Consider the following 71,234-nt stretch of genomic DNA (forward strand, 5'->3'; position numbering starts at 1 on the left):
AAATGTTGATCGGGGATCTAGCATGAGTAGGCCCTGTGCAGTCAGGAACACAGGCTGATGATGACAACGATCATGTTCCCAACCATGAAAGAAACAGTCACTATTGATCGGCACCTCACGTGGGAGAGAATTCCAGAAACAGGTAGAACAGAGGCTCTTCATTCACAGAGTGGTGCGAGCTGAAGGAGCAGCCTTGGTGATGCTCTGGGTCTGCCGGTACAACTTCTTTCGGCTGTGTAGACAGAGATTCAATATGGGGAGGCCTGGGTCTTCCCCATGCTGTGGTCCTTGTCTGTGCTTACTGTCATCACAGTTGAGACAAAGATGAAGGACACAGAGCTGTTTCAGTTCAGTTCAGTTCAGTTCAGTCGCTCAGTCGTGTCCGACTCTTTGCAACCCCATGAATCGCAGCACGCCAGGCCTCCCTGTTCATCACCAACTCCCGGAGTTCACTCAAACTCATGTCCATAGAGTCGGTGATGCCATCCAGCCATCTCATCCTGTCACCCCCTCTTCCTTCTGCCCCCAATCCCTCCCAGCATCAGAGTCTTTTCCAATGAGTCAACTCTTTGCATGAGGTGGCCAAAGTACTGGAGTTTCAGCTTCAGCATCCATCCTTCCAAAGAAATCCCAGGGCTGATCTCCTTTAGAATGGACTGGTTGGATCTCCTTGCAGTCCAAGGGACTCTCAAGAGTCTTCTCCAACACCACAGTTCAAAAGCATCAATTCTTTGGCTCTCAGCTTTCTTCACAGTCCAACTCTCACATCCATACATGACCACTGGAAAAACCATAGCCTTGACTAGACGGACCTTTGTTGGCAAAGTAATGTCTCTGCTTTTGAATATGCTATCTTGGTTGGTCATAACTTTCCTTCCAAGGAGTAAGCGTCTTTTAATTTCATGGCTGCAATCATAGTGGATGCTTATTTAAATAAAAATGTAGGGGGTCTATTTCCTAGCCAAATTTAAAATAACCTGGAATTGAAAGAAATTCCAGCATGTGCAACCTGCCTGGTTCAGGGAAGGGCCGTGCTCAATTTTTGTTGTTCATATCTAAATGGTATAGTCACATACAAAACAAGGGTGGGGTGTTTAATGAGACCTAACAACGAAGTTGTCCAATGAATGGATCAGACCACAGTGTAGGCTGCTGTGCAAGTCCCCGACTACCCAAGAGAGTCACTAGGGAGCAGCCCTGAGGCTCCTGGTCATCCTCTTCATCTCCACATTAAGGGGCAGCTCCAGACTGCCTCTCGGTCCTTATCCCAGCTAAGTTCTCTTACCTGTAAATGATATGACGCCATAGAGCCCAGGTCCCTAGATGAGGCACAGCTAACTCACCCCTGCTGGGTAAGTGTTTGCATTTAGCTCTGACTCGGAAAGAAAAAGAACGTTTCATATTTCAGAGCCTTGATCAAGCATGGAGGCTGCTGTGGGCCTTCCTGTGGGCAGCAGCACTGCAGCAGGCTGTGGGATCCCTTCTGCAGGGTCTGGCCCACCCTGGGCAGTGCTCCTTCCACCCCTGCCCACCAGCATCCCTGGGAACAGAAGGAGGTACCTACTCTGAGAACTGGAGATGGGATTTGGGGCTGGATGTGTTGACATTAGGGCTTCAGATGTCACTAGTGGTAAAGAAAGAGAGACGGAGAGGGAGAGAGAGATTACAACTCCTCACGTACCTGAGTTGAAGGACCCGTTTTTCTTTATTACTCCCAGTCCACTGTGGAGTTATACTTTTGTACAATATCATAAAAATGAATTACTAAGAAAACATTGAAAGAGAGGTACAAAACACAAGCCCTCGTTTTAATGATTATATTAAAAAAACATAAAATTACTCTATCAGATTGCTATAAAAGTTCCTAAATTCTTGTTTTCAACTGTTCTATTATCTTACCTGGACTGGTAAATTCAATTCACAGACAGACCCCAGTCCGTGGACCAGGAGCGGGTGTGGGGCAGAGGGCAGGGAGGTATGAAAGCTCAGGAAGGAGGTGATCTGTGGGCACGACTGGAGGGCTGGCTCCTTCCAGTCCCCATCACCGCTGTTCCCTTCTTGAGCTGTCTTACCTACGTTTCGACTTTTTAGAAGTGGGTGGCTCGTTTACAGAGGGCTGGGTAAAGGATTAGGGTCGGGGGAGGGTTACTTCCTGATGGACCTTGGCTTCTGGATGGTGTGTGCCTCCCAGTGATGCTGGCAGAATCAAGGGGCAAAGGGGAGGGGGCCCTGGTGTATTCTGGCTGTGCACTGGACGGGCGATGAAAGAGACAGAGAACCGGAAAGAGGAAGGGCTGGGATGGGAGGAGGCAAGGGAGAACAGGGAGTAGAGAGGCAAGAAAAAAGGGCTGGCCTGGGTTGCCCTACCCACTGTCTTCTCCCAAAGGACAACTGCAAGCAATTAAGCTCTCCAAGGCAAGCGGACTGATTTACTTCCACCAAGTATGTATTTTGGAGGTAGACAGGGCTTTTAAAACTTTCATGTACATGCAAATCGTCCGCCTAGAGAGCTAATTGAAATGCAATTCTGATTCAGCAGGTCTGGGCGTCTGCATTTCTAATAAACTCGAGGGGAAATGATAGAAGTTTGCAGCTCTGAGGGGCCAGGAGTTCTCTGAACATTAATTTCTTACTAGGAGAGGAAGATGCCAGTTCTGGTAACTTGGACCCCACTCCCTGTGATTCCAGGGCACGGGCCCACAGAGCAAATATATATTAATAACTAACCTTCATTGACCCTGCTTCCTTTGTGGCTCAGATAATAAAGAACTTGCCTGCAATGCAGGAGACCTGGGTTCCATCCCTGGGTCAGGAAGATCCTCTGGAGAAGGAAATGGCAATCCACTCCAGTATTCTTGCCCAGAGAATTCCATGGACAGAGGAGCCTGGTGGGCTACAGTTCATTGGGTTGCAGGTCGGACACGACCGAGTAACTAACACGTCCACTTTGTTCATTGACACCAACTCAATGGACATGAACTTGGGCAAACTCCAGGAGATGGTGAGGGGCAGGGAGGCCTGGCATGCTGCAGTTCATGGGGTTGGAAAGAGTTGGATGTGACTTAGTGACTGAACAACAACAACCTTCATTGAACACTCTGGTTGTGGACTGCATTGAGACTCCCCTCCTTTTCCCTCCCCTGGTCCTTCCTCTTCCTCGCCCTCCCAAACTCTCATTACCAGGCCGGTTCATGGAGTCCAATCTCCTTGAATAAACCAGACCAAATAATCAGGCAGCCCAAATGATCGATACTGATGGACAATATGAAATGAATTGATACACCTTTATTAACAAACAGATCTACAACCATGTATCTTTTTGAACACTAAGGGATAACAGGAGTTTTCTCATGTGCTCGGCAAACGGGGGTACTTGCTGCTAGGTTGGGGAACTGGAAGCCACAGAAGAAGCTGGGATTGCCTGGCCTCCTGGGGAGCACTGGGGGCTGCGGAGGTGTGTGTGTTGGGGGTGGGGGGATGCCGTTGCTAGCAGAGGGCCTCCTTGTAGTCACTAGTAGGAACTCAGTGGATCGTGCTTCTTCTATTCAGCCCCTTGTCTGGATTTTTGCTGAGCTGTGGGTGTCTCACCTCAGCATAGATGACAGAAATGTCCTGTGGGAGGGTGGGGTCAGGGTAAGAGAGCTGATGTCACACAGAGGAGGAGAAAAGAGCAGGAGTCCCATCTCACCTTTTCCTGCTGGGCTGGCTGGGCAGGCCTGGCTGTGGGGGAAGAGCAGCATTCAGGTTAGGGTACTGGGCTCATGGGGTGTCCCTTTCCCACCTCCTCACTGGCACCTTCCTCTAGAGAACACGGGCTGGCAGGGTCCGGGCTGCTCTCCTGTTACTTCTCAGGGCCTCTCGCCCTCAATCTGAAAACAGGTGGAGTCAGGAAACCCCAGCTGTGCAACTTGAGGCCACTGACCTGGCCTCTAAGCCTCAGCTGCTTCAACCAGGAAAGGGAGGTGGTGATGACTGTGACTGCTTCATAGGATTCCAGTGAGAAGCAGGGGAGATAAAGGTCTCCAAGATACTTTTAGAATAACTCCTCCATTAGACACCTGTTCTGCATGGGGCAACCTTTTAGGCGTGAGAATTATATATCTAGTCTATGTAGTATATAATAAGCAGAGGTCTAATTCTACATGTCTAATCTCACATCAGTCCTATATAGCAGGGGGTATTGATTCCAAGGCTCAGCGAGGTGAATAACTCTCCACAGTCACTTCCATAAGAAGTAGTCTGTGCTGAATCACTTCAGTCGTATCTGACTGTTTGCGACCCTATGGACCATGTCCTTCCAGGCTCCTCTGTCCATGGGGTTCTCCAGGCAAGAATAAGAATACTGAATCTTAGAGAATGTGAAGCATTCTCCCACTGACAAAAATTCCAGCATCTTGGAACATAAGGGCTCTCTTTGCTTTGGGTTTCAGATCCCTGCACCCACCATCAGGTAAAGCCTGTTCAGAGCTTGAGTTGGAAACAGACCACCTCCACCCCCACCCCTGCCTTCATCTTTGTTGTCTGCAAGGATTAAAGGATCCCATTTCCTCATTTCCCTTATTTTGCTCGTGAAAACCATATAGTCTGTGGTTGACTTCTTTTTTTTTTTTCTCTTATGTTTAAGTCCTCATTGTGACTCTTCACAGGAAGGAACTGTGCCCACGTGGGCTTCCCATCTGCCTGGCCATGTTATAGGCACAACTGGTCAGGTCTTGAGGGAAGAGCCCTGTGTCCAAGAGACTCCTTGGCTGTCCACTTTCCCTAATGTGGGGGAAATGTGGCGGTGGGGAAGCAGAGCCCCTAGGCTGATTCAGACCCATTGTATTTTATTTATTTATTTTTTCAGACCCATTTTATAGACCAGGAATTGAAGTCTCTGTGCAGGTGAGACATAAAAGAAAGCTCCCTGTTTTTGAACACCTATTGCATACCAGACAAACTTTGTGGTTTCTACAACCCAGGTTCTATTCCTAGTCATTCATAATAATTTTACAAAGTAGCCATTATCTGGGCTTCCCTGATGGTGCAGCAGTAAAGAATCTGCCTGCAATGCAGGAGCCACAGGAGATCAGGTTTGATCCCTGGGTGGGGAAGATCTCCTGCAGGAGGGCATGACAACCCACTCCAGTATTCTTGCCTGGAGAATTCCATGGACAGAGGAGTCTAGTGGGCTTCAGTTCATAGGATCTCAAAGAGCTGGGCATGACTGAAGCGACTTAGCACGCACACATGCAGGCATTATCTACATGTTATAGATTGGGCTTGGAGAGTTTATGTAACTTCCTCACAGTCACACAGAACACAGAGTCAAGTTCTGAACTCAATTCTGACCTACGCAGAAACCCGCACTTTCCCACAATTCCGTGTTGCCTGTTTGTCTGTTTGAGAGAGGACTAGCTCTCCCCGTTCTGCCAGCCTCACTGTCGTATCTGTGGCTGCGGTTCATGGTCTTTTTGGCTCCATCTTAGAGCTGGGACTGTCCTGTTTAGACTTATATTGGGGGCAGAGACAAACTGTCATTCTTTTTCCTTTGTTCCTCCACAGTGCTCAGAAAAGGGCAAACAAACAAACAAAAACCACCTCCCTAGTTGGGATGGTCACAGTGAAGGTGTGGTGGAGATGATGTTTATGATGGTGAGATCTGGCAGAGTGCCTGAAGAACTGTGGACAGAGGTTTGGGACATTGTACAGGAGGCAGTGATCAGGACAATCCCCAAGAAAAAGAAATGCAAAAAGGTTGTCTGAGGAGGCCTTACAAAGAGCTGAGAAAAGAAGAGAAGCTAAAGGCAAAGGAGAAAAGGAAAGATACACCCATCTGAATGCAGAGTTCCAAAGAATAGCAAGAAGAGATAAGAAAGCCTTCCTCAGTGATCAGTGCAAAGAAATAGAAGAAAACAATAGAATGGGAAAGACTAGAGATCTCTTCAAGACAATGAGAGATACCAAGGGAACATTTCATGCAAAGATGGGCACAATAAAGGACAGAAATGGTATGGACCTAACAGAAGCAGAAGATATTAAGAAGAGGTGGCAAGAATACACAGAAGAACTATACAAAAAAGATCTTCATGACCCAGATAATCACGGTGGTGTGACCATTCACCTAGAGCCAGACATCCTGGATTCCGAAGTCAAGTGGGCCTTAAGAAACATCACTACGAACAAGTTAGTGGAGGTGATGAAATCCAACTGAGCTATTTCAAGTTTTAAAAGATGATGCTGTGAAAGTGCTGCACTCCATATGCCAGCAAATTTGGAAAACTCAGCAGTGGACACAGGACTGGAAAAGGCAATTTTCAGTCTAATCCCAAAGAAAGGCAATGCCAAAGAATGCTCAAACTACCACAAAATTGCACTCATCTCACACGCTAGCAAAGTAATGCTCAAAATTCTCCAATGCTCAAAATGCTTCAACAGTTCATGAACTGAGAACTTCCAGAAGTTCAAGATGGATTTAGAAAAGGCAGAGGAACCAGAGATCAAATTGATAACATCTGTTGGATCCTCGAAAAAGCAAGAGAGTTCCAGAAAAACATCTACTTCTGCTTTATTGACTATGCCAAAGCCTTTGACTGTGTGGATCACAACAAACTGTGGAAAATTCTCAAAGAGATGGGAATGCCAGACCACCTGCCCTGCCTCCTGAGAAATCTGTATGCAGGTCAAGAAGCAACAGTTAGAACTGGACATGGAACAATGGACTGCTTCCAAATTGGGAAAGGAGTATGTCAAGGCTGTATATTGTCACCTTGCTTTTAACTTATATGCAGAGTACATTATGTGAAATACTGGGCTGGATGAAGCTCAAGCTGGAATGAAGATTTCTGGGAGAAATATCAATAACTTCAGATATGTGGATGACACTGCTCTTATGGCAGAAAGCAAAGAAGAACTAAAGAATCTCTTGATGAAAGTGAAAGAGGAGCGTGAAAAAGCTGGCTTAAAACTCAACATTCAAAGAACTGAGAACATGGCATCTGGTCCCACCACTTCATGGCAAATAGATGGGGAAACAATGGAAACAGTGACAGACTTTATTTCTTGGGTTCCAAAATCACTGCAGATGGTGACTGCAGCCATGAAATTAAATGATGCTTGCTCCTTGGAAGAAAAGCTATGGGAAACCTAGATAGCATATTAAAAAGTGGAGACATTACTTTGCCAACAAAGGTCTGTCTAGTCAAAGCTATGGTTTTTTCAGTAGTCGTGTATGGATGTGAGAGTTGGACCATAAAGACAGCTGAGCACCGAAGAAGTGATGCTTTTGAACTGTGGTGTTGGAGAAGACTCTTGAGAGTCCCTCAGACTGCGAGGAGATCCAACCGGTCCATCCTAAAGGAAATCAGTCCTGAATATTCATTGGAATGACTGATGCTGAAGCTGAAGCTCCAATACTTTGCCACCTGATGTGAAGAACTGACTCCTTTGAAAAGACCCTGATGCTGGGAAAGATTGAAGGCAGGAGGAGAAGGGGCCGACAGAGGATGAGATGGCATCAGTGACTCAATGGACATGAGTTTGAACAAGCTCCAGGAGTTGGTGATGGACAGGGCAGCCTGGCGTGCTGCAGTCCATGGTGTTGCAAAGAGCCAGACACAACTGAACAACTGAACTGAACTGAACTTTCGACACACCTGTGTTTGTGGTGATGGTGGTCGTGAAGTCGTGAAGGAGGAGATGATGGTGGTGGTGGTGGTGGTTAAAGTGCCAGTAATTATGATGGTGGTGGTCAGGGTGATGATGGTGGTAGTGATACCTCACCCTAAGCCCCAAACTTCCCCTTTACATGAACAAAGATGTCAAGGTTGGTCAGAGATCACTTACCTTCATGCTCCCTTGGGATTGTGATTGTGTGAATCTCAGAGTAGATAACTCCTTCGTTGTTTTCATTCTGGTGATAAACTGAAAGAAGAAATGTGACTTAACTAGGACCCACCTGCTCTCCCACCTCGAGACCTAAGTGTTCTGAGGATGCTTATGGAAGGAAGCCAGTCAGGGGCTGTTATGCTGATAACTGGCAGTGGGAAGTGGTTATTAATGTGAGATATCCATCTTGGCAGGAGGACTGTGCTCCCTGACGCAGGTTCTAGCAGTGTCTCTAGCCCTGATATTGTTCAAACTAGAGGTTGGCAGCTAGAGGTTGGTTTGGGTGTTTTTGTAAAAAAAGGTAGTGAATATTTTAGTTTTTGCAAGCCCCAGCTCTGTGGTGTGAAAGCAACCATACACAGTACATACACAATGTTCCTTGCAAAAATACTTGGTGGGCCAGATTTGGCTCCTGGGACATAACCTGGTAATCGTTGGTCTAAACCTCCCCTCTGGGGGCTGGGATCCCTTCCTGCTTCCCTCTCCCACCACCAGCTCCATGCCCTTGCTCCTCAAGCTCTCCCCAGAAGCCTCCTGCTTTCTTCCCCAAATGACTGATTCCCGAGACTCAGGCTCATGAGGCCTTCTTTTTCCCAACTCCCCTGGCAAGGCCCTTCTCTGCCTTTATGGACAGACGCTGGTCCTGATGCAAGTCCTTACCATTGACATACAGCGGGTGCTGCTCTTCACTTGGGGCTGAGGGTAAATTCCGGGGTGGAAGGGGCCCTAGGAGATGCAAAGGTATGATTCACTGAGTGCCCTCAGAGAGCAGACTAGGCAGAGGGTGAGAGAGACTGAGAGTAAGACAGTCAGTTTACCTTTACAAATCGTGTAAAATTACCTTTAAAAATTGTATAAAATATTTAAAAATTAAATTTCAAAAAATGTCAGTGGAGGTTGCTGGTCTTCCCTAGTGGCTCAGATGGTAGAGTCCATCTGCAATGCAGGAGACCCGGGTTTGATTCCAGGTGGGAAAGATTCCCCTGGAGGAGGGCACAGCAACCCACTCTGGTATTCTTGCTTGGAGAATCCCATGGACAGAGGAGCCTGGCGGGGTACAGTCCATAGGGTAGCAAAGAAACAGACGCAACCGAGCGACTAACACAACAACAGTGGGTTGCTGGAGGTCTGAGACGGGTTTGCTGATGATTGTTAATCAACAGGTCTGGACACGGTTGATTTTTATGGGATGTTTCTTTTGAAAAAAATACTCTAATGGATAGGATGGCTCCATAGGAATCACAAACTGGAGGAAGCAGGGTCAGAAAAGATGGGTTACACCCTTGCGTTGAAACAGTGCAGATCCACAAGTCAGGCCGCTTTTCAGAAGGAGGAAAGCTAATAATTTTAACAACACACCATGTGCCAGAAACACCCCAGGACCAGGGAATTCAAATGCAACGTCTACTTAATAGCAAAGCTCCTCACCCAGGGGCCAGCAGAGAGCGGATGTCAAAAAGGGCCCCCTTCCTAATTCTCTGCTGTCTGACATTTTTCACAACCACTTTGCAAAGGTTAATACTATGATTTCCATTTTTTAAAATGAGATGACTGGTTGGGAGAGGTGACTTCTTCAAGGTCACACAGAAAGCTGGTGGAGACAGAATCTTAATCCAGTGTGTATGTTTTTTTCTCCATTAGCCTGCTGCCTCTGTGATAGCAGGCGTTTCCAGAACTTTAAAAATTATGTCCTGGGGTGGGAATTGGGTCACAGGTGTATTTGAGAACACCCAGTTCATGCCCGGTGTCCAAGAAATATTCATCAGCTCTAATAGCAAGAAAGCATCAGAGTCATCAGGTAGCGCCTTTGAACATGGCTCCTCCTGTAAAACGAAGAGGGCATTTGTGGAGACTCAGAGAGGCCCCTGATTATTAGACATTCCCTGATGCTCATCTGTCAAGGCTGTGATTCTGAGTTTTCATTCTCAAAGAGCTCTGTAAATTTGATGGAACTGTGTTTTATGGGAGGCGTGACAACAGGAAGTAAAATGAACACTTAAAAAAACAGCGAGAACTTGGACACTTAGGTAAGTGCTACTTTGAAGCAGACCCCCTGTATGACCACATCCTAGTCCTAGTGATTCCGTCATTGGTCAAAACGCTTTGAAGCTTGCCTTCAGAGATACAGTCTGTGGGTTGTTTTCATTTCTTGAGGAATGAATATGCTGTCTGGAAATGATTAAGGATCTTGGAAAGTCGAGCATGGAGAAAAAAGTTGTTGGACAGTGTTTCTTGGGTAACTGGGGAATTTGGCCTGAAGCTGGTTTTCTGAGTGACATTCTAAAGAAGGATTTGTGCCCCTGAGATTCTGAAATGGTAAGACCTCCACCGGGAGTCTTATTTTCATGAGAGAAAATAAGTTTCTTTTGAACTGGAGTCCAGGTGCTAGCAGGCTGACAGTGGGGGTGGGTAGGGGGGTGGAATGAGAGGGGAGGCAGAGTCTCCACATGAAGAGGGATGTCCCTTTGTCCCATCTTCTTGCAGATCTTTCACCAGTGACTGCTCCTCCACCATCTTGTTTGGGGCTGGGAGGGAGAAGACTGTGATGTGTGGCTTTGCCTTTAATGCTTTGATCCAGAGGTGAGTGGGTAGGAACAGCCATGTTACTGAGGCCAGGCCAGGGAAGGAGGTTTTATGCAGGTGCGGGGAGAGCAGAACTCACAGGCCATCAGTTCACGGTCCCTGCTCCTGTGCCTCCCCATCTAACTCTGGGCCTGCCTCCGTCTCTCTCCAACTGCACTGTCCTTAGTTCCTCAGTGGTGTCCAACTCTTTGCAACCCCATGGACTGTGGCCCACCAGGCTCCTCTCTCCACTGCGCTTCTCCATGCAAGAGTACGGGAGTGAGTTGCCATACCTCCTCCACGGCATCTTCCCAACCCAGGAATCAAAGGTCTCCAACTCAGGTCTCCCACATTGCAGGGAGATTCTTTATCATCTGAGCCACCAGGGAAGCCCATGAATACTGGAGTGGGTAGCCTATCCCTGCTTCAGGGATGTTCCTGACCCAGGAATCGAACCACAGTCTCCTGCACTGCAGGCAGATTCTTTACCAGCTAGGCTACCAGGGAACCCCCCCTGGTACCTTAAAGCAACCCTGGCCTGACTGCATGGACTCAAGACTAAAGGAAAGCAGAGATGAGAAGTTAGATGGACAAAGGCTGCTAAATTAAGAAGGGGAGAGGAAGCTGGAGGTTGACTTAAGCTCTAACTGGGGTGCCTGGTGAGGTGGTGGGGCTGGGGGTGGGGAGAGATACTTTCAGGTACCCTGGCTGTGGTCAGGGAGGAATTCTTGAAACTGTAGGATGGGGTGGTCTTCCTCAAAGAGCAGGCTGGCTTAGCTCCCAGAAAACTCATCACAAATTCCTTAACAGAGGGGGCCGCATACTTGAATAAGCAAATCTAGCTGAAGGTCTATGACACCAATTACTTTCGCCCTTGGCAAGTGGAAAATAAAAATGTCCCTGGGGGAGGAAGAAATAAGTTGATTTGAACCACTGTAGGTGCCCTAGGAATAAACTGGCACCAAATAGCTTTGGTGCTGGGAACCATTCCCTTCAACATGGCTTCATGGCTTTGTTTAACCTTCAAACAAAGGTTAAAATTGGAATAACTTGGAGCCACCCAAGGTGATTGCTTTGAAAGCCAACATTCATGCTTAATTATCATGACCAAGACAGGAACAGGAGAAGAGTCTTCAATTTCAAAACCCATAGATTACCTAGAAATCCCATTTATCTAATTATTTTCACTTCTTTCTCCCTATAGAAAGGGAAAGTTGCTCAGTCATGTCCCACTCTTTGTGACTCCATGGACTATACTGTCCATGGAATTCTCCAGGCCAGAATACTGGAGTGGGTAGCCTTTCCCTTCTCCAGGGATCTTCCCAACCCAAGGATCAAACCCAGGTGTCCCGCATTGCAGGCGGATTCTTTACCAGCTGAGCCACAAGGGAAGCCCTAGAATACTGGAATGGGTAGCCTATCCCTTCTCCAGGGGATCTTTCTGACCCAGGAATCGAACTGGGGTCTCCTGCATTGCTTGCGGATTCTTTACCAACTGAGCTATCAGGGCAGCCTCTTTCTTCTATAGAATCCTCCCTATAGCCTATAGCATTTCTCTCATCTGATTTTTGTTGTTGTTGCTGTTCCGCAGAAGAACGTGATGGATTTATTTCAAGAGTACATATTTCAGTCTTTAAATGCTGTTAAGAGAAATGAGGCTTGTTGAAATGTAAGTTGGAGGCAGGCATGTGGTAGACAATATCTTATGGAATAGTTTCACATCTCACCTGAAACTTAACTAAACTTTTTATTTTCAAAGACTCTGATCGGAGGAATTGGAGAATGGATAGCAGGAGCAAAGGCAGCCTGGGAGCCTGCCAGGCGATGTGCTCAAACTAGAATGAGAACGTGCTGCGCTCCCACTCAATGCCAGGCTAATACATTAGGCATGAGATAGATGTTACCTCATTATCTCAGACCTTACAACATCCCTAGAGGGAGACATTTAGTGAACCTTCGAGGGAACTGGCCCAAGGTCGCCGAATTAGTAAATAGTGGTGCTGGGATCAGGCCACTCCCCAGTCCTCTCCACCACACTTCCTTCCTGTTGAGTTGACATACATGGACACTCACCCAGAGCCCAGTATAGCACAGAAGTGTGTGTGCGTGAGCACACACGTGCACTGGAGTTTTCATGCCCTCTTTCTCCCCTGCTAAGCAGACCAGAGCTCCCCTGACTTCAAGGAGAGAGTTGGAGGCCTTGGGTTTGTCATATTCACAGCCATAGACTGTCTTTCAAATGCGAAGGACACTGGTCTACATCTCGTTTGGCTTGTAAGAATTCCTCTGTTTGTGCCTTATTCATGCCTGAGTGTGCAGCTGTGTGTTTGTGTGACTGCACCAACACACTCCTGGGTGTGTGTGAGTTTTGGAAGGTGTAGCTGTCCCTCTGGGGGCCCCTTTGTGTGACATGTGAAGAAAAGTCCCTCTCCCCACCAGTACACGTAAGTAAGCAATTGGTCCCATCAGACTTGCTTTCCAATGACTGGACTGTGCCTGGCATAGGGATTCAGTAACCAAGAAGGCCAAAAAGAGTTACTAACCGTTTTTCCTCCAGGGTCTGCAATACCCCAGAAGTGCAGCAGCAATGACCATCATGGCAAGCAGACTTGCAGGCAGCCAAGGAACCAGCCAGTTGCTACTGGTGGGTGCAGATAAGACCTGAGGATCTGGGGGGTGAGTAGAGGTGACCATGAGGATTGAGGACGAAATTCACAAATGCACCCCAGACAAGTGCAGGAGAGTCAGAGTGGCTGGCATTAGTGGGAAACGCCTGGCCTGAAGAAGCCTGGGCAACGGGAATGAGGGAAGGACCAAAGGATGTCAACGTGGATGGGCATCCCATGGCTGACCATGTGGCACCCCCCCCCCCCCCGCCATGGTGTCCCCTCCCTCTCCGTGGGCTTCACTATTTCTCCACCAGGTTCAGTGGAGATGTTCCCATCAGGGTCTATGCTCAGTCAGTCATGCAGTGCCTACTCTGTACCCAGCACTGAGCCGGGCACAGCAGGAGGAACACAGATCAGTGAGGTCTAGGGCTCAGAGCCCAGCTGGGGGACAAGACCTACCATCCACAGAGAGTGTCTCGGGCTCACTTGTCTCTCTGGAGACACGGTTCCCAGCCTCGCAGGAGTAGTTCCCAGCATCCTGCTCTGACGTCACGCGGAAGAGGCAGGAGGCGGGTCCCCCATGGGGAGCCACGTGGTTCCGCAGGATGTCCCCATTGAGGTGGAATGAGTACAGGATCGGAGGGGAGCCCCTCTGGACCTCACAGAGGAGCTCCACCTCATCCCCCACAGCTAGGCTGGTGGGTCTCAGGGTAAGCAGAGGACGGGACACGGGAGCTGGGGAGCACACAATTGGGAGGTCAGTGGACTACCCAGGCTCCTCCCTTAGGGACCCCTCCCCACACAATCAGGGGCCCCACTGCCCACAGCCCAGGCGTCTAAGCAGTGTCTCCCCTCCCCCACTCACCCCACACCCTGAGCTCCAGCTGAGGGCTCCGTTTCTGGATCTGGCCACCCTCAGAGGATGCCTTGCACCAGTAAAGCCCGGCGTCTCCCTCTTTGGCTGCTGGGATGCGGAGTTCTGGGCGGGAGCTCCTGTTCTTCAGGGTGCGGCCCTCCTTGTGGAAGGAAAAGAGAAGCCGCGAGGCCGACTTCTGACTGTGCAGCTTCGTCTGACATCTCAGGGTCACAGGGCTCCCCTCGCAGAGCTCGTGAGAGGGGAGGGCTGTCAGCACGGGAGGCAGGAACAGCTCTGGGGAGAGACAGCTGGGGGCTCAGGACGGGAGTCTGGACAGTGAGGCCTGGGGAGGCTGAGGTCTGAGCTTTGGCCCACTCCAGACCCCACGGAAATACCGTCACCGTCTCCCAGCACCTCACCGCTCATCCCAACCACAAACCCTGAAACAATGCCCATGCTCCCAAGCCCCTCTGGGGTCCCAGAAAGCCAGACCCGGAGGGGCCTTAGCGGTCACCTAGTCCCCAGAGGAGAAGAGTCTGGCTCAGGGTCTCAAGGGGGCAGTGAGCATCAGGGTTGCTTCTGGGCTCTTCCTGCCCTGCCCGCCCAGGGCATCTTCCACCTCCTTCCCTGACTCTACGCATGTCCCATGGTGGGGGAGGGTATGCAGACAGCATCTTGGGCATCTCAAGGCCCTACCGACTGACCCAGCAGCAGGGGCAGCCAGAGAGAGGGGTGCAGCTCCAAGCCCTGCTGTCCTCTAAGACCAGGCCCCTGAGCAGCACCCTAACCATCCCACCCACCATGTGGTGACTCACCTTGGACTTGAACCATGGCAGTCCCTGAGTCCCATGAGTCCATGTTTCTGGGATATTTCACCCGCCCAGTGCAGTTATACCAGCCACTGCTGTTAGCTGTTGCTGTCCCCAGGAGGAGAGGCTGGTTTTCCATAGAGAAATGGAGGAATTTTCCATCTCTGTAGAATTTCACATGGGACAGTGCCGCGTTCTTCCTTCCCCGGCATCGCAGAATCAGTATATCCCCCTCAAACACAAGTTGTGGCTGGGCTTGGGGGCTCAGCCAGACTGTAAGATGCAGGAACAGGGTCACCCTGGAGCTGTGGACCCCTCAGTCCACTTTCCCCCTCTTCCCCAGCCTAATCCTGCCCCCTCCCCCCACTCCTGGGATGGAGACTCCTGGATGGCACCCTCGCAGCTGTCACTGTCCCCAGGTCGTCATGCCAGACCGGGGGCCCTCTGCTTTCCTCCACTCCCTTCCCCCCTGTTTCCTCTGCCCTTCTCCTGTTTTCCTCCTCCCTCCTCTCCCTCCTCTTCTCTTTCCGTGCCTTCTCTCTGGCCTCCTTCCCTCCTACCCTTCTTCTCTCCATTTTTTTTTTCCCCTCTTACATGACCAGAGATGGAACCCTTCCCTCTGCAGTGGAAGCTCAGAGTGTTAACCACTGGACCATCAGGGAAGTCCCCCTCCTTGTTTGCTTTTGCAACGCACTTTCCTCTGCCACCTTGGCAAGCTTGAGGCAAATTGCGTTCCTTCCATCCATTGTTCTCCTTGTTCTTCTTGATTGGATCCCCATTCTCCTAGTTCGGTTTCTTCTTCCCTGGTGACCCCAGCACAGCTCTTTCTGCAGCATCCACTTCGGATGGTATGTGCACCCCTCTCCATCAGAGAGGAGCTGGAGGGGTGGGTGTTGGACGTGCCATGGCCTGGGCTCGCTCCCCCCTGCTTCCCTCATTGGGCTTCCCCTGGCCCAGCCTCCATCAGCACTCCCAGCAGTGAGGTTCGTCTCCACCACAGTCACGATGTGGGGTCTGCCACCTCTGTCCTCATTTCTAAAATGCCTTTTATGCCCCGATGTGGACAAGAGAAGAGCTTCTGGGGACCCAGCATTATTTGCAGGGCAATCCCAGACTGGCCTGGCCCCGGGACATACGTCTTTGGCAAACCAGGTACCGCTGGTCCCAGATAACCTCAGAAGCCTGAGAGTAATGATGCGTAATCAGATAGGGAGCCCTAAAAAGAGCCTCAGCACATCCTACGTTTGGTTCTCTTGGATCCCCTGGACTCTTATTCTCACCCAAGAACTAATGATGCTCACAGCGTAGCTGAATAATGGCCCTTGCTTCCTTGGCTGCTCTTTCTAGCACCACTAAATATTGGTTTGGATTCGTCCTCTCGGGCATCACAGAACATGCCCCTAGAGGTCAAGATTTCATAGGTCAGAGTTTTCACCCACTTGACAGAAGCTCCATGGAGGTCAGTGGGACAGGATGAGCAGGAGGGCAAAGGTAGCCAGGGGAGAAAGAAGGCTGACCCACAGACAAAGATGCCTGATTCCTTGAACATGAGAGGGATGGAAGCGAATCTGGATGTTGATGAGTGGGGATAGCAGGAGCTCCAGAGCCACACTGAGAGGAGGAAATGGAGGCCATTGGACTTATAAGGGGGCTGGGTGGAGGCTGAGAGTCATTCTTCTGGAACTTGAAGTCACCCTGTAACTATCACAGCCTGAGACAGTGAAGTCCTGGGTTTCCCCTCTTCCTAGGCACTGGTGAGGACTCCCGAGGAAGAGATCTAGGCCGGTGATGCTCTGAGGATGTTGCTGGGGACCCAACGTTGTTGTTGTTGTTCAGTCTCTCAGTCGTGTCTGACCCTTTGCAACTGCATAGACCTGCAGTGTGCCAGGCTTCCCTGTCCTTCACTATCTCCTGGAGTCTGCTCAAACTCATGTCCAAACTCATTGCTAGCAATACTCAGTGATACTAGAACGAGCAGCCAAGGAAGCAAGGTCCGTCATTCAGCTACACTGTGAGCATCATTAGTTCTTCTGATCCAGGGATCCAGGTGGACCAGGTGAAGGCAGGATGTGCTGGGGCTCTTCTTAGGGCTTCCTAGTCTATTACTCATCATTACTCCCAGGCTTCTGATGCCATCCAACCCTCTCATTTTCTGTCGTCCCTCTCTCTTCCTGCTCTCAATCTTTCCCAGCATCAGGGTCTTTACCAATGAGTCGGCTCTTCGCATCAGATGGCCAAAGTATTGGAGCTTCAGCTTCAGCATCCATCCTTCCAATGGATATTCAGGGTTGATTTCCTTTAGGATTGACCCAATGGCCCTGATTTTGCCTATCTATTAAGTTTTGGCCCAGAGACACCCTTGGAGATGAAAGAGACATGGACAAGACTCACCAATTTTCCCAACACAGGGAACTGCAAGAGAAAAAAAGTGGTAGATTAAGTAGCAGAAAGAACTTTCTGACAAGGAGAGGGCCTGTCACCTTATAAATAGACGCTAACATTCATGCAACCAGTCAACCACCCAGCCCCCTAAGCACATAACTATCTAAGCCACCCAACCATTCACATACCCAGCCACTCAACACCCAGCCACCCAGCTGTCTAACCAAACAGCCACCCAGCCACTCAGCCACTCAACTTTTATGGTGGACCTACTGCCTGGAATTCTTCGCCCCATCTCATTTTAAATACTACCTCCTGGGACAGGTCTTGCTGGGCTTCCCAGGTGGTGCTCATGGTGAAGAACCTGCCTGCCAATGCAGGAGATGCAAGAGACATGGGTTCAATCCCTGAGTTGGGACGATCCCCTAGAGGATGAAATGGCAACTCCAGTATTCTTGCCTGGAGAATCCCATGGACAGAGGAGCCTGGCAGGCTACAGTCCATACGGTTGCAAAGAGTTGGACATGACTGAAGCAACTTAGCACAATTATCATAATACCCTATTGTGTTACTATCAGAGCACTTATCATCATTTAAAATTACCTTACCATTAAATTGCTTACTTGTAATCACCTGTCTCCCTCCCTCTGTCTAGAACTTAAGCTCCATGAGAGCAGGTCCTCTGCCTGTCTAGTTCACTGCTGTATTACCTACACCTAGGGCCCGTGCCTGGACCATGGTCTGTGTTCAATAAGCATATACTAAATAGATGCATGAATGCTTCTCCCACTCGTGCAGGGATGGAAACAAAAAGTAGAAGACACAGGACTAGATTCCTACACTATTGTGCCTAAGGGGCCTGTTTACATGCACAGAAGAACTCAGCAAAGCAGGACCGAATTCTTGTGGCCCACCTGCCCACAGAGCTCTGGGGAATAGAGTATATGGAAGTGATCGTAGGAAGGAGGTAAGAATAGACTGTATGGATGTGATCACATGAAGGAGGTGAGGTGTCCCTGGAGGAGTAGTCATTAAACAATTGTGGGGCATGGACAGGCAGCTTGGACGCGTGAGAGAACTATCAACAGGCCAGCAGTCACACCGTGTTGCACCTTGTATGCATCACACTGATGCTTCTAGAAGAACGAATGTTTGAGGAGAGGAAGTGGACAGGAAAGTGAAAGTGTTAGTTGCTTAGTCATATCTGACTTTTGGTGACCCCATGGACTATAGCCTGCCAGGCATCAGTGTCCATGGGATTCTCCAGGCAAGAATACTGGAGTGGGTAGCCATTTCCTTCTCCAGGGGATCTTCCTGACCCAAGAATCAAATTCAGGTCTCTTGCATTGCAGGCAGATTCTTTACCATTTGAACCACCAGGGAAGCCCAGGTGGCCTGGAAAGAGAGGCCAAACCACAAAATGATGACAGATGAGGTTAGGCAGGTGTGATCAGCCTAAGGGATGGGAGACCCTAAACTGAGGGACAGAGTTGGATATAAAGCAGTGGAGCATATTCTGGGCTTTGGGGCAAGAGGCAAAAGAATGAATGATGTAGGGCTGAGTGCAGTTGGTCCAGCCGGTCCCCAGGCATTTACTTGTGCCTTTCTTTGCTGGGTGCTGTGCAGAATCCTGAGAAATGCAAGAATGGTCCTGGGAGGGGTGGGTGCTGAGATCCCCTCAGCAGATCTGCCATGTTCATTCACAGGCTATCATGCTTGCTGTCCACATGATTTGGGACATATTCTCTACCTACTCAGCTCAGGTCAGCTCCCCCGCAGGTTCTCAGGGTGTATAAGATTATGAGTCCATCCCTTTATCTTCCCCTGCCTCCAATCTAAGTACATCTTCTGTGATCTTGGTGTAGAGGGAAGCACACAGGCTTTGGAACCAGATGACGTGGACTGATTCCATGAGTCCATCCCTTTCTATGGGAACTTGCACAGGTTGTTTAAAGTTCAAGAACCTCCAGTTCCTGACTCTGTCTGTATAGTGGAAATGACAATGAAACGGAGCAGGACCGTATGGTCCTTGCTCCTCCCCCCACCAGCTTCTCTGCTAGCCATTTGCCTCTGGAAAACCTTAGTCAAAGAATAAGCTTAATCAGAGAAGTGAGAAATGCTGAAACAAAGGAAAACAGTCAAAGGGGACCAAATAATAATAATGTAGTCATTAGGCATAGTCAAGGACCTTTAGTTCTGTCTCAAGGGCTATAGATAATATTCTGAGCCATATCCTGTGAGCTGTCTTATAGATACCAAAACCCCAGGTGGAGAAATTAACTACATGATGTCCAGACTGTGTCCAGGACATGAGCTGCCACAATTTCAAGAACTGACTGCAAAGAAATGGGAACAAATGGACCCCCAAACTGAAGATTAACAGTACCTAAAACAACCAAGATGATGCCAGTCAGACCACTGATGACCAGTTTGAAGATGACTGTCAGACATGACTGTGCTGTTTCTGCATGTAGCCCCCCAACCCCCAACTCTGTCTACAAAAGCTCTCACCCACTGCTTGTCAGAGCAGCCTTTGGACAGATGTCCGCTACCCTCTCCCACAGTTGCTGGCATCTGAAATAAAGCACTTTCCTTTCCACCAACCTGGCCTGCTTATTGGCTTTTGAGTGGCAATCAGCCAGACCCCGCCATGCATACCTTTTGGTAACAATAAGTCATTTTTTCCTTACAGAGCAGTTACATAGATTATGCCGACCCCCCGCCTGGGGAGGTGGCTTCTACATTAGCTGAAAGCAGAAAGAAGGCCTGACCTCAGAGTAACTAAGACCTCACTGGGCAGTGATGCCTCCCCTTCCTTTCCCTTCCCTACCGGAAAACAGTTTTGCAGCTACAAAGTGATGAACAAACAAGGCTGAGGTGACTGATGCCTATAACAAGAGGGTAGGCTCCAGTGAGCATAGATGCTTCAAATGAGCTTGTGCCCCAGATCTCAACGACTTGCTCTCCAAGGCACTGCAAGGCCTTGGGGTTGCGTTTGCAGAACCACTGTGTCTAATCAAAACGGCCACCAACTGGGGACTAACAGAGTAGACGACACCTGCTTACAGCAGTTCCTATGACGAGAACCCGAGGGTTTCAGTCTGGTACAGGCTGAAGATGAGGTGACAGTGTGATGTGAAACCAAGAGCTACTGTAAAGCTGTGGAGTCCTGGATGGCGGAGGTCACAGCCCCAGTGAGCTCTGCACTCACTGGGCCACTTTGGGAGGGATGAGAAAGCCCAGCTCCTGACCCACTGACAAAGCTTAGCAGGACCGAGCAGACCAGGGCGACGAACAGGGCCTAGAAACCATTTCCTACTACAGGAATTGGGAGATATTTATCTGAGAAAGATGAGACAGAGTAGGGATAGTCAGTGGCCTTCGAATACCTGATGGACTAAGGCAGGGTCTTTACCACTAGCGCGACCTGGGAAGCCCTCATAGGGCAGAAGTGAAACTAGTTAGATCAGAGAGGCAGGTTTCAGCTCCACACGAGGAACTGCTGCTGCTGCTGCTGCTAAGTCACTTCAGTCGTGTCCGACTCTGTGCGACCCCATAGACGGCAGCCCACCAGACTCCCCTGTCTCTGGGATTCTCCAGGCAAGAACACTGGAGTGGGTTGCCATTTCCTTCTCCGACTACATCACAGTAAATCTCTACCACGCTGTAACATGCTACTCTGCCAAGGGGTGGCAGCCGCGCACCGGGAGGGCTGTGTGTCACGGATGCTGTGTGTGTATGGGGGTGGGTTCCAGTACGAGGACTGAAGCTGGCCGATGCACAGCTCAGAGGAAGATCAAGGTTCATCGCCTAAATTTTAAATACATCATACTGTGTGTTAATCACTCAGTTGTGTCCGACTCTTTGCAATCCCATGGACTAGGGCTTGCCAGGTTCCTCTGTCCATAGACTTCTCCAGGCAAGAATACTGAAGGGGGTTGCCATTTCCTTCTCCAGGGGGTCTTCCTGACCCAGGGATTGAACTCAGGTCTTCTGCGTTGCAGACAGATTCTTTACCATCTGGGCCACAAGGGAAGCCCAAATACATCTGTTATACAGCCATGACCAGCATGTTCAGTGTCAGGGCTTCTAGCCTCTAGAATCTGTGATAGCCAATACTAACGACAGGTACCATTTGTCATGTGACCATGTCCTGCCAGGCACTTTAAATGAATATGATTTCTAGTTTTACCAGATTAAAATCCAACTACATCCAGACTAGAGAGATAGAACAGAGCAAGTACAGGGTTTGACAAAATGAATTGGGTTTCCATCTCTGTTTTGCTTGTTAGCAGGGTAATTCCAGGCAAGTTTCTTAACATTTCTGAACCTCAGTTTCCCCAACTGCTTCATAGGGATAAAAATTAAACCCTAGCCTATAATGACTCTGAAGGTTATATGAGATAATGCATGTACCGTATATTTAATTTTTTTTTTTCTCCTCTATCTCTCTGGCCACATCTGAGAGGAAGTAGCACTTGAAAGGAAATAGCAGCTTTACCCTTACAGCAACTTCGTTCTGACTCTTTCAGACAGGGGGTCCGAATCTCAGGCTGGCTTTCTGGGATCCTGAGCATCAGATGTGACTCAGTCTTGCCTGGGTTTCCCATATGCCATCCAGTTATTCAGCCAGTTACTGACTTTCCACCCCTCCTCCTTTGCTTTCCCCCGTCCAGATCCTGGGCTACATGCCGGGAAGCTCTTAGATTTTTATCTAGTCAAGTCCAAGGACTCTATTCCTTTCGCAAGGAAGGGATGTGCCCTTAAGAATCTCCCATCTGGAGCGTATCCAGGCCTGAGGCCTGCCCTTATGTGAGCACTGACCTTCTCACTTGTCCAAATGACCATTCGTAGAACACACAGGGCAACATGGTGATGTTGGGGAAGGAAGAGCCCTGAGTGGAACAAGGATTTGCTTCTCAGAGGCTAAATTCCCACAAACTCTACCCAGGAAGGGGGTGTTTTTAGGAATGCTTTTGCTTTTCAGGGCTTCCCTGGTGGCTCAGACAGTAAAGAATCTGCCTGCAATGCAGATTCTGGATTTAGTCCCTGGGTGAGGAAGATCCCACGAAGAAGGAAATAGTTATCCACTCCAGTATTCTTGCCTGGAGAATTTCATGGACAGAGGAGCCTAGCGAGCTACAGTCCACTGGGTTGCAGAGTCAGACATGACTGACTGACTAACACATTTTGCTTTTCTGGTTCAATGAAAACAAACTTCTGAGACCAAGCTTAAAACAAAAACCAAGTCAACTCAGAAACTGTGAAGCGAAGTGATCTACGTGCCCAGACTCATTCCTTTCGAGTGTAGCATATGACAATGGCTGAGACTGAGCTGAATCTAGAGGAGCCGAGTAACCCATCCCCACTCCAATCCTCTGTCTGGAGACCAGTCCCTTCTGGCATGTGTGACTGGCCCCAGTGGATCAAGGAGACAGCTATGGATTCAGAAGAATGGGTTTGAACCTTCATATGCATTGGAGAAGGAAATGGCAACCCACTCCAGTGTTCTTGCCTGGAGAATCCCAGGGATGGCAAAGCCTGGTGGGCTGCCATCTATGGGGTCGCACAGAGTTGGACACGACTGAAGTGACTTAGCAGCAGCAGCAGCATAGGTCCCCATGGGCTTCCCAGGTGGCTCAGTGGTAAAGAATCTTCCTGCCAGTGCAGGGATTCAGGAGATGCAGGTTCAATCCCTGGGTTGGGAAGATACCCTGGAGAAGGAAATGGCAACCCACTCCAGTATTGTTGCCTTGGAAATCCCATGGACAGAGGAGCCTGGTGGGCTACAGTGCATGGGGTTGCAAAGAGTTGGACACAATGTAGCTACTCAACAACAGCAACAATAACAAGAACATGGGTCCCCACAGGCGTTCAGACCCAAATCAGAACCTCCCTGGACAGAGAGAGGAAGTAGGCAGAATAGGAATAGCCATTTTGAGGAGGGCTTTGGACACTCAGGGCATAAATCTCTTGACCAGGGAAGAAGCCCAGTCATTGTTGACTGGTTCCAAGAAAAGGCTGAGGCTTCTTAAAAATACATCTCCTTGTAAAACCTCACGTTTAGTTCTGCTTGCTGAGCAAAATGTGTGGAACTGCCTTTTGTCCACTTCCCTGATCTTTCCTCTGCACCCCAGCAGCCTCCTTTCCTTCTGTGATTTTATTTTCCTTTCAAGATAGACCTGATGGATATTTTAACTTGATTTCACAGGGTGAAAAATGTCATTGGACTTCAGCATGTGATTTTTTTGGCTCCCTAAATTAGCTTTGACACATCAAATGGTTGCCCTTCCAAGGACCCAGGAAAATGGGGTAGGAAAGCTTGAGGCTCCCCAAATGGCCTCATCCTCATCACTCTCATCCACATCAGTCTCACCTCCATCAGCCTCACCTCCATCACTCTCACCTCCATCACTCTCATCTCCATCACTCTCATCCCTATCAGTCTCACCTCCATCACTCTCATCTTCATCACTCTCATCCCTATCAGTCTCACCTCCATCGCTCTCATCCCCATCACTCTCATCCCCATCACTCTCATCCCCATCACTCTCACCTCCATCACTCTCATCTCCATCACTCTCATCCCATCAGTCTCATCCCCATCACTCTCATCTCCATCACTCTCACCTCCATCACTCCCATCCCCACCACTCTCACCTCCATCACTCTCATCTCCATCACTCTCATCCCCATCAGTCTCACCTCCATCACTCTCATCCCCATCACTCTCACCTCCATCGCTCTCATCCCCATCACTCTCATCCCATCAGTCTCACCTCCATCACTCTCATCCCCATCACTCTCACCTCCATCACTCTCACCTCCATCACTCTCAAGCATACCCATGTGCACACACTAGTCTCAAGCTCTAGCCATAAACCCACTTGAATTAGGAAAGGTGAAATAAGGAACTTTGCATCTTAGGAACGACACAGTCTTTGGTGCCCAGGAGAGGCTACTGGGACTTGGTGACTTACCGAAGAGGAGCGCAACTGTCCAGAGCAGCATGGGGCCCAGCCTGGCGTGGAAGAGGGTCCACAGGGCAGATGGGAGTCAGGGGCGAGGATGGCAGGGAGAGCATCTAGGCCACAGGGGTGGGTGGGTGACCCCCTCTGACGTGGGTTGTGTTAGCGCTTGATAATCTAAATACAGGAAGTGGGGAAGAAACTACAAGCTCAAATTGGTATTTCTTCTTTGCTAGAAGGAGCGTAACACAAATGAATTTTCTTGACTATAAAGCATAAGGTAGTCAGATAAGCCACTGGCAAGCACTTCATTGTTTTCTTAATATATATATATATATATATATATTACTGAAGTATAGTTGACTTACAATGTTTCAGGTACACAGCAAAGTGATTCAGTTATACATATACACATATATTGTTTTTGAAATTATTTTCCATATAGTTGCCTGTGCTGTCCCGTAAACCTCTGTTACTTGTTGCATATCTATTTTTTAACTAGAAATCTAGCATTCTATTAATACTAAGTCAAACAAGTGGAATCAAAATGTCATTAATTGTGTTAGGCAAAAATTCATATTTTCTAAAATATATATAATACATATTACTTATATACATATATGTATATAAAAGCTTTTCTACTACATTTGATGAAGGCTTGAGAAAGAACATAAAAAAAAAGAATAGATGGAGAAGTTGGAAAACATAAATTGCCGCCAGTGTCCCAGCCCAGTGGTGAAGCCCCGCTGACCCCCGCCTCCACAGGAGGCCCTCCAACACGAGCAGGTACTTTTGGTTCAGTCTCCTGTGGGGTCACGGCTCCTTTCCTCTGGGTCTTGGCGCACAGAAGATTTTGTCTGTGCCCTCCAGGACTGGAGTCTCTGTTTCCCCCAGTCCCGTTGAAGTCCTATAATTACACTCCTTTGGCCTTCAAGGTCAGGTTCCCCAGGGATTCGCAGTCCCTTTGTCAGATCCCCAGGCTGGGAAGCCTGACGTGGGCTTCAGAGCCTTCACCACAGTGGGAGAATGTCTTTGGTATTATCGTTCTCCAGTTTGTGGGTCACCCCCCAGGCTGCTATGGAATTTGATTTTACTGCGGTTGTGCCCCTCTTACTGCCTCGCTGCAGCTTCTTCTTGGTCTTCGGACATCTTTACCTTTTCTTCTTTATCTTTTTTTGGTGGGTTCCAGCATCCGCCTGTCCGTGGTTGTTCAACGGCTAGTCGTGATTTTGGTGCTCTTGCAGGAGGGATGAGTGCACTCCCTTGCAAGCACTTTTGGACACTCTCTTGGTGGTTTGAAAAGGCTCATGCTAGGAATTAGGGTGGGGCATGGCTAAGGAAAGACCCAGAAACTGCCAGAATTTGTTAGCCTCAGCATCACTTGGTCTGGAAGGTAGCACAGCAAAGGAAACACTAAGATCCTCCACAATGCCCCGTCTCTTTTTCTCCAAGGTGCCCTCTTCTTCAAGAAGAAATGTGTCTGGCCTCTGCAATAAGGTAGAGAAGTGGAATCCTGAAGATATTCCATAGGGCCATCAGCTCAGCAGAGAATCAGGGATCAACGTGGCTGGCGTAGAATGGGGATGGAGGTTCTGCCTGAGGCTTTAAGACTATCAGGTAATTATTTTGAGAAAAACTGTTCATTAAAAGACATCATTAAAAGAGTGAACAGGTAAGCCACAGAGTGGCAAGATATTTTAAATACATATGGCTGACAAAGGACTGGTATCCAGAGTGCAAGGATTTCTACAATTCAACATGAAAAAGACAGGCAACCCTCTAGAAAAATGGACAATATTTTGGATAGCTACTTTACAAACACAGATATCCAAGCTTTCAATAAACACAGGATAAGGAACTTGACTTCATAAATCACTGTGGGAGTGCAAACCTGCACAGCAATAAGATTCCACTGCATCCCCCATAAGAATGGCAAAAACTATAGATGACCAAGCGCTGGCAAGGGTGTGGAGCAACTAGAACTCATGTGCCCCTCCAGAGGGAATATAAATGGGTACAGCCACTTTGGAAAACTGTGGCAAGATCTAATCAACCTGGACACACGGATCCCGAGGGCCCAGTGTTTTCATTCTGAGGTATTTGCACACGCGTGGGCATCACAAGACAGGTGCAGGAATGTTCATAGCGGTGTCACTTGTAACAGACGAAAACTGGAAATCACTGGTCTCTCAGCACAGAAGGAGACCATCCCCCTGGCCCCCATGTCCTTTGAGAACTGAACATGTGAATTTAAGGCAAAGCGTGGAGAGCTGGGTAAAACGCCAGGAAGCATTTTCTGACAGTGAGTTCTTCCTGGAAGACTTTAGGTGAGAATTTTCAGTCTGAAAAGAATTTGCTGTGCTGACTGCTGAAGGAGTTTCCCAGGTGGCGCTCAGTGGTATAAAACCTGCTTGCCAAAGCAGGAGATGTAAGAGATTTGGGTTTGATCCCTGTATTGGGAAGATTCCCTGCAGAAGGGCATGGCAACCCACTCCATTATTCTTGCCTGGAGAATCCCATGGACAGAGGAGCCTGGCGTGCTACAGTCCATAGGGTCACGAACAGTTGGACAGGACTGCAGCGACTTAGTACATTCGCACTGCTGAAGGTGGGAATGGAAAGGGTGAACTTTCTGTTTTCTCCCCAAGATTCTCTGATTCAGCAGAAATGGGCAACCGATCTGGCACTGCCAGGAAGTTCTTTTGAGTCTCGGTTGATTGGGAGGGAGTTAAAAGGAGTGAGGAAGTAAAGTAGGAATTGAATACCTTGTTGGCTCAGCTCAAGATGTTAACATTTATGCATTTTCCTCTATTCGTTCTCTTTCCAACAGATCTGTCGACTTGAGTCATCTTTAACTTTGTTCAGCTGCAAGTGTAGAGGGTAATGTGACACCTCTGCAGGGCTGCAGCTAAGAGAGGAGACGGAGCAACCACAAATGGTCTAGCTTGCACGCACTGAAGGTGCTTTGCAGGCAGAACCCGTGAAGCCTTGGCCCCTGGCTGCTTCTACCTTCCCTGGGTTCAAGTGGCCTGACCGTGTGAAGCCTCCCCCACTTCTCACCCTACCCTTGCAGAGAGAGGTTTTGTTGCACCTTCAAAGGTGTTAGTGACATTGGCTCTCTGAGCTTAACTGGCTGCACACTGCTTCTTGGGGGTGAAGATCACCAGAGGCAAGCAGGGCTGCTCCCAAGTTAGGATTCTTCCAGGGCCCAGACTGAACGGAATCAAGATTGGAATGGGTTGCGGGGGTGGGGGATCAAAACCCACAATACTCTAAGGGAAATGAGGGGCTAAGAGTAGGTGGGTGGATAACAGAGAGGGGATTCTCAGCCAGCAAGGGCTTGAAGCCCAGGGGTCCTCCTTCCTCAGGGTCAGCTCACAGGGGAACGGTGGTGATGGACAATGGCTTCTGGGGAATGGGAAGATTCAGTCCCACTCGTAGGAGGGAAGAGAGGAGAGTAGGGTAGGCAACTGGGGTTAGGGGGCAGCTCTGGACATGTAGACGCCATGGTGGGCCCCAGAGCCACCCACCTGGACTTAAATCCTTGCTCTGGATACTAATCTGCTGAGAGCTTGGTGAAGTTTTTAATCTTTCTGCACTGCAGAGTCCTTAACTCTAAAGTGAGATAAATGATTACACCAGCATCGTAGGGGTGTTAGGAAGGGTAAATGAGATAACACTGTGAGAAATGCTTAGACAATGCTTCTAACAGCCCTCTCTGCAATGGTGGTGATGTTCTCTGGGCTGTTTAGCCAGCTGTTATCAGCTACATGCAGCTACTTGTGGTTGGCTAGTGAGACTGAGGAACTGACATTTTCATTGTTTTAAACTTTTGTTGTTCTGTTGCTAAGTCTGTCTGACTTTTTGCAGCCTCCTGAACTGCAGCTCGCCAGGCTTCCCTGTCCTTCACTAACTCCCGAAGTTTGCTCGAACTCATGCTCGCTGAGTCGCTGATGCCATCCAACCATCTCATCCTCTGTGGCCCCTTCTCCTCCTGCGTTCAATCTTTCTCAGAATCAGGATCTTTTCCAATGAATTGGCATTTTGCATTAGGTGGTCAAAGTATTGGAGCTTCAGCTTCAGCATCAGTCCTTCCAGTGAATATTCAGGGTTGATTTCCTTTAAGATAGACTGGTTTGATCTCCTTGTTTGTTCAGGGACTCTCAAGAGTCTTCTCCAGTACCACAATACAAATTAAATAGCTAGATGTGGCTAGTGGCTGCCTTGTTGAATATTGCAGGCTTAGAATAATGCCTGGCAAGTGCTTGATGATTAGCTGCTGTTGTTAGGAAGAGTAAAAGCCTTGAGCCACTAGAGCCTTCCTCTCAACCTTAGCTTGTACTGGTAAATCCCAGAGAGGTGAAGCAATTTGAGCAAAGGTACTCAGCCATGAAGCCTGCTGGGACTGGAGTCACATCCCTAGCTGGGACTGGAGGCCCAAGGAAAGACTTGACATTTTAGAATTAATGGCAATCCACTCCAGCACTCTTGCATGGAAAATCCCATGGACGGAGGAGCCTGATAGGTGACAGTCCATGGGGTCGCAAAGAGTCAGACACGACTGAGCGACTTCACTTTCACTTTAGAAAGAGGGCAGGAGCTGTAAAGACCAGGAGTCCAGTGAAGATGGAGCTAGACAGGGAATGAGACTCTGGGCCTGGCCTGCAGAGGGCAGACAACATGGAGGCATCTGATCACCACCCTCTTTCCCTTTCCTCCTAGAGACTTGGAGAACGAGCTTGGACGGGCCAATGGGAAACTTTGTATCAGGCCTGCAGCGACCCCTTGTGGTTACATAGACAACTGCCCTAACGAGAGCATCTTTATTAATATCGAAAGATCATTCTCTATTTACCCACCCATCCAGGAAGCTTTATTTTTTATTTTTTAGGTCTTGCTCAATGCCCTGTATATCCTGCCTTCAGGAGCTCAGGAGGAGACAGGCATATACTCAATATAGTCTTTGTGTTTTTTAAAGCATTTTTTCATGCCTCCATTATCCTATTTTCATCAATTTGTTTTATTGTCTTTTTCTAATTCCAGTTTTTGATCTCCCTAAAGCCAAGAGCCAAGTCTAGTTTATTTTTGTGTCTCCAGGCCTAGCATAGTAAGATCTTCAAGATACAGCAAAGTATAATTTTTAGAAGTTCTGGAGTCAAAGAGTTGGGTTCTAATTCTGGTTCTGCTGATGGGGGTGGGAGGGGTGGCTTAATCTCAGATTTTAAATCTCTAACAAGGTGATAATGACATTGATTTCTAATATTGTGGAGAGGATTATGCTTTTGCTCACACAATATCTTGTACACTCATCTCTCCACCTGAAATTGGGGTCTACACTTACATCTTCGATTCCTGGGTCAGGATGAGCCCCTGGAGAAGGAAATAGCAACCCACTCAGTATTCTTGCCTGGGAAATCCCACGGACAGAGGAGCCTGGCAGGCTACAGCCCATGGGGTTGCATAGAGTTGAACACAACTGAGTGATTAACACTTGGCCTTCGCTTCATGGAAGCTCTTTGCTGACCAGGCTTCGGGGCACATACATGTCTCAGCTTCAGGGTACATACGTGTCTCAGCATTTAGTATACCTATCTGGCATTGTAATCACCTCTTGTATGCATTCCCCGCAAAGGACTGCAAGCCCTCAGAGGTTACAGGCCACATTGTCTTCTGTGCTGTGCATTCAGTGTCTGATTCAACAAATCTGTGTGGGATGGAGGATGAGATACAGCAGAGGCCCCCCTCCTACGGGTCCTACTAATGTCCAGTAGCAACCAGCAGGAGGCTGCTGAATTGTCACCCGATTTGACCTTCTTCAGGTCCTCTCACCCCACCCCTCGATTCTCTTACTCTTAAATAAATGGGTCTTAAGGTGAGAGTTTCCTACCTTGCACGGCTTTGTTTATTTGCTTGTTTCTGGTTCTGTTGCTGAGGTTTTGTTTCGTTTGTTTTGGCCACACCACGTGTTATGTAGTATCTTAGTTCTCCCAACCAGGGATCACACCTGCCCCCTGCAGCGGAAATGCAGAGTCTTAACCATTCCCTGATAGCTCAGTTGATAAAGAATCCACCTGCAATGCAGGAGACCCCGGTTCAATTCCTGGGTTGGGAAGATCCCCTGGGGAAGGGAAAGGCTACCTACTCCTGTATTCTGGCCTGGAGAATTCCACGGACTGTACAGTCCATGGGGTCTCAAAGAGTTGGACACGACAGAGCGACTGTCACTTTCTCACATCCTCAACCACTAGACTGCCAGGGAAGTCTGAGATTTCCCTACCTAATGTGCTTGGTTGTCTCTGAGTTAGCCTAGTATCCAAATAACTCAGCAGCTCTATTTCTTCCTTTCTGGCAATGAGAGATCATCCACTTCTTTGAAGGGGGGGGTGTCCCATTTGCTCTATGTTTCTTTGAATCACAACTCCACCCCACCTCAGTTTCCTCACTTTTGATTGTATACATACTCATTACATTCTTCCTTGCATTTTTTCCCCCTAAGTAGTATGTTAACGTTTTTTTCAGTCGTGCTTCAGATAGGGCAGCCTAGAAGCCTGTGGTCACCAAAAGCAGCCTTAGAAATTAGGGAATGGTTTCATAGAAGTGACTGGAAATGGATGGAGACACATTCTTCCCTGGAGACTGAGGAAGAAAAACATATACAATTAAAGCAATAAGTTGGATTGTTTGAGGTTTTTTTGTTTACCATTGTCAAACATAATCTATTTCATGCATTTCTACAGAATGCATAAAATAGGTCAGATTTCATTTTCTTCAGTTTGCTTATTTTCTCCTCCTGTTCCCTGCATAATGGGAAGACGGTGGACGTGTGTATTTAGAGAAGGTGGGGGTAGAGGACTGGGGGCGCTGGACCCTGGAGTTGGACGCCCGTGAGCAAATAAAAACTAAACGTGGCAACGAGGTATCTGGGAACGAGCACAGGGTTTGAATCAGACAGACCAGAGTTCAGGTCCCGGCTCAGCTGCATTCACCACGTGCCTTGGGTTTCAGTCTCATTCATCTCCTGCTGCATTCACCCCCTCCACTCCTCTCTGCACCAATTTCTCTCTCCACTGGGTCCCTTTCGTCTGCATGTGGTCATGCACAAGTACCGTCTCAAACCAAACAAACTTTGCCCTCTGCCTTCCTCATCCCTTTCAGCTTCCACCCATGCTTCTCCTCCCTTTACTGCCAAGTTTTCAGAGGAGTCGCCCACACTCCCTGTCTCCTCTTCTGCAATCCCTCCCCAGTTCTCACTCTCGGATGATCTGCCTTCAGCCCTCACTGACCCACTTGTGTCACTCACAATGGCTCCTCTGTGTCCAGCCTCAAAGACCTGCCCCCTGATCGCCTGGCTCCTCAGCAGCGTTTCCAAAAGTCGGGCTGCTTCCCTCCTGAAACACTTCTTGACATCCATTACCTCCCCCTCGTCTGATGGTCTCCTACTTCTCTGGCTAATCCTTCTTAGTCTGTTTACTGGACCCTTTTCTTCCTGACACTGAATGTAGGGGTCCTCAGAGCTCAGTCCCGGGATCCCCTCCCTTACCATCTCTTCTCTGTTTATGCTGTTTCCCTGGCCCCACAGCATTAAATAGTGTAAGGCAACCCCAAATTTATATATCCTGACCTGACCCGACCTCTCTGGTGGACTCTGACCCCGAATATACAACTGCTGGTTCTCCTCCTCCACTGGGGTGGTTCACAAATATTTCGAACTTTGCATATCCAAAAGAAAACCCTTTGTCCCTCTTCGTGCTGGGAACAAATTACCCTTCCACTGTTCCCACCCTCCTCCCCATGTTTTCTCATCTCAGTAAGCACCACCACTCAGAAACTTCAGAGCCATTTCTTACCACTAATCTATCATCTAGTTCTATAGGTTCCTCTCCAAAATATGTCTCAAATCCACCTCATTCTCCCCATCTTTACTGCTACCTATAATGGAGTTCCTGATACCTTTTGCCTTCATCACTGGGAAAGCCTCTTGATCCTTTTCATTATAGGGGACTGGACTGCAAAAGTAGGAAGTCAAGAAACACCTGGGGTAACAGGTAAATTTGGACCTTGGAATATGGATGGAAGCAGGACAAAGACTAATAGAGTTTTGCCAAGAGAACACACTGGCACACACCCTCTTCCAACAACACAAGAGAACACTCTACACGTGGACATCACCAGATGGTCAACACCGAAATCAGATTGATTATATTCCTTGCAGCCAAAGATGGAGAAGCTCTATACAGTCAGCAAAAACAAGACCAGGAGCTGACTGTGGCTCAGATCATGAACTCCTATTGCCAAATTCAGACTTAAATTGAAGAGAGTAGGGAAAACCACTAGACCATTCAGGCATGACCTAAATCAAATTCCTTATGATTATACAGTGGAAGTGAGAAATAGATTTAAGGGACTGGATCTGATAGATAGAGTGCCTGATGAACTACGGACGGAGGTTCACAACATTGTACAGGAGACAGGGATCAAGACCATCCCCATGGAAAAGAAATGCAAAAAAGCAAAATGGCTGTCTGGAAAGGCCTTACAAATAGCTGTGAAAAGAAGAGAAGCAAAAAGCAAAGGAGAAAAGGAAAGATAGAAGCATCTGAATGCAGAGTTCCAAAGAATAGCAAGGAGAGATAAGAAAGCCTTCCTCAGCGATCAATGCAAAGAAATAGAGGAAAACAACAGAATGGGAAAGACTAGAGATCTCTTCAAGAAAATTAGAGATACCAAGGGAACATTTCATGCAAAGATGGGCTCGATAAAGGACAGAAATGGTATGGACCTAACAGAAGCAGAAGAGATTAAGAAGAGGTGGCAAGAATACACAGAACTGTACAAAAAAGATCTTCACGACCAAGATAATCACAATGGTGTGATCATTCACCTAGAGCCAGACATCCTGGAATGTGAAGTCAAGTGGGTCTTAGAAGGCATCACTACGAACAAAGCTAGTGGAGGTGATGGAATTTCAGTTGAGCTATTTCAAATTCTAAAAGATGATGCTGTGGAAATGCAGCACTCAATATGCCAGCAAATTTGGAGAACTCAGCAGTGGCCACAGGACTGGAAAAGGTCAGTTTTCATTCCAATCCCAAAGAAAGGCAATGCCAAAGAATGCTCAAACTACTGCACAATTGCACTCATCTCACATGCTAGTAAAGTAACGCTCAAAATTCTCCAAGCCAGGCTTCAGCAATACGTGAACTGTGAACTTCCAGATGTTCAAGCTGGATTTACAAAAGGCAGAGGAACCAAAGATCAAATTGCCAACATCTGCTGGATCATTGAAAAAGCAAGAGAGTTCCAGAAAAATATCTATTTCTGCTTTATTGACTATGCCAAAGCCTTTGACTGTGTGGATCACAATAAAGTGGAAAATTCTGAAAGAGATAGGAATACCAGACCACCTGACCTGCCTCTTGAGAAACCTATATGCAGGTCAGGAAGCCACGGTTAGAACTGGACATGGAACAACAAACTGGTTCCAAATAGGAAAGGAGTACGTCAAGGCTGTAGATCTTCTATGCAGGGTACATCATGAGAAACGCTGGACTGGAAGAAGCACAAGCTGGAATCAAGATTGCCAGGAGAAATGTCAATAACCTAGATATGCAGATGACACCACCCTTATGGCAGAAAGTGAAGAGGAACTAAAAAGCCTCTTGATGAAAGTGAAAGAGGAGAGTGAAAAAGTTGGCTTAAAGCTCAACATTCAGAAAACGAAGGGCATGGCATCTGGTCCCATCACTTCATGGGAAACAGTGGAAACAGTGTCAGACTTTATCTTTTTGGGCTCCAAAGTCACTGCAGATGGTGACTGCAGCCATGAAATTAAAAGACACTTACTCCTTGGAAGGAAAGTTATGACCAACATAGATAGCATATTGAAAAGCAGAGACATTACTTTGCCAACAAAGGTCCATCTAGTCAAGGCTATGGTTTTTCCAGTAGTCATGTATGGATGTGAGAGCTGGACTGTGAAGAAAGCTGAGCACCCAAGAATTGATGCTTTTGAACTGTGGTGTTGGAGAAGACTCTTGAGAGTCCCTTGGATTGCAAGGAGATCCAACCAGTCCATAGTAAAGGAGATCAGTCCTGGGTGTTCATTGGAAGGAATGATGCTAAAGCTGAAACTCCAATACTTTGGCCACCTGATGCCAAGAGTTGACTCATTGGAAAAGACCCTGATGCTGGGAGGGATTTGGGACAGGAGGAGAAGGGGACGACAGAGGATGAGATGGTTGGATGGTATCACCAACCAGATGGACGAGTTTGGGTGAAATCTGGGAGTTGGTGATGGACAGGGAGGCCTGGCGTGCTGCGAATCATGGGGTGGCAAAGAGTCGGACACGACTGAGCGACTGAACTGACTAATAATGGAGTTCCTGATATCTTTTGCCCCCATCACTGGGAAAGCCTCTTGATTCTTTTCTGCACCTCTGCTCTTGCCCGCCCATGCATTTCACAGAGAAGAAAGACCTGACTTAACAGGCAATATAAACAGACCCATCGTAAACACTCCCTGACTTAAAACTTCCAATGTCTCTCCATTGCACCAGAATGAAACATACCCTGTTTTGTAAAGCCCAGAAGGGCTTTTACAAAAGTGTCTCTTTCTAGCCTCATGTGAAGCCAGCTGCTTCTCTTCCTTTGCTGTGGATCATCCTTCAGGTCTGTGAACGACCTCAGAGCCTCCCTCCTCACAGCCTTCATCTGCTGCTCCTTTTGCCTCAGAGCCTCTGCCTCCGCCCCCACCTCTTCTTCCCCTCTCCATAGTGTGTAATGATATAAAATTAAGGAAAGTGATAAGGTAAGCAGCATCTGAGTACTCACCACCCAGCTCTATTTAATCTAAAGTGCTGTCTTACTTGCTTCAGATTTTTGTCTTTCTTAAAGGAATAAAGTAGCACGGAATTAGCTGAAGACATCTCGCCCCTGGACTCCTCCCTAATTCTAGTCTCTCTCCTTTCCCAGAAGTAACTTCTGAATTTGTTGTTTATCATCCCCGCCCCACACCGCTTTTTTTTTTTTTTTTTTTAACTTTCCTTACATGCGTTTGTATCCATCAACAATATTTAGTTTGCAGGTATTGTGGGAGGGTTTTATTGTGGGAAGATTCTGCAACTCACCCAGTTCTTCAGCATGGTTTCTGAGAGGGATCCATACTGAAACAGGTGGTTCTGGCTGTCATTTCTATGAAGGCATAGTATTTCATTGGATACAAATGTCTACGGGGAAGGCGACGGCACCCCACTCCAGTACTCTTGCCTGGAAAATCCCATGGACGGAGGAGCCTGGTAGGCGGCAGTCCATGGGGTTGCGAAGAGTTGGACACGACTGAGCGACTTCACTTTCACTTTTCACTTTCATGCATTGGAGAAGGAAATGGCAACCCACTCCAGTGTTCTTGCCTGGAGAATCCCAGGGACGGGGGAGCCTGGTGGGCTGCCGTCTCTGGGGTCGCACAGAGTCGGACACGACTGAAGCGACTTAGCAGCAGCAACAAATGTCTAACTTGATTTACTCTCCTAATGATCAATTATGGTGCCATTTTCAATTTTTGGCCATTATAAACAAGGCTTCAAAGAACATCTGAACACATCTCCTTGTACACATACTTGAGAGTTTCTCTAAGGTAAAACCTTAAAATCGGAATTTCTGAGTAATCTCTGCAACTTTACTAGATTGTGCCGGATTGCTCTTCAAAGCTGTTGAAGAGTTTCCACTCCCACTGCAGCCGGGACGTTTCCCGAGCTCCTTATTCTTACTACCGAGCTGCCGAGCTCGGTCAGGCCTCCAGGGGGCGCCGTGCAGCTCCCTGTAATTCGTGGTGGCCACGCCACAGCTGTTGGACTCTGCTTTTGTCGCTGCTATTAAATGTTTGTGGTCCGCTGGGCCGGCAGTCATTGCTGAAGACGGTATCCCAGAGACACGTTTAGGGCAAGCTCCAGCCTCTGGGTCGCTGGGAGATGTGGTCTTAATCCTCCTCTTTTCCAAATCTTTTCTAAAGTTTGAAAGCAGTACAAAACAAAACCTTCTCTGTCTTGAACTAAAACCAAACAAGAGCCTAGGTTCCTAAAAGAAAAATCTGTATGCTTAATCAGAGAAGGCAATGGCACCCTACTCCAGTACTCTTGCCTGGAAAATCCCATGGACGGAGGAGCCTCGTGGGCTACAGTCCATGGGGTCGCTAAGAGTCGGACACAACTGAGCGACTTCACTTTCACTTTTCGCTTTCACGCATTGGAGAAGGAAATGGCAACCCACTCCAGTGTTCTTGCCTGGAGAATCCCAGGGATGGGGGAGCCTGGTGGGCTGCTGTCTATGGGGTCGCACAGAGTCGGACACGACTGAAGCGACTTAGCAGAAGCAGTATGCTTAATATCCAAATATACAATGCTAACATTTTAACCTATATGTTTCCTTCAGATGTTTTCTTTTTAAGACACAAAACATTCCAGTTACACTTGGAATTCTCCTCCTATTCTTTCACCTCTCTGCCTTCCGGAGGCAGTTAAGATCCTGAGTTTGGCCAGTATCCAAACAATAAATTTGCATAACATGTATGTATCCATAAACAATGTATAGTATTATCTATTTTTTTATATATACAAGTGGTATTCTGTACCTAATACTCCTGCAGTTTTATTTCCTATGCACGCATTGTTTCTAAGATATATCTAGCTCATTCAGTATTTATCTATTCTCCTAACAATGTATTTTTTATATTGTTTTCAGCGTTTGTGTATTTAAACAATGCTGTATGCACACTTCAGGAAGGTGAAGATGTTTATGGTTTGTTCATGTTTACTTTTGAGCCCCTACAAGTGTGCCTGGCACATGGAAGTTGCTTGATAAATTTGCATTGAGTTAATGAATAAATGAATAGCCTCACACATGTTTCTAGGCGATCCACATGCAGACTTTGCCTAGAATATACATATAAAAGTGAAGAGGCTGGATTTTCAGGTGAACTCGGCCTGTCACTCTCCAAGGTTTACTGTTCTTTGGGTTTCCAGCTGGCGACTGCCAGCCAGGACAGCCCTGGGACCCAGGGTGGTCTGGCGTTTGTAGCCGTCTCCATGAGTCTGAGGATCCTGCATGTTCCTGTGGTGGGAGCTGTCTTTGGTGTCCCTGGCACTGCCACTCCTTGGCACACAGCATGCCCTTTACTTACAGGAGAATGTGCCATCTGGTCTGTTTGGCTCCTCTGTATTTGACAAATTGACCACTATTGGGAGAAGAGAAGACAAGTTCAAAGTTAAGCTGATGGGTGTAATGGGAGAGAGGGCTGGGGAGCAGGGTGAAACTGAGGCGGAAGGATGAACTTACAGGGCACCCCTTGGCTTTGGGACGGCAGGGAGGGAAATGCCGGGTGCTGGGCTGAATGCAGCCCCAGGGGTGCCCTCCCCCGTGGGCCTGTGAATTGAGTCAACAGCTCAAGATGCGAAATGAGACTCCAGTGATCCGCCAGAGCAGTGGGTGTGCAGGAGCCAGTACCCGCTGCCATCGGGAAGGCCCACTTTTATAGCATGTAGGATGACACTTCCCTGAGATCCTTTCCCATTTGGAAAGCACTAAAAAGGCACAACCTGCTAAGCCCAGAGGGTGAGCACTCTGACTTAACAGCCCTTCTACTTTCTTTTGCAAAGCATTAAAGTCATTAACTTCCAGCAGGCAGGGAAAGGTTCTTACTTAACTGTTCTCTTCCGAAGAGTCTTAAAAATCAGCTGCTGTGAGACCTTGTCTGTCATTGGCGGTGTGAAACCATAGAGCACCGTACAGCTGCCAAGTGGTGGGGCCATTCTGTCACTGTGTAACCTAAGAAGAACTGAACCCAGTGGCGTGTCCTCTGCTCAGAAGCCGTGGTGACTCCGCACTGTGGACCAGGTATGATCCTTCCCCTTTGCTGGGAGGTTCTGCTGCCCTTTCACTTTTACTGAGTCTAACCACGTGTTTCCTGCTACCGGAGGAGGTTTCGCCTCATCTCTGCCAAGTGATCCTATACCTTTCCCTCTCCCTCACTGTCACCCATTCATCTTGACCGTCTCTCTCTCTAAGCCCCCATGTGTGGACTCATTACCTGATACATAACATTTGAATTTTTAATAACATCCAACATTTGCATATCCCTCTACGCTATCTGACCACACCCTCCACATCTCACTGAAGGTTCAACTTCGTGAATTTTGCCAAACACATTCCTCTTATCTCTTTAATCACTAAGTGTTTATACATTGCATATTTTCTAATTACAGGTAATCATCTTTGCAGGCACACTTAGGGGTGTACCTGTCATGTATCCCCCAGTAGATTGTGCTGCTGCTGCTAAGTCACTTCAGTCGTGTCCGACTCTGTGCAACCCCATAGACGGCAGCCCACCAGGCTCCCTCGTCCCTGCGATTCTCCAGGCAAGAACACTGGAGTGGGTTGCCATTTCCTTCTCCAATTCATGAAAGTGAAAAGTGAAAGGGAAGTTGCTCAGTCGTGTCCAACTCTTCTCGACCCCATGGACTGCAGCCCACCAGGCTCCTGCATCCATGGGATTTTCCAGGCAAGAGTCCTGGAGTGGGGTGCCATTGCCTTCTCCCCAGTAGATTATACATTTCCCTAAATTTATTATATTCTTCCCATTCCTGCCTCTGTGTGCAGATACCCAGGCGGGTGGGGGCATGTCAATTAACCACTCACCACATGCTTACTGAGCACCCAGGTGCCAGGCATTATGCTGAATGGTACGGGGTTTGGGCATGGTCCTGAGACTCTTGTAGGAAAGAGAGAAATCGAACAACTGAGTGAATCATTATAGGTAAGCAAAGGGCCACAAAGTAGAACAGATGCTCTGGGAATACGTGTGAGTATATGTGGGGGTGGTTGGATGCCATTTCCCAGGAAATGGTGTTAAACTGAGGCCCACAGTGGGGGTAGAAGTTGGGAGCTAGGCAGAGCTGGGGAACGAATCATCTCAGGCAAAGGGAATAGCATGTGCCCAGACTGTCACGCAGAGAGCATAAAGCATCTGGTAACATGCAGAAAAAGGTTAATTCAGGTGGTGTGGGTTGCCCCAACCTTATACATTCCAAAGGTCTTCAGGACTGCCTCTGGATCAGCGCTTGTAAAATGACCTCTGAACTCTTGGAATATCCTGCCTGAAAAGAGTACCTCTGTACACGTGAGACCTTGGGCCGGGCCAGAGAGTCTATGCTAACAAAGTGACACGGTGAGTGCCTATTTTTAGACCCTGAGGATTTTGGGGGCCTTCCATATCGATTTGAGCGGCTAAAGTCAGTTATGCAAATGCTGCCTATATGATACTCAAATGACCCCCAACAAACACCCTGGATACCATGGCCTGGTTGAACCACCCTGGTTGGCAGTATTTATGTGTTGCCGCACATTGCTGCTGGGAGAATGCAGTACTCCACTCAGAGGGCATCACTGGAGCCCCTGCCTGGCTCCTCCTGGACTCTGTCCCGTGTGCCTGTATTCTTTGCAGGCTGTGATGTGTGTCCTTTCACTGCAGTAAACCACAGTGGAGAGGATGACAGCTTTTCTGTGAGTCCCTCTAGCAAATCATCAGAGTGGTCCTGCCTGTGCGTGCACTAAATTGCTTCAGTCATGTCTGACTCTTTGTGACCCCATGGGCTGTAGCCCACCAGGCTGCTCTGTTGATGGGATTCTCCAGGCAAGAATAGTGGAGTGGGTTACCATGCCCTCCTGCAGGGGATCTTCCCCACCCAGGGACCAAACCAGAGTCTCTTATGTCTCCTGCATTGGCAGGTGGGTTCTTCACACCAAGGAAGCCCAAGAGTGGTCTTAGGACATCCCCCCCACCCCCAATACAGGTAGAACAGAGAGAACAAGGGCTATAGGGGAGGGGAATGATAGAGGTGAGGAAGGAGATGGAGAAAGGGACTGGGTTTTTCAGAGCCTTCTCGGTCAAGCTCAAGGTCAAGAATGACATAGTTCTGCCTGTGGGATTGATTCCAGTGTGGTTACTTTATTTCTGTTCCATGGCCCTAGGTTGCATCCAGCCCTGGATATCACCAAATGTACCTACAGAAAACACGTCAATCAGTGAATTTGCAAGGCGTGGGGTTGGGGGGCCCCAAGGGCACATAAAACCTATTGGAGACAAGCAGTGTCGCCTGTCCAGATGGCCGCACCCACTATTTCTCATACGGCCTGCCCTGGGTTTGAAGCAGAGTCGCTGCTCAGTATATATTGGTAAAGAAGAAACAGTGGTATGTTTATTAAAAAGCTTGGGTGGGGGGGAATCCCAGAACTGTTTTCTGTACTGAATCCCACATAATGAAAACTCAGAGGTGACATCACCAATCTGTTTCATGATCACATATCCATGGTGACAGAATAAGTAAAGGGAGAAAATAGGGTCAGGGAGTGGTTGAAGCGATTTAAGCAATTTGTTGGCACAAAGGACTCAGTTATCAAGGTTGCAAGTAAGTCATCAACTTCAGGTGTGGACGTGCACCAAAGTGTTTCTTACATTTCTGCTTGCTTGGACAAGCATGCCGCCTTCTCAAGAGTATGCCTGGAATCCATAATAGCCAGAGAAAAATGTTAAAGTAATGGATGAAGTGCTTATGTAACACATTTCTAAATCAACGAGGGACTATATTTTTGATGGTGCAGGAGGCTTGAGGCAGAAGCCTGTTAGAGGTGATGACTGTGCTGGCGGCCCAACACTCCCAAGTCAGAACCATGCTGCCAAGGCCTGGGGCAGCAATGGGCTGGGGGGGCACGTGATCTCAGAGCCCCACTGACAGCCTCGTGAGCCAAGTGCCTCGGTTCTGGGGAACATAGGATGCTGTTATGTAATTCGTAATCACAGCATAGTCTCTTCTTTCTGTTCCTGACAGGGAAGGCAGTTTATATTAGACAAACCCAAGTTTGAGCCTTGTTCTGGCTATGTGGCTTTGGGTGTGTTACTTAAACTCCTGGGCCTCAATTTACTCATCTGTGCACTGGTCATTTATAAGAAAACCTTGTTCATACGGTTGTTTTGAAGACTGGATGAGATGAAGCCTATAAAGTAATTTTCACAGCTCCTGGCAAGCATCAAGAGCTCAAATAACAACACAACCAGAAAGGATGTTAAGGTTTTTAATAAATCCTCAGACATAAGACATTTTTGAGGGCTCAATGCCAGTCACATATGCCTCAAGGTTGTCATGATGAGTGAGGACATCCCCATGCTCTGAGTTAGACAACAGTGGATGCAACAGAAGAGCCCTAAGGAATCAGCTTTACTATTTTGGCCTTTGATGCTTTGGCTGCATTTTAAACAGCAGCCTGTAACTCAGGTGCTATTGGCTTCAGTGTCAGATACAAGGTTGTTCTTTGGCTTCCTAAGAGGATGAAGAGGCTGTGCTAAGATGGCCCCCAAGGTCAAATTCTGATGATCGAGATAGATCCCTGTGTGACTGGAGCCAGGGGGAGGTCTTGGCAGGTGTGCTGTGTGGTGGAAGGAGCCTGAGTCTGGAGTTACTACTTGGGTTTGATCCCAGCTCCTTTTCTACAAGTGTGCGAAGCTTCTTTAATGCAAGTATGATGTGTTGGGCAAGTTAGTGGTCTCTACATCTCAGTTTCTACATCTGTTCAAAGGGGAAAATACCTGGCTTGCAGAGTGACTATAAGGATAAACTGGTAACGGTGGAGGGTAAAATACCTTCTATATGGTAGGTGCTTCATAAATGATGATACAAGCAAGCATAGTCACAGCAAAGCGTGAAATGCATTAGTGGTAACTGATACTGTTTTGTGACAAAGCGATCCTGTGAGACCAGATTATTTTCTTTTTTAGAAAGAATGGCAAGATACAGACAACAGGTTTGATGTGAAGATTGGCAGTTCATTCTGGGAAATGGCTTATGGTTTGGATCAAATCCCTGCCCTGGGAAAACCTGATCTAGGGGATCATGAGGGGCAGGCGGAGAGGGTGTGCATGAGGACCAGATTTCCTAGCTGTCCCATGGGATGTTATGAATGTCTCTAAGGGTGATGACGAAGCACAGCTCCAAGGGAAGCGAGGGTAGCTGCAGTGAGTACACAGGATGTAAGCCTGTCTCTGCAGTGGGAGGTAATGGAAACTGCAGCCCAGAGAGCAAGCAGACCCCGGTCCAGGTGTGCTCAGGTGAAGTAGAGGTGGGAGAACCAGGCTGGGGAGGAAAGGTCTCAGAGAAGGGCTCCTGTCCTGACTCCAGCTACTTCTGCTTCAGAACAATTTCCTGGGAGAGGAACCCAAGAGGTGAAGAGGAACCCAAGAGGCGAAGAGGAACCCAAGTGAGGTGGGGGCAAGTTTTCCACATGGAAAAGCCTCCATTCAGCAGGGAACTCAGATCTGCCAGAGAATAAATACGAGTGAAACTTAAAAAACATGAGGGTGGAAGCCGACATTAAAGCGACGCCCACCAGCAACTCATTGAGAATAAAGCCCTCCTGAGTGTAGCAAGTTAAGAGTGTCTATCACCCTCTTGGAAACCTAGCCTGGGAAGACGAGGGACTGGGGCCGGGTACCAAACATTGCTTGAAGAAGTAATGGTGTGTGGTGGCATCTGATTGGCCCACTCTCCATCAAGATGTGTGAATCTACAGGAGAAACCCCCGTGTATGTCCCCACCTCACCTCCCATAGGAAGTGAAAGCCTGTGCCTGCTGCTTGTCAGTCTGATGCAGTGGTTCTCAACTGCGCCAACTCTGTCCTCCCAGGGGGCATTTGATAATGTCTGAGGACACTTTCTGTTGTCACATTTTTTGTGGAGGGGGGGTGGGTGGAGATGCTTCCGGCATCTAATAGGTAAATGTCAGGAAAGGAAAGTGAAGTCGCTCAGTCGTGTCCAACTCTTTGCGACCCCATGGACTGTAGCATACGAGGCTCCTTCATCCATGGGATCTTCCAGGCAAGGGTACTGGAGTGGGTTGCCATTTCCATCTTCAGAGGATCTTCCCGACCCAGGGATCAAACCTGGGTCTCCCATATTGCAGGCAGACGCTTTACCATCTGAGCCACCAGGGAGGCCCAGGTAAATGTCAGGGCTCTTGCTAATTTTCTCACAGAGCACAGCAAAGAGCTGCCCAGCCCTGAGTGTCAGCAGTGCTGGAGTTGGGCAAGCCTGGTCTGACTGACATGGAGATTCTGTCAAAGGAGGTTGCTTGTTCGTCTCACCTGTTATCACACTGTGGGGGAGGATGGGGAAGGGTCACGGCTAGCCTGCGATCCCTCACTGGTGGCCATACACAGAAGAGGGGGTGGTGGGAAGGCAAAAAACTGGGGGGTGGGAATGAGCCCAAAGGGAGACTCAGGCTCACCTCCCAAGGTAGACAGAAGGAGAAGGGCAGAGTTTTTCATCTCAAGTCAACCCTTAGTTATTTAAAAACTGATTTCCTTAAGCACATAATTATATGTTTATTTCCTTGTGGAACTCTTGAGGCAGAGGAGACCCGCTTAAATTATGGGGATGGAGGCTGCACACAGGGCTTTAATGGCGTTAGAAAAATTTTCTCTCCTTTGAAGGAGGCTTGGGAGGAAGGGAGGGGCAGGTTCTTTGCTTGCAGTGCAGAGGATCTGGGGGGATGGGGTAAGATAGGAATGGAGGGGCAGAAAGAATGAACAGTGGTTGTGTGACCTCCATAGGCTGGAACTCCAGAGTGCAGCTTCAAGCCTCCCTGCTTTCCTCCAATCCCGGTAATCGGAGGGAACAGATCCAGGAAGTGGGCTGTTCACACCATTCCTTTCCCACTGCCTTCATGCACACACACACTCAATACACCCCTTTGGAAGGAGGCCCTGGTTTGCATCAGGAAATAGAATGGGCCATGCTGTTGGGGGAGGGCAGGGAAGAGGAGACTCTGATGGGAGGAGGGTAAGGGCTTCAGTGCTTCTTGTCATCCATTTTTCACTCTTCTGTTTTGGCCTGAATGCTTGGAATTGTGGTTTCTTCTCTTTGAGAGATGCCCTCACCTGAGTAAGCTGGGTGGGGACCAAGGGAACAGAATGAAGAAACTGATTACCTAGATTTGACACACAGAGGAAAAAGCGGGGGGTGAGGGGGATGGCTAGGGCACTTTACAGCTTTTCTCTCACTTAGGAGTGAGATTGGCAAGACTCTGGCAAATATTCCTTTTGTCTAAGAGTTGGATTGATGTTTTTGAACTGTGGGTTGGAGAAGACTCTTAAGAGTCCCTTGGACAGCAAGGAGATCAAACCAGTCAATCCTAAAGGAAATCAGTCCTGAATATTCATTGGAAGTACTGATGCTGAAGTTGAAACTCCAATATTTTGGCCACCTGATGTGAAGAACTGACTCATTAGAAAAGACCCTGATGCTGGGAAAGAGTGAAGGCAGGAGGAGAAGGGGACGACAGAGGATGAGATGGTTGGATGGGATCACCAGCTCAATGGACATGAATTTGAGTAAGCTCCGGGAGTTGGTGATGGACAGGGAGGCCTGGCATGCTGCAGTCCATGGGGTCACAAAGAGTTAGACATGACTGAGCAACTGAACTGGCGAATATTCCTTTTGTCTAAGAGTTGGAGGAGGGCAGAGTTGAGGGGGCAGCAGTGGAAGGAAGATGCAGTGAGGAGTGGGTGGCCTGGGGCTAGTGGTGGCTAGGCTACAAAGAATGGGCTCTATGGAGGAACCCTCTCCTCTTCTATGTCCCACTGGATGGAATGTGTGTCTGTCATAATACCTGTTCTCTGTGGTTGGACTCTGTTGAACCCACCTCCTTGAGGCTGTGAATTACATGTTCTACAGCTGGAGAGTCCCAGCTTCTAACAAAGCCTGGCCCACAGGCACGGAGTACACATTTCATGATGAATCCTTACCTGATCTAGCTTGGTCAGCCTGGTCTGCACATCCCAGAAGAGAAGACAGGAACTCAGACTGGAGTTAAAGCAAAAAATGTTCACCTGCCTAGTCCATCCCACTCATCCTGTCTCTTGAAGCTGCAGGCGTGGTGGTGGTGGTGCTGGCAGGGTGGGATTCAATGCAGGAAGTAAAGGTAACATCTCAGAAACATGGCCAAGGTTCATAGCCCTGAATGTCTTCATTTAACCATCTAATGTCCTCTGTCCAGAGAGGCTGGGTTCCGGCACTCCTCAGCCTCAGACTGTGGGGCAGCATAATGGATTGGAGGTCACAGGTGAGCCGAGCAGCCTAAGGCTGGGGAGAGGCGCCCAGACCCAGGGAGACGGAGATGGTGATTCTCTGTGAACACAGCATGCAGGCCTTCACTGTCTCAACAGGGCTCAAGGGCTGACACACATGGGGCATGTGGGCAGGACTGAAGGGCTGTGTCCACAGGTGCCCTCCTGGCCTGCCAGCATCAGAGACCCTGGCTTGCCAGGGACTGGTTTCCTTTTCACCGACCAGTTCCCCAGAAGACACATCAAATATTTTCAGAGGGCAGATATATAAGAGTTTCAGCATCTTTAAAAGGCTGAAAATGCCTGCTATAGTCCTGGCCCACACTTCTACTTTCCAGAAGTGTGACCTTGGAGCTTTCTGAGCTTTGGCCACCTCATCCAAAGAACAGGGATGGTTTCTGCTTTTCCTTTGTGCTGTGCTGTGCTTACTCGCTCAGTCGTATCCGACTCTTTGCGACCCCGTGGACTGTAGCCCCCCAGGCTCTTCTGTCCATGGGGATTCTCCAGGCAAGAATACCAGAGTAGGTTGCCATGCCCTCCGGAGGGGATCTTCCCAAACCAGGTACTGAACCCAGGTCTCCCACACTGCAGGCAGATTCTTTACCGGCTGAGCTACCCGGGAAGCCAGCTGTTTGTTTATTACAGGGCTACTGAGAAGCTCAACCCACTCCAGTGTTCTTGCCTGGAGAATCCCAGGGACGGGGGAGCCTGGTGGGCTTCCGACTATGGGGTCGCACAGAGTCGGACATGACTGAAGAGACTTAGCAGCAGCAGCAGCAACTGAGAAGCTCAAAAAAGTTGATGTGTGGGAGCACTCTGTAAACTGTAAAGTGCTATGCAATGCGAGCTGTTAAGTTATTTATTCAAGGCAGCAGCAGAGGGACCCCCCACATCAGTGCAGCTCCAGCCATTCCTCCTACCAGGTCCTGCCTGCAGGGAAGGGCTCCTTCAGTCTCTTGAGCCAGCTGGGTACTGGAGAGCTTAGCACTCTTAGCCCACTTCTGCGTCTCTGGCCCCATCTAACGCACAGATCAGGGCCGCGGGGGCCCTGCAGAAGGGTACGGAGGCCCCTTATTTCGTTCGCTGGTAGAACTGGAAGACCGCCTTCTCTTGCTCATAGGTCTCGATGGAGCCGGGTCGAAGGCGCCGGATCTCAGCGATGGCGTCTCCGGCAGCCAGGCCCCGCTCCTTCACCAGGTAACAGGCCAGCATGGTGCCAGTGCGGCCAAAGCCCAGGGCACAGTGCACCGCCACCGCCTGCGAAGGGGGAGCTGGGTGGGGTGGAGCTCGACACATTCCCAACACTCTCCCGCCCCTCATTTGTGAAATACAACCAAGTTTTAAAGATGTAGGGCATTGAAGAGTGAAAATATCTGGTTAAGAATTTATTTTATATTGCTTATATATTGAAAGAATATTTTGGACTTACTGGGTTAAATTATACTATTAAGACGAATTTCTCCTGCTTCTGTTTACCTTTTTAAAAGAGGCTCCATCACATTTGGACAGAATCTTGCTCTGGAGTCTGCTCAATAGCCCTTGACTTCAACCCCCATCTCTCCCTTTCTTTCCAGAGAAAGTCTGTCCACCCTTTCTCCTTCTCAACTCAGAAGAACTTAGCTGGTTCTTTGTTGCCTCTCCTCAAACCCAATTCTCCCGCTGGGCCCTCTTTTTACTCCTCCCTCTTACAGCTTTGGCTTTGTGTACTGGTGTAATGGTTACAATGGTCTTCTGGCCTCACCATCTTCCTCCAATCTTTCTCCTGGAACCCAGTTAAATTAATCCTGGCCCTGACGTCCGCAGCTCCGAGTGTCCCCGCTGACTCCTCCCAAGCCCCTCCCTCCCCGCACTGACGCCGCCCTCTGACCTCTCCCCTGGCGTTGGCCTCGTCGACGATCTTCACGAAGCGGTCGATCTGCTCTGGGCCCGGCGGGCAGAAGTCTGGGATGCGCAGTCGGTGCAGGGTGAGGCCGGGGCAGCTGTCGCTGTGCGGGGGCCCGCGCTCCGTCAGTGACACCAGATGCCGTACACCTTGGTCCAGCAGGAACTGGTAGTGGGCGGGGAGCCGGGGCAGCGCCAGCCCCGCCAGCCGGCGGGGCAGCACCCACGAGAAGTTGGGGGGCTGCACGCCCATGGCTGAAAGAGGGCACAGGACAGCAAGTCACCGGCGGTGAAGCCGGTCGGTCCCGCTCCGCCCACCCGCCTTCAGGCCGGGTAACCCTCCACCTACCAGGCAGTGGCGCCTCCTGGGACCACGTGGTCTCTGGGACAGATCCTGGGCGACGTTCTGCGCCGCCGCGGGGGATTGGCCAAGCCGCCTGGGGGGCGGGGCTAGAATGCCGAACTCCTGGCTCTGAGTGACCGCGAGGAGCTATACGGCCCCAAGCAGGACACTCGTTGATTGGTTGGATTGTCAGTAATGGGCGGGATTACTGCAGCGGTGCGCAGGGAGATTGGTGGGCCGCAGAAACAGCTAAGAAGGAAAACCTAGAAGGAATTCAGTAATTGTTTTCTGTGGATGAAGCAACCCCGGGTCGAGCTCTGCTGCTCCCTGGCGGTCTTTGGGAGTTATTGCACCACTGGCCATCTGCCCCTGCCCCCAAGAGCCTGGCTCTCATAATTTTCGTCACAGTGGATGCCCAAGAGTTTAAGAGATGGTAAATCTACATCATCCTTAAGGAAGGAATTCCCTCTACAGTGACTCTGACAAGTCATTATCAGTGACTTTTAGAACTTGTCCAGTAAGGGAGAATCACTGTTGTACAGGGGACTCTTCTCATTTTTCCGCTGCTGGAATTATTAAAAACAAACACACAACCGTGTTGCCGCCATCTGGTGCCCTGAAATCTTACCCGGGGTAGTAATTATATAACAACAACAACAAAGACAACAACTTAAAAGGATTAACAAATTGAACATTTACTATGTGTCAGGTATTATCCTAAGTACTTTACATGTATTAACTGATATAATTGCCACAATAATCTTATGTGGTAGGTAATCTAATTAACTCTGTTTTACAGATGAGAACACTAAAGCTCTGGAGAGGTTCAGGAACTTGACCAAGAGGTAACTGATGGAAGGGGATTTGAAGCCTAGCACTTCAGCTCCGGAATCTTTAACAAAACAGTATTGTATTCTAAAGTTCAACAGAAGGTTACTGCTTCTTTACATAACCATCCTCATGCCCCTCAGCTGGGTTAAACAGTTGCAGGATTTCTTTATTTTATTTAATTTATTTATTTATTTTCAACAGTTGCAGGATTTCTTAATTTCTCTTCATGTTTCCTAAGTCCCAGGTTCTGTGAGTCACCCTTCCCTGGAGAGGCTAGAGTTTATATGTGTCATTCATAGAAGGTGGGGAAGTAGATTTGAACACAGTGTCTTAACTGTGATCTCAATGTTTCATATCCTCCTTTGAACAATGTGCTTCTAGTAATCAGACTAATTGTAATTATGAAAATAGTTAACTGTTATTGAATTTGCCTACAAACCAGGCCCCGGGCCAGGTGCTTTCTGGAAGAGCCGCATGAGGAAGGTAATTTTATATCCCTTCTGCACATGAGGCTTAAAGAAGTTGGTTAACTTACCTAAGCACACACAGCTAGTAAGTAGCTGGGCTGGTTGAGCCAAGATCTGTCTCATTCCAAGCCCAGGGAACCATGAAGACATACACCCCTCCCTGTCCCTATCTACTCTCACCCACACACTTGGTTCCAGCAAAATGAAAAGGAAATTTTCTTCGTCCGAAGATCAAAGCCTGCTCTGACCCTGTGGAAAGCGCACTTAACCATTTATCCTGGCAACTGAAGCATTGCCTCCACCTACTCTCCTCAGGTTCCAGGAGCTTCCAGATCTACCCTTTCCCTTTCTTCTGAACAATCACAGCCCTAATTAAGTCCTTCCTGTCTGCACTCCCATTTCCTGCACAACTCGCCCCGGCTCTTTCTAGCCCATCCCAGTGTGTTCCCACTATGCCTCTCGGCCACGTTACCCCGTCTCTCCTCCCAGCAACTTCAGTCAACCCCTAGCTCAGCATTTCTGATTGCACTCCCTCAGTGACAAGAGGCACTTGCTCCTATCAGATTGAACTTTTCTTAGTTCCTTTTCCTTGCTGTCCTTTCTTCTCTCCCTCACTCATTAGAGAAAAATTTTCCACATCTCTCCCCACCTCCTTATGCCCATTCCTTGCCTCCTTGAGAGCCAGGGCAAAGCCCATCTTTTCCAGAGAGAAGACATTTCTAGGGGAGACAGAGATTCCTATGGGGTCTCTGCAGGGGTTGAAGTGCATCCATTAACCCCTTTTGGGCTTCCTTTGTAGAAATTCCTCCTCCGTCTCTATTGCTCTGCCTCTCGCTTTTAACAGACCCTGCTTGAGTCTCTGCCTTGGTCTATGTCCCCTTGTCAAGAATACTGTTTAATTTTCTGTCTTGGGCCCGGGGCCTCACACTGAAAGAAAAACTCCTTTATGGTGGTTTCTTGGCTAGGATTCTTGCAACTAAAACAATGTCCGCTTCCTACACGTAGGCTCCAGCCCCAGGCAATACTGAGCTTCTTTTCTTTACTCTTCTGTAAAGTGTTACCTGACCTTCAGGAAAATTTAATCTCTATCCCCATCTCATTTTATATAAATATGTACTCCTGGTAGAGCAGTTAGTTTATTGAATTAGGGTTATCGGTTTGTGTCATTCCATCTTTGAATTTCATACATCTAATATAGAGCCTCATACACGGTGCTCAAAAATGTTAAATGAATGAAAAAATATGTATATGCAAGACTGTGAAAGTACATTTCTGGGAGTGTAGGCAAGTCTCCGGGGCTATGTGACAATGGATGTTTGTATCTTTTTTTTTTCACCAGCAAAATGAGTTTATTCAGGAATAGTAAAGAGTTGCAATTTGAGACAAGCAGACAAGCCACAAGGGCTTCCCCAGTGGCTCAGCATTAAAGAATCTGCAGTGCAGGAGATGTGAGTTCAATCCTTGGGTTGGGATGATCCCCTGGAGAAGGAAATGGCAACCTACTCCTGTATTTTTGCCTGGGAAATTCCATGGACAGAGGAGCCTGGTGGACTGTAGTCCATGGGGTCGCAACAACAAGCACAAAAGAAGTCAGTAGGGGAAAGGTAAGCTTGGATTGGAAGCACCAGCACAGACTTAGGAGGACAGGGTCTTCCTTCCGTTTTGTTCACTGTCTGTTGTGAAAAGCTGGAAATAGCATTCTTTGAAAGTCCAATATAATGGTTTTAGGGCTCTCTACCTCCCACTTCCCCAGCTGATAAGAATGTTTTGACTTTGTCCTCTTTGATGGCGAAGCCTCAGTTCCCTGATGGCTTGATTCCAGCGGCAATTGGAGCTGAAGCCAGAGTCAGAGAATTCCTTCCTCCAAGTGAGTCCCTGTGTCTTACCAAGGCAGAAGGTTGCTTGGATTTGTGTTCCTGTGGCCCTTAGACTGCAGCCAGAGCTCCCAGTGTCTTAAGTGTTCTGATCTTTTGTCTTAACACAGTTCAGACGTGGGACCCTATGATGTGGAAACTGAGTTTAAGAAGGGATGGTGTGGTAGCCAGCCTTAAAGATACTCCCCCCTAGGGAACCACCTCATGTCTTGTGTAATCCTTTCCCACATTGTTAGGGCTGGTTTGTGCCATCAACAGGATTTTGTGGAAATGATGGTATGTGACTTCCTGAATGGAAGAGAGAAGGCAAACCTAAGTGGACATTTGCAGTGACTGCAAATCGATCAGTCGTGACTGACTCTTTGTGACCCTATGGACTGTAGCCCACCAGTCTCTTCTGTCCGTGGAATTCTCCAGGCAAGAATACTACAGTGGGTAGCCATTCCTTTCTTGAGGGTATCTTCCCTACCCAGGGATGGAACCCATGTCTCCTGCACTGCAGGCAGATCTTTACTGTCAGAGCCACCAGGGAAGCCCTTTATGACTTTACCTATCTATGTGACTTCTTAGGTAAAGTCATAAAGGACATTATGGTTTTTAACTTGCTCTTTTGTGGGAGAAGCCAGCTGCTGTGTTGTGAGGAGTCTCATGAGAGATCCATGCGGGAGGCTTTGTATCAACCTCGTGGAAGGGGACTGGCTATTTTGGAAGTGGATCTTCTGGCTCCATCAAGACCTTAGACTACCTGCCCAACATCTTGATAATAGCCTCATGGATCCCTGAGCCAGAATCACCCAGTTAAGCCTCCCTTGAATTTCTCATGCATAGAAACTCTGAGATAATAAATACTTAATATTTTAAGCCATCAAATTTTGGGATAATTTCTTATGTGGCAATAGGAAACCAGTACAGATGGGAATATTCAAATAAAAGGAAAGAAGAGAAATAATTTTTCTTTTCTACTATGCATAATAGCATGTGGGATCTTAGTTCCCAGACCAGGGATCTAACCCATGCCCTCTCCACCATCCCCTCCCCCAGCAGTAGAAGCATAGAATTTTAACCACTGGATCATCAAGGAAGTCCTGAGAAATAATTGCTAATAATCTTAAGAAGTGAAATAAAATCAAGTTTATTTTTCAAAGAAAGAGTTATACTCTAAACAACTGCGGTCTAAGTGTGTGTGTGTGTGTTTGTGTGTGTGTGTGTGTGTGTGTGTTTGGGGGATGGATTGTTGTGATAGGTCCATGCACATTTTCTACATTTGGAGAACCGTACTGTATGTAGGAACCAAACAGAATAGTTTGGGTGTGAGTTTGTAAATATGGTATTGGAGGTATGTGGGTTTTATGTGGTGTTCATATAGTTATGGATGATATACAAATAATTTAATAACTGGCCCTGGCACAGGAAGCAAGGAATTGGAATGGACTCCCTATCAACCATCACCGGTGCTATAAATGAATGGTGATGCTATCCTGCCGTCTATTGGGTACACATTGGTATTGAGTGTACAGGCTCTGACGTGATCTGGGGTGTGGCCAGATTACCTTGGACATTTTAATATAGGTCTTTCCACAAGATGGCACTGATAGCTTTTCCCTGTTTCTTTCTCTCTCTCTCCCACTCCTTCTTCCTCTGTCTTTTTTGTATTTTGATTTTTATACTGTTACAGAACATACCGTGACAGATAGGTCACAACTTACTAGTTGATTTCATATACTTTCTGACAATTCTATCACCTTCATGGCACTTAAAATTCTGTTTTTCTTTTAGACCATTCCAGGAGCACACTTGAGACCATGTTGGGATATTAGGGGGAGGTCTTATACCGGAAGCTATGATTAGGTGGGGTTAGAGATAAAGAGGGAATTGGGGACTGGGCTTTAGTTTTTGCAAAGCTGTTCAGTACTCTCAAGTGAGAGCAGAATCAGAGAAGAGGGAGTGCTCAGTAAGAGACACCTTTGAGATGAGAATAGTTTTGGTAAACTATCTTACTTCCAGGATTCATGCTCTATAAACTGCTTTCCCGTGGATCCAGAGGGAAGAAATTACTGAAAATCTTGGCATTGTACTTTTCACAGCATAAGTGTAAAAATCAGAAAGAACCTCAGAGATCTTCTGGTTTAACCTCACTATTTCTAGGTGAGGAAACTCAGCTCATTGAGTCATTCAGTTGGTCCAGACTAGGACTCAATCCCCTGTAACTAAGAAGTAGAAACTAACCCAATAAAAACTGGGCAGGGGACTTGGACACTTCTTAAAAGACTATATAGAAAAGGCCAATACTTACCTGAAAAGGGTCCCTACATCAGTAGTCATCAGAGAAGTGCAAATCATAACCACAGTAATATACCCACTCAGTTCAGGTCAGTTCAGTCGCTCAGTCGTGTCCGACTCTTTGCGACCCCATGAATCACAGCACGCCAGGCCTCCCTGTCCATCACCAACTCCCGGAGTCACTCAAACCCATGTTCATTGAGTCAGTGATGCCATCCAACCATCTCATCCTCTGTCGTCCCCTTCTCCTCCTGCCCTCAATGTTTCCCTGCAGCAGGGTCTTTTCCAATGAATCAGCTCTTCTCATCAGGCGGCCAAAGTATTGGAGTTTCAGCATGGCTAAAATTAAAATGACTGATAATGCCAAATATTGGCAAAGAAAAGGGACTGTTGGAGCTCTCATACACTGGTGGTAGGAGTGTAAAATTGTACAACTATTTTGGAAAACTTTTCTACAGTTGCTTATAAAGTTAAATATACACCTCCCTGTGATCCAGTAATTCTGTTCCTAAGAATTACTCAAGAGAACAAAATCATTTGTCTACTAATACACTTGTAGAAGAATGTTCTTAGAAGCTTTATTCATAATAATCAAAAAATGTCAGGAAAACCAATATTCACCAACAGGAAAGCATCCATAAACAAACTGTGATACACATCCATAAAATAGAATATTATTTAGCAGTAAAAGGAAATAACTACTGATAAAAGTAACAAGTAACAAGATAAAAGTAACACTGGATGAATCTCAAAAGCATTAAGCTGAGCAAAAGGAGTCAGACACAACAAGAATGTAAGTATGATCTTCTGTGTGTGAAGTTTAAGGCCTGGCAAAGTAAATCTGTGGTGATAGAAATCAGAATAATGGTTGCCTCTGTGTGGGAAGGACAATAAGCTAGAAAGGGAATGAGAAAATTTTCAGCAGTGATGGAATCATTATCTTTTTTTCTTTTTAAAAAATGAAATACAGTTGATTTACAGTGTTTCAGATATACAGCAAATGATGCAGATATATATATATTTCATATATATATTTTCAGTTTTATATATATATATATATATATTTATATGTATATGGGCTTCCCTGGTGGCTCAGACAGCAACGAATCTGCCTGCAATGCAGGAAACCTGTGTTTGTTCTCTGGGTCAGGAAGATCCCCTGGAGAAGGAAATGGCAACCCATTCCAGTATCCTTGCCTGGAAAATCCCATGGGCAGAGGAGCCTGGTGAACTACAGCCTGTGGGGTCACAAAGAGTCACATGACTGAGAGACTGACATGCACACACACACAGGTGAATATAAATAAATATATATGAAATCCTCATACTATCAAACATCACTGGGTCACTAAACTATGTGACCTGGCCCAAATTACTTTAAATTTCTAAGTCTCCATTTCAGATGTCTATAATGATATAGATTATTAAGGATTATTGATAGGGTCAAATAAGGTAGAAATATGTTAAAACCTGGCAAAATGCTGGCACACAATTGGTGTTCACAAGCGGAAGTTGCTGCTGCCATCACCATCATCATAACATGATTTAGAGACCGATGGGAGTATCTCTAATGTCTCTAATGTGAAGTGTGGTCATAGGATGCTGTGGTTAGTGGAATTCTAAGATGGGCCCAAATGAACTATACACTTTGATGAGGGGATATCACTCCTATGATTTTGTCACAAAACATGGCAAAAGGGGGCCACTCAGCAAGGTGGCTCTGGGAGCTGATTCCCCGTTGACAGCTACTAAGAAAGCAGAGGCTTCCATCTTACAACTTCAAGGAAGTGAACTCTGCCAAACGGATGAGCTTAGAGGACTCGGGCCTCCATTGTGAGGTACAGCCTGGCTGTCTTCATTTCAGCCCGATGAGACCCTGAGCGGAGGATCCGGCTAACCTGTAGTTGGACTTCTGATCTCAGAACTGTGAGTTAACAAATGGGTATTTTTTTTAGCCACTAAGCTTGTGGCAATTGATCATACAGTAATAGAAAACTAATACAGATGCCTTATTTACTTGTTTTATTTTTAATATGCTGGTTGCAATACTAGACTTTTGAGATTTCTAAAGTGTGGTCTTATTTCTTGTCTCTTTTCCCCTTTAAGTCTCCCAGTCTTTAAAACTCTAGATCACGTGGGTCCATTTTCCAGGGCAGATGTGACAAATACAATGAATCAGTGGAGCATAGGAATTATCATTGTCTCATTCCCACTAGGCACCTCCCCACCTTCCTGGCTCATCCTCTGACCACTTGTAGACTAGCGCTTCTCAAAGTGTTGTGCACAGCTGAGCAGTATCACATGGCCTGGGAGCTTGTGAAAAATGCAGGATCTTAGGCCCCCTCCCAGACCTGTGGGATCCCAGGTGGCTTATATGCACACCTCTGCCTGAGAAGGAAGCCCTGTTGAGAGACCTTTCATCCCGCAGCTCTGTCTTCCCTTCTGTGGGACAGTTATCAGTAGCGCCTAAAACAGCCTGGTCATAAGAGGTGGTTCCTGACATCTCCAGGTGTCTTTGGATGAGCAGGGCAGTGGGCACAGGAGCCCACAATTAGCACAGGGAAAAAGGCCTCAAGAGACATGACTGGCCTGGATAAATGCCTGAGGTCAGTTCCAGACACTTAGTGTCCCCGGTTGGAACAATCTGTTGCTTTCTCCACTGGTTAGGGAGCTATCCAAAAAAAAATGTTTAGATGTGTATTGTGAATTTCCTGTTTTTGTTCCAGGAAGGGCTTGGCTCCTTGATTTCCTTTCTGGAGAAATTCTTGAAACATCACTTTCTACTGTTTCCGCCTTTAAAGTATGTTCCAAGCAGGACTGAAATTGCCTGATTTATCATCCTTAAGTGTCCCAGCCTCCTTGCCATTTGGGGAAGAGGAGAAGAACCCATTGGACCACCTCAACATCCCCTTATCCCTCCAGTGGGACTTCCTCCCATCCACATCCCATCCTTCTGGAATCCCCTTAGGAACCATCACCCCCATGGCCTCCACTATTTCTGCCTGTTCACACTTTCCCTCTATGAAGCTAGGGTGCTTCTTTGCAGAACACAGCCTTGACATTCCCAGCTCTTCAGTAACTCCTATTGCCTTCAAGAAGAAAAAAAAAAAAAAAATCCCGACATTTGTAGACTGCCATAAAAATCCCTCTGGAATGAGGCCTTTGCTTCTCTCTTTAGCCTCATCTTACCTCATTTCTTGGAGTCAATGCGAGTCTCCAACACGCGATGCAGAGCAGAGCCCTCTCTTGTACCTCTGCACACGCTGTTCCCTTCACCTGTCCTGTTCTTACCTGGACCCTGCATCAACTCCTCTCCTCCCTCAAGATTCAGTTTGGACCACACCACTCTCTCTAGGAAGCCTTCCCTGTGCCCTTACAATTATGTTTTGTATCCTTCTTCTTTAGCATCTCTATGAAAACATTTATTACATCACATATCAAAAATATTTGAAAGCATTTATAGCTTTATAATATAAATGTGTGCTGTGCTGTGCTAGGAGAAGGCAATGGCACCCCACTCCAGTACTCTTGCCTGGAAAATCCCAGGGGTGGAGAAGCCTGGTGGGCTGCAGTCCATGGGGTTGCTAAGAGTCGGACACGACCGAGCGGCTTCACTTTCACTTTTTCACTTTCATGCATTGGAGAAGGAAATGGCAACCCACTCCAGTGTTCCTGCCTGGAGAATCCCAGGGGCAGGAGAGCCTGGTGGGCTGACGTCTATGGGGTCACACAGAGTCAGACACGACTGAAGTGACTTAGCGGCGGCAGCAGCAGTGCTGTGCTAAGTTGTCTCCGTTGTGTCTGACTCTGCGACCTTTTGGACTGTAGCCCTCCAGGCCCCTCTGTCCATGGGACTCACCAGGCAAGAATACTGGAGTGGGTTGCCATGCCTTCCTCCAGAGTATCTTCCCGACCCAGGGATCAAACCCGTGTGTCTTAGGTCTCCTGCCTTGGCCGGCGGGTTCTTTTATCACTAGGACCACCTGGAAAGCCCTTATTATATAAGTACCATATCTTTATTTTAAAAGCACTAACATATAGGGACTTCCCTGGTGGTCCAGTGGTTAAGACTCTGTGTTTCCAATATAGTGAGTGCTAGTTCAATCCCTGGTTGGGGAACAAAGACCCCACATACCTTGTACCTTGTGGCGTGGCCAAGAAAATATATAAAACAAAAAGTTGAATACTAAAAGAAGCATTAACATATATACACACAAAAAGGAAAAAAATGATTACTTATTACCTATTTATATTAGTGTTCAAAGAGAAGACACACTATATTTTCCAAGTATGAAGGGAAGTGATACAAGAAATTAGAGGTTTACACACCTGTCAGAGGGGGTGTCCTAGGAAAGGTCCCTAGAGATCCTAGCCTGTGACATCTAAGTGAGAGGCTCTCAGACACCTCGCCTGGAAGCCACTCCACTATAAAGCTCAAGAACTTCTGGAAAATTCCCACCAGTTATCTCAGTCTGTGGCACTAATGTGGGGAAACTCAAGAGATTCACCTGTTTGCTGTTCTGAACTTCTTATCTGCTTTCCCATCTGCCTGTCTCTGGAAAAGAATGGCCTCTTCTCTCTTTCGGAAAGACTGTTCCCAGCATCTCCTCTGTGGTAGAATGGTCTTAATACTGAGAGGCATTGATGCTAAGTTTGCAACAGACAGTTCACCTAAAGATAACCGCATTTTGTTGCACCACTTTTGATATGTATTTGTGTGTGCGTGCGTGTATGTGTATATAAGTGAATAATACACATATAAAATCTCTCTCTAACGTGCAGTCTCTATCTTTATATCTATATACATTTCTCCCCTCTGGCTTCTTGAAGGTTTAATGAGCTTGTTTCTCTACTTTTTAGAGCAAGGATTCCCAGCACTGGTTTGATGACACCCTGGAGTGTCTTCATTTATCTCAGGGGGTGCCTTGAAATTCACAAAACAAGATTAATTTAAATTCATTTTCGTTTAAAAAAGTAAACAGACATTATATAGTAATTACAGGTACAAGTGTGTGTTTTGAAATCAAACTAATAAACGCTCTCCTTAGAGAGAAATTAAGAGGATGGGAATGGGATTGGAAGGGACTAGAAAGGTGGTTTAGTTAGAATTTTTCTACAACATCCCCTCTAATTATTTCCAGGTTTGTATTTCCCCCAAATTAATCCTGTTTCTCAAACTGGAAGGCAGGGACGTGGGGGCTGAAAGCTTCCTGTATGCAGGTCTATATATTCGATGTCTACCACAGGTCCTGACATCTTCAGGAAACAGATTTTAACCAACTGCATGTTGGGCAGGACATAGCGTTGGTGGCTGAGGAGGGTGCATGGCTCATGAGAGTTCCAGCTCTGTCTCTGTAGGATTGGAGGCTGAGAGGTATTTTGGGAGGTAAGGGTCTGGGTACCAATCCCATTCAAGTTCCAGGAGAGTGTAGATGCCCAGTCAATCAAGGATAAAAGAACCTAGGCTAAGATTCATTGGCCTTATATGACTTGCCAGAGGCTTCTGTAATGGCCTTTCTGTTAACAACTTGTGTAAATCATCAGACAAGTAGATCAACCTACATCATACGTGTATAAATGCAAGTGACTTGGTGCTGAAGGTACAATATTAAGGTCACGGATGCAGGAAGGAATTTTGATTTTGGCATGAGGCCGTTGTCTTTGAAGCGATAGTGCTGGTGGTGGGTTCAAATCGGATTCTGCCATTTAAAGCTGTCTAACCCTGAAGAAATTGCTTTACACCTCAGGACCCTCCTTTGTAAAGTCTAGATAATCATAACACCTACCTCATAGGCTTGTGAGGATTAAATGAGTTAATCCACGTAAAGTGCTTTGAACCACACAGGGCATAGCAAGATCAATAAACACTGGCTCTCATGATCATCATCGCAGTAGGTTCTACGTACTTCAGGACTAATTGGTCCTAGGTCTTTCAATCAGAGACCAACAGGGATACCTTTTCCTCTCTGCCCTCGGCTTGGAGTTCTTTAGTGACCCCATCTGGTCCCAAAGAATAGGCTCACGAATTCTTTCTGTGGCCCCATAGATTGGGTTAGGAAGGTTACTTGCAGCGCTAGGACTGGAAACTTAGGCAGAAGATTAATAGTATAACAAGCAAGTAAGCAAACAAACAGAACAGAAAACTACAACATGCAAATAAAAGTCTCAGTGAATCCTCTTGTTATACTTTGATAGGATATTCTGCTTCATGGGGGAAAAACAGTGCAAACATGTCTGGATTCTTAGAATCACAATTGGTAGCAAGGGAAGAATATGCCTTTAGTACAGATTTTATAGTCTCTCAGTCCTTGAAGGCAAGAAATCATTAATCAAGAACCAGTCTCAAAATGTGTTCGTCATTACCCACTACTGTTGATGAAAAATCCCAACCTCTTCTGGAGAAAATGATTGATGGAAAGACCTTAGAGGCCATTAAAACACAGTCCTAATTCTCTTTATTTTAGTGAAAAACTAAATATACCTATATCCCCAGATGAGAAAGACAGATCAAGTTTCATGTCTGATCTTAGCAAAAATTCAAATACTGGGTTTGAAATACCAATAATTCTGTTCAATTCTCTTCCTCTTATACAAATATGATATACATTATATTATTATTCTGATGTTCAAACAGTTATTTAGGATCAGAAAAATTTCATATTCATATGGAATTTATTTCTAAGATTGATTATAACCATAACAGAAATAGGATTAATGAATTATTCATATGAAATTCATGATACTCTAAAGACCATGTTTGGCCAGAAATATAGTTGATTCATAAGAATGTGGAAAGATGGTGGGAAGAAAGGTTTTTTACTGGTTGGCTTTGTTTTATAGTATTTTGGATCTTCAAGGATATAGTAGTCTTATCCTTTTTGATTCTTTTGTTTCCAGAACTCTGTGCTTCTTCAATTCAGTTAAGCAAATATATACTAGATATGCCTAGGTAAATGAAATATATTGGGCTATACACTTGAATAAAGATACAGAAAAAACCCCCACAAAACTTACATTTTACTGCTATAGACAATTATCGTAGCCGTGACCCCAGTGATTTATACCTACCAGTACTCACACCCTTATATATTCTTCTATTACATTGACATTGGCCTCATCCACGTGACTTACTTTGGCAAATGAATATAAACAATTGTGATGGAAGCAGAGATTTGATTAAGTACTTGCACGTTGAGGCTTGTCCTCCTAGAACCCTGAGATCACCATGCAGTGAAGAAGCTTGGAATTAAATACTGTATGATAGGAGAGGCTACTTGAATCCAGTCCCCGAGGGCAACCTCTGTTAGCTGAATTCAGTTGCATCAGTGAGCAAAGGCATGACCTGCAGAAGAAGAATCCAGTTAACTGATGGAATAATAATAATCATGAGGTTACTACATTTTGGATACATTTGCTACAGAGATGGAAAGCTGATATAAAAATTGATATCCAGAATTTGCACATTGCTGTAATAAAAGCCTAAATTATGTAGCATTGGCCTTGGGACTGAGTGTCTGGTGGGAGGTTATGGTGACTGCAAGCAGAATGCTGGTGGAGTCTGGAAGACCTGAGAGGAAGCTGCTGCTGGCAGTTGATAAAGGTCACCCGTAGTACTTAGTAGTGACCCAACTGACAATACTGTCACCACCGATAATCTGGAGGATAGAAAACGTACTTCATGAAGTTGTGGATTTGACTTAAGATTTCCATTTATAATGTTGAGGGTGGGGTCAATTAGATTTTTAAAATGTTATATATAACGGGATATGAGAAGAGAGGGATGAGCTAAAGAAAGAACTGCTATAATTATAAGCAGAATTTACAGCACATATAGAGGGCCCCACGATACACTGAGCTGGGAAATGAAGTTTCAAAATTTCACATTTCTAGTGTTTTCAACTGGCCAAAAGTTCTCAAAGTAAGAAATGACCAGAGGATACAGATCAAATCAAGAATGTGGCTGTAACACTTTGTGAAGACCACAGTAAGATTTTAAATGTTGCCTACTCTACTCTCTTAGACAGATAAAAGGACTTCTAAGAATCTTAAGGGCATTTTCCCCAAAGGACCTTGACATGCTGGCCAAAGTAGAGCCGAGTCTTAAAAATAATTGTTAGTATAGATTTTCTGTAATGAAATGGACTGTAACCTTGTACATGGGAAGCCCATGAAGTTTTTCAAGGAATTGGACCAGTTTAGACTAAATGGTTGGAGAAGGCAATGGCACCCCACTCCAGTACTCTTGCCTGGAAAATCCCATGGATGGAGGAGCTTGGTAGGCTGCAGTCCATGGGGTCGCTGGGAGTCAGACATGACTGAGTGACTTCCCTTTCACTTTTCACTTTCATGCATTGGAGAAGGAAATGGCAACCCACTCCAGTGTTCTTGCCTGGAGAATCCCAGGAACAGGGGAGCCTGGTGGGCTGCCGTCCATGGGGTCACACAGAGTTGGACACGACTAAAGTGACTTAGCAGAAGCAGCAGCAGACTAAATGGTGCAGGAAGGAAGCTGAGAAAATTACTCAGCTGCAAACAATGCTATTTCTTATTGAAAAGGAACACCATTTCAGAGGGCAGAGCTAACTACTTTCAGGGAATAGAACTAGGCTCTAGTAAAGAGTAGTAAAGAGTAGGAGGCTCTACAACATTTGCCTGCCTGGATTTCAGAATTGCTATGGACCAGGTCATAGCAAACAGCCTCTTCCAACAACACAGGAGAAGACTCTACACATGTACATCACCAGATGGTCAACACTGAAATCAGATTGATTATATCCTTTGCAGCCAAAGATGGAGAAGCTCTATACAGTCATCAAAAACAAGACCAGGAGTGGATTGTGGCTCAGATCATGAATTCCTTATTGCCAAATTCAGTTAAATTGAAGAAAGTGGGGAAAACCACTAGACCATTCAGGCACGACCTAAATCAAATCCCTTATGACTATACAGTGGAAGTGAGAAATAGATTTAAGGGACTAGATCTGATAGATAGAGTGCCTGATGAACTATGGATGGAGGTTCATGACATTGTACAGGAGACAGGGAGCAAGACCATCCCCAAGAAAAAGAAATGCAAAAAAGCAAAATGGCTGTCTGAGGAGGCCTTACAAATAGCTATGAAAAGAAGAGAAGCAAAAAGCAAAGGAGAAAAGGAAAGATATACCCATTTGAATGCAGAGTTCCAAAGAATAGCAAGGAGAGATAAGAAAGCCTTCCTCAGCGATCAATGCAAAGAAATAGAGGAAAACAATAGAATGGGAAAGACTAGAGATCTCTTCAAGAAAATTAGAGATACCAAGGGAACATTTCATGCAAAGATGGACTCAGTAAAGAACAGAAATGGTATGGACCTAACAGAAGCAGAAGATATTAAGAAGAGGTGGCAAGAATACACAGAAGAACTGTACAAAAAAGATCTTCACGAGCCAGATAATCACAATGGTGTGATCACTCACCTAGAGCCAGACATCCTGGAATGTGAAGTCAAGTGGGCCTTAGGAAGCATCACTACGAACGAAGCTAGTGGAGGTGATGGAATTCCAGTTGAGCTATTTCAAATCCTGAAAGATGATGCTGTGAAAGTACTGCACTCAATATGCCAGCAAATTTGGAAAACTCAGCAGTGGCCACAGGACTGGAAAAGGTTAGTTTTCATTCCAATCCCAAAGAAAGGCAATGCCAAAGAATGCTCAAACTACCGCACAATTGTACTCATCTCACAAGCTAGTAAAGTAATGCTCAAAATTCTCCAAGCCAGGCTTCAGCAATACATGAACCGTGAACTTCCAGATGTTCAAGCTGGTTTTAGAAAAGGCAGAGGAACCAGTCATCAAATTGCCAACATCCACTGGATCATTGAAAAAGCAAGAGAGTTCCAGAAAAACATCTATTTCTGCTTTATTGACTATGCCAAAGCCTTTGACTGTGTGGATCACAATAAACTGTGGAAAATTCTGAAAGAGATGGGAATACCAGGCCACCTGACTTGCCTCTTGAGAAACCTGTATGCAGGTCAGGAAGCAACAGTTAGAACTGGACATGGAACAACAGACTGGTTCCAAATAGGAAAAGGAGTACGTCAAGGCTGTAGATTGTCACCCTGCTTATTTAACTTATATGCAGAGTACATCATGAGAAATGCTGGACTGGAAGAAGCACAAGCTGGAATCAAGGTTGCCGGGAGACATATCAATAACCTCAGATATGCAGACGACATCACCCTTATGGCAGAAAGTGAAGAGGACCTAAAGAGCCTCTTGATGAAAGTGAAAGAGGAGAGTGAAGAAGTTGGCTTAAAGCTCAGCATTCAGAAAACGAAGATCATGGCATCTGGTCCCATCACTTCATGGCAAATAGATGGGGAAATAGTCAAAACAGTGTCAGACTTTATTTCTGGGGCTCCAAAATCACTGCAGATGGTGATTGCAGCCATGAAATTAAAAGACGCTTGCTCCTTGAAAGGAAAGTTATGACCAACCTAGACAGCATATTAAAAAGCAGAGACATTACTTTGTCAACAAAGGTCCATCTAGTCAAGGCTATGGTTTTTCCAGTGGTCATGTATGGATGTGAGAGTCGGACTGTGAAGAAAGCTGAGTGCCGAAGAACTGATGCTTTTGAACTGTGGTGTTGGAGAAGACTCTTGAGAGTCCTTTGGGCTGCAAGGAGATCCAACCAGTCCATCCTAAAGGAGATTAGTCCTGGATATTCATTGGAGGGACTGATGTTGAAGCTGAAACTCCAATACTTTGGCCACCTGATGTGAAGAGCTGACTCATTTGAAAAGACTCTGATGCTGGGAAAGATTGAGGGCAGGAGGAGAAGGGGATGACAGAGGATGAGATGGTTGGATGGCATCACCGACACAATGGACGTGGTTTTGGGTGGATTCTGGGAGTTGGTGATAGACAGGGAGGCCTGGCGTGCTGCGGTCCGTGGGGTCGTAAAGAGTCGGACACGACTGAGCGACTGAACTGAACTGAATGGACCAGTGACTGCTGTGTGGCTCCCTGGTCTTCCCCCTTGTGAATGGGAGTGCCTATTGGGTATTCCATTCTCAGTTGCATGCTGGGTATGTGTGGAGAAGATGAGTTATTTTTTCAGTCCGTGGGTCTCTGAATGATGTGAAGCCACACCTGAGAAGCTTCACGAGGGATTGCACCTGAGAAGCCTTAAGCACATCTAGACCTGAGCCAGATCAGGAGATCCAGGACCTATGGTTTGATGACATGATTGGAGATCTTGATAGTTGAGGGAGGAGTAGTCAATTTTTCAAATAAGAGAAATGTGAATCGGTAGGGCCAAGGGGAAGACTGTGGTTCCTCATTATAGTAATAGGCCCCAATAAATTGTGCCCTATGGTATCCATGCCCCTGGGTACACAATGACTTTATACTCAGCCATAAGACTTACTTTGATCAGTGGAACATCATCACATGTGATGCAAGTAGAGGCTTAAAAGTGCTTTTACACTGGTCTTTGTCTTCTTGGAAGCTGCCCTGAGATCACCATGCTGTGAAGAAATCTAGTGAAGGACCATGTGGAGAGATTAGCCCAGTCACTTAAAACTGTCCCAGTTTAACCCTGAACCCAACCAACCCATCAGCTAAATGTGGCTTCATGAGTGAGCCCAGGCCAATAAAGAATGGCCCTAATACTCACAGAATCATGAGATATAGTAAATAATTGTTTTAAGCCATTAATTTTGGGATGGCTTATTATGTAGCAGTAGATGACAAATATAGGTGTTTATTACTAAGATTCCAGCTATTTCTAGTAAATTATAGCAAAGGAGGATGCAGTACCTTGGGTTACATGGATTTCTGAAAGTCATCGATACTATCTCCATACCTTTGTGTACAAGTTGAAGAACTAACGATGGAGAGAAGATAATGTATTATAGGTATGTGACACATTATCTCCACAGCTGTATATAAAGATGCTGAATAATAGATGAAGTCCTTGATGAACGTGTGGCAGAATGGAGGAATGAGAATGGGAACAGGGAGATCTGGTGCAATTATAATTCTAAAACTTAACTTTGGGCAAGTTATTTAGCATCTCAAAATATTTGTTTCTGTACCTGTGAAATAAGAGTTACGTTGTATATTTTATGTGATTACCATAAGGGTTAACAGAGATAATACGTATAAAAATATGCTGTGCAATGCCTGGCACATGGCCCGTGTTCTTCTGGAGTTGAGTTGGCTCTCTTCACTATGTAACATTTCACTGAGGAATCCACTTGGACCTTGGCCATGGGATAGTGGAGCAACAATTTCAGGATTAGGAAAGCTGGGGAAACTGGGTCCATGATAGCAGGGATAGGGAGCTATAAGCCAACTCCAGGGATAGGGCAGGCTTTCTGAGCTGATTTGTCTTCAGGGGTCTTTTGTATGTGCTTTCATTGATTTTTTTTAGCAGCACATTGTGTACCAGCTGAGTCTTTGGAATACTCTTCCTCTCCCACTTGTCAAAATAACCTGTTCTTTGTCCCATTTCCTTCAGGTTCTGCTGAAGTACCTCTTTGTCTTACAACTGTTCTTGAAATATGAATGCCACTCAGATGTAGAGTCAGTAAGCTGTCTCTGACACAACCCAGGACACACAAAAGAAGATACCCCTTTTGTGAGAAAATGATGATCTTTTGGATTGTCAATGTTATCAACCCAGACAAAGGCAATGTTTAATTACTCAGATGGTATGGTCTCAAAAAATGTAGAAGAGGACGCAGCTGGGCACTACATTTAGGACATTTCTATCTATCTATCTACCTATATTTTTTTGTCATACCACATGTAGGATCTTAGTCCCTGACCAGGGATCAAACCTATGTCCCCTGCATTGGAAATGCAGTGTGTTAACCACTAGACTGCCAGGGAAGTCCCCCAGTTAGGACAATTCTAAAACAAGGTACCAGGGGAATTCTTGGCCAGTTGGGAGGGCACCATGGCTACCAATGAGTTGCCTACTTGAGTCTAGTACCTACTTGAACTCTGTTGGCCTTTGGGGTAGTTTGTGATAGCAAGAAATGATCACTATGGTGCACTGGGGAAAAAAAAGTTAATTACCGTCAAAACATAAAATGGTGGAAGAAAAAAAGTAGAAGCTCTTCCAGCGCAGGGAATGAGAATAATTCTTAAGTCCCCTTGAGAAGGAAATTCATCCATTACAAAGTTCCTCAAAATAATGTTCATGACACATGGGAGACTTGGGAGGGGGAGAGTGGATACTTTATCAACAACCTTTTATTTTCCCGCTGACCCACTTGCTGATTTTCAGGCTGGTCTTGAGTTATAAGTCTTTGGTTTCCTTTTGTTGATTTTGTTTTTGAATTTCCATTTGTTAAGCAACTTTTAATGCATCAGAGGCTGTGCTAGGTATTTTATTAATTAATTAAAGTATTCATTTGTTTATCTGGCTGCGTTGGCTCTTAGTTGCGGCACTCAGGATCTTCACTGTGGCATGCAGGATCTTTCCTTGCGGTGCACTGGCTTCTCTAGTTGGGGCCTGTGGGCTTAGTTGCCCCACAGCATGTGGGATGCTAGTTCCCCCACCAGGGGTCAAACTTGTGTCCCCTGCATTGGAAGGTGGATTCTTAACCACTGATCCACAAGGGACATCCCTGTGCTAGGTATTTTAATATCTGTTTTTCCGTTTGATCCTCACAACTACTCTACTTTGGAGATGTTTTCCACTTTATAAACGATTTGACTTAGAAAGATTTGAAAGCAAGTTTGCTTGACTGCTTTTGTTCATTCCCTGCAGCATGGTGGTAGGTAGGGCAGCCCCAAGGCCTTCAAGTCAAGAACAATTACACGAATCTTTGGGAGAACGAGTCTCATCTCCAGTTAGATTCTGGTTTTACTTCCTCATGTACTGCTTTGATTACAAAGTGCTTTCTGAAGACTTACCACTACCAGAACTGCTCAAATTCTGCTCTGATTGGGAGCTAATTGGCTTACTCTCATTAATTTTACCTGGTTGAAGCCTTCCTTCCCCTGCATCTTAGAAAAGGACAGTATTGCTCTATCAAGTCATAAAGACATTATTTTGGTAGACTTTTCATATAAATGTTGTGCTGGTTTTGTCTTTCATAAATTATAGTTCTGTTTTTTCCCCCCTGACTAATATTTTCTATGAGGAACAAGGTTGGGCTTGGGTAAAATATTCCATCACTAACCTTGCTATTATGTGTTGGAAAAAAATCTGTCAAGAATAGCTTTAACATTGCTTATAGATATAACTGACCTTGATTTGGTGTTTGTGCATAAAAACTAGTAATGGACTAGTATATCAATCAGTGCTTATAAAGAGATAGTCCATACAAACTGAATAACAAAAGGGAAGGTAAGAAAGGAACTATATACAAAGGTATGCGCAAGGTTAAGGAAAAATCTACAAGGGTTGCTGTAGTACCATGGGTACATTGCAACTCACAAGCCTGAATGATCAAAGAAAGTGAGGGTTTACTGAAATTCTAAGAGTACAGCTATATAGAGAAGGCTGCCTGACATAGACAGCCTTTGTTAGAGAATGGAATCAACCCCCAGTGGCCAGGCAGGGAGGGAATGGGGGACAGATAGTCTAACCTTTCTATCTTCTCATCCTCTCTTCTCCTGCTAATGCCTCCCATTGGCTGAACTCCTCCAGAAGTCAGAGGGAAAGGGAGCTTATTGATGCAGCTCAGACAGTTCAGTCTTCTGAGGGCACAAAGCAGTGGGGAAGAAGTGTGGAGGGGAGATGGAGAAGGCCAAATGGAAGACATTCAACACAGCTGGGATGCAAGATCTGATAACAAATGTTTATGTTCAACCTGAGCTTTCGACCACAGCAAACATTCATGAGAACGGTCTAATAGATCAGATAATAATTTCAGTCTTCAAGAAATGGGAATGTGTTCTGCCTCTGCTTCCTCCAGTCCTTCTTTTTAATTTGTTTCTTAACGATTTGAAACAATTTGTGCATGATCTAACTGCATATACCCCTATTATGAAAAGTATAAAAATAACTATTCTCTATGCTGGTGATATAATTTTATTGTTGCTAACCAGAAATGGCCTCTCTGTCTTACTGGAAAACAGAGTGGCTTGATTTCAACTTCTCTAAATCCCAAATCATCGTTTTTGGCAGGTAATATATTCAATCTAATTGCCTTATATCTAATGCTTATATATAGCCAGCCAACTTTTTCAGCTACTTAGGGGACATCTCGCAACCATTTTCCTCTGGTGGTTTCACTAGAAAATTATGCTACTTAAAAGCAGATATTTTTTGGGTGCATTATTGATATTTGTTTCTGAGGCCCAGGAGATTGGTAAAATCTATTTTGAAAATGTTTTCAGGTACAAAGTGTAACATGCATTCCTGTTCAATATATTTTGGTTGAATGAAAGAGTGAGGGGATTTACTTTGTAACTTTGATTTTTATCTTTCTTTCCTTCAGCTGTTTTTAGAAAACAGTTTTTGCAAACCATCTTGAAGGAAATTTTAGTCTTGCTAAAATTCAGTGATAGATCCTCCACTGAAAATCCCCACATGGAGGTTGGGGTGGCTGGCTATTTGGGTCTTGATTGCGTGCGTGTATGTTCAGTCACTCTGTCATGTCCAACTCTTTATATCCCATGGACTGTAGTCAGCCAGGCTCCCCTGTCCATGGGATTATCCTGGCAAGAATACTGCAGTGGGTTGCCATTTTCTCCTCCAGAGATCTTCCTGACCCAGGGATCAAACCTGAGTCCCCTGTGGCTCCTGCATTGGCAGGCAGATTCTGTACCACTGAGTCACTTGGCAAGCCCTTGGATCTCGGTTAGGAGCCTTCATTTACTGTAAAGGAAGAGAGACTTCCTTGAGTTGATCTCCTGCCCCGTGGATTGTTAAGGTGTATGGAACTCTCCTTTATTACCATTACAGATTTCATGCAGCACATACTCTTGTCAAATGTTAAAATTTGGACATTTCTGCTGCCTAGTGCCTACCAAGAGCTTAATAAGATAGGTGAGCAATTCTGATTGACACCTAAAGAATGCACATTTCTTTCATTATTCTAGATTGATACTGTCCAATAGAACTTTCTGCAATTATGGAAAAGTTCTATAATTGTGTTGTACAATATAATAGTCACTAGCCTTGTGTGGCTATTAAACATTTAAAATATGATTGTCAAGACTGAAGAAAGGCATTTACAATTTTAAGTTTAATTCCAATTAATTTAAATTTAAAATCAGCTATACTTCAGGAATTCTCTGGTGGTCCAGTGGTTGGATTACTGCCACCGAGGGTGCAGGTTCAATCTCTTCTTGGGGAACTAAGATCCCACAAGCCATGTGGCATGGCCGAATAAAAGTTAAAATCAACTATACTTCAATTTAAAAAAATACCCTAAGAGGAACAACAAAAAATTAAAACTGAGGGAAACAAAAGAATTTATTATGTGCCAGGCTCTGCTCTATCTCAACTAATCCTCATAATAATCCTCTGAAGGAAGTACTACAATCAGCATTTACAAATAATTTGTTTCTCATTAATCACAGCTGAAATTGACAAGAGTAAAATTACACCAAATGTCTTGGGTAACTGATTTCAGAAATGATTTAACACTTCTTAGATGCATTGTTCCTTAGCTTTTGCTTTCTATTTCAACTTTCATATATATATATTTTGAGAAAAATAAAAAATTCAAAGTAAACTTAGTGGCCTACTAAAATAAGCAAATAAATTTAAATAGCCTCGTAGGCTAGAGACTAACATCTTGGGCAGATATCTTAGATATCCTAGATTTTATCCCTGGATCAAATCTGACTGTCCTTTTGCTTTCAATAGAATAGCATTGTTGAATTGCAAATTTCTATTTTATCATTTATATAGGTGGCTTTAAAACATGTTTTCATATTCTTGGACACTCGTCCATCAAAGTATAGAGACAAATTACCCTTCCTTTGAATGTGGGCCTGCTTTAGTGACTTGCTTCTGGTGAATAGAATGTGGAGGAAGTGATGCTGCGTGACTTCTGAGGCTAGTTTATGAAAGACAGCCTGCCTGGCTCTCTCTGTCTCAGCCTGAGCTCCCACATAAGGACTCTGGCTGCTCTCACACCGCCATCCTGAAGTCACGTGGAGAGACCACCTACAGATATCTGAAGAGGACCAGCTGTTCCAGCCCCAGCTTAGAGAACTGCTTAGCTGACTCCAGTCAGTCCCCAGTGAGTCTGTAATAAATGATCACTATCGTTTTAAGGTTGTTGCTCAGTGAGATAACTGGAACAGTCTCGTAGGCAATGATGCAGCAGAAAGCAGTTCTATTAAACTCCCTTGTGTATTCATTGTTGGGTTGTTTTGAGGACAAAGCCTATGACATTAGTTTCTCATAGATCTTAGTATCAGGGAGAGCTGTACTTTCTTGAACAACTACAATCTCTTACTTTTTGCTTTGGTTGCTAGGAAGCTCAAAGTTGAATTCATGACCCACTTTTTGTAATAAAAAAGGATTGTATTTTTCCTTTAGCCTCACCCTATTATTCCCTTTATCAAGTTTTCTTTTTAACCCCCCCAATGCAGCCTCTTATCCAACCTCTTCAAAAACTGAGTGAAAGTAATGTTGGGCCTTTGCTGAATCAATGTGAGAGCTACAGATCATCCAGTAGATTGATAATGATGGAATTTTGTGACTCTCAAATGGCCTTATCTTATAGGAAGGAAATAGGCCCTGAGAAGTAAAATAACTACTGAGAGATACAGAGCTAGTGAGTAGCAAAATCTTACCCCAGTTGAAGCTGTGTCATACCATCTATTCACCCACGTGGCCCCCATTGGTCAGAGGTTTGTTCTTTACACTGGGGGTGGGATGGTGGTAAAAGATAAGTAAGATCTTGCCGAGGGATTGACTCTCAAGATTGTGCCTGGTGGGGCTGATGCATGTCTTTAAACATAAAGGAGTATACAGTTGGAGAATTCCAGTGGTTAGGACTCCACACTTTCACTTCAGGGGGCACAGGTTTGACCCCTGATTGGGGAACTAAGATCCCTCAAGTCATACAGTACAACCAAAAAAAAAAAAGCAATATATAGTTGACCCTTGAACAACAGGGGGGTGGGGTTGCTGATTCTGCACAGTCAAAAAATCCACTTGCAATTTATACACATGATTCCTTATACATGGTCCTCCATGTATATGATTCCTTCTATCTGCAGTTCTGCATTCATGAATTTAACCAACCGTGAATCATGTTGTATTTCCTACTGAAAAAAATTCATGTACAAGTGGACATGCAGTTCAAACTCATGTTGTTCAAGGGTCCACTGTATATCATAAATAAGTAGAATTAAACTTTCAGAGGAATGAGA

The 71,234-nt window shown here is 46.3% G+C and overlaps 2 protein-coding genes and 1 long non-coding RNA gene across 3 annotated transcripts; 1 reads left to right on the top strand and 2 right to left on the bottom strand.

The window, feature by feature from the left end:
• Positions 1-3,270: 3,270 nt before the first annotated feature.
• On the bottom strand, positions 3,271-24,596 carry FCRL6 (Fc receptor like 6). Its single transcript, XM_027528961.1, has 10 exons — positions 24,065-24,596; positions 17,094-17,114; positions 14,709-14,975; positions 13,903-14,187; positions 13,497-13,772; positions 12,972-13,097; positions 8,527-8,592; positions 7,825-7,902; positions 3,689-3,720; positions 3,271-3,612 (listed from the first exon to the last, which is right to left on the bottom strand). The coding sequence occupies exons 1-10, from the start codon at positions 24,093-24,095 to the stop codon at positions 3,523-3,525; spliced, it is 1,272 nt and encodes a 423-aa protein (XP_027384762.1). The 5' UTR covers positions 24,096-24,596; the 3' UTR covers positions 3,271-3,522.
• A 21,462-nt stretch (positions 24,597-46,058) lies between these two features.
• On the bottom strand, positions 46,059-47,531 carry DUSP23 (dual specificity phosphatase 23). The gene is made up of 3 exons (XM_027528974.1): positions 47,448-47,531; positions 47,085-47,353; positions 46,059-46,474 (listed from the first exon to the last, which is right to left on the bottom strand). Exons 2-3 carry the CDS (start codon positions 47,349-47,351, stop codon positions 46,289-46,291), a joined length of 453 nt encoding a protein of 150 aa, XP_027384775.1. The 5' UTR covers positions 47,352-47,353; positions 47,448-47,531; the 3' UTR covers positions 46,059-46,288.
• A 122-nt stretch (positions 47,532-47,653) lies between these two features.
• LOC113884385 lies at positions 47,654-56,385 on the top strand. The gene is made up of 4 exons (XR_003508860.1): positions 47,654-48,150; positions 48,241-48,286; positions 54,758-54,819; positions 55,620-56,385. It is a non-coding gene; the product is annotated as an uncharacterized LOC113884385 (long non-coding RNA).
• Positions 56,386-71,234: the final 14,849 nt, after the last annotated feature.

Source organism: Bos indicus x Bos taurus, chromosome 3 (assembly GCF_003369695.1).
Source record: "Bos indicus x Bos taurus breed Angus x Brahman F1 hybrid chromosome 3, Bos_hybrid_MaternalHap_v2.0, whole genome shotgun sequence".
NCBI lineage: Eukaryota > Metazoa > Chordata > Mammalia > Artiodactyla > Bovidae > Bos > Bos indicus x Bos taurus.

Excerpts from the sequence above, each read along its gene's own strand:
- FCRL6 (XM_027528961.1), bottom strand. The coding sequence starts at position 24,095 with ATGCTGCTCTGGACAGTTGCGCTCCTCTTCG. Across the intron at positions 3,721-7,824 it reads AATCCCAAGGGAGCATGAAG|CCAGGCCTGCCCAGCCAGCC; the intron begins GTAAGTGATCTC and ends CTTCCCCCACAG. Across the intron at positions 3,613-3,688 it reads AGCCAGCCCAGCAGGAAAAG|GACATTTCTGTCATCTATGC; the intron begins GTGAGATGGGAC and ends ACCCTCCCACAG.
- DUSP23 (XM_027528974.1), bottom strand. The coding sequence starts at position 47,351 with ATGGGCGTGCAGCCCCCCAACTTCTCGTGGGTGCTGCCCCGCCGGCTG. Across the intron at positions 46,475-47,084 it reads AGGCCAACGCCAGGGGAGAG|GCGGTGGCGGTGCACTGTGC; the intron begins GTCAGAGGGCGG and ends CCCCCTTCGCAG.